Below are 72,089 nucleotides of genomic sequence, written 5' to 3' on the forward strand. Positions count from 1 at the left end.
GAACTTGGTGTAGAGTTATTCACTTTAAGGTCATCACAGAGGGACAGGGAGCACTCTTTACATCTGGAGGAAAAGAGATTTAATCTCCAAGGTTTTTTCACAGTAAGAGTTGTGAAAATGTGGGATAGACTCCCTCAATAGCTGGTTCTGGCTAGCTCAGTAGATTGCTTTAAGAAACTGGATACCAACATTTATAGGTAAAGTTGATCCAGGGAACATGTGATTGCCTCTTGGGATATCAGGAAGGGTTTTTTCCCCAGCTGGAGCAAATTGAATAATGCTTTGCTGTGTTTTTTTGCCTTCCTCTGCATCAACCTGTCACAAGTTAGCCTGCAGTTTCTTGTTTGTGTTCCTACCTTCTTGCTGCAGTCCTGTTCCTGATCCCTTCTCATGTGTTTGTCTGTGCTTATCTATGGGTGTCGTCTGCTGTCCTCTGTGTTTTATTTCCTTCCTTTCCATCACTACCTGGCCCGCCTCCTTGTTTGCCTGTCTATATAAGACATGCACAGACTAGGCCACTTTGCCTGAGAAACTTTCTAGTTGTTGGAGCCCGTGTGTTACTACTGTCTGAATCCTACATTGACTAATTGTGTACCGACCCCGGCTTTGTTCTCTGACCTTGCTGGTTTTTTCGCCTGTCCTGACCTTGGCTAGACTATCGGATTACGTTTGTCTCCTTATACTCTGCTCCCGAGAGCGGTCTCCTCAACCTCAGCTGGGTGTGCCTGGGGGCCGCGACCTGGTCCCAGCTTGCTGCAAGTCCAACCCCACAATCAGGGGCTCTGGTGAAGAAGCAGGCTGGGGCTTAGACTCAGCGCTCTGGGGAACCCCAAGTTGAGGATCAGCAAGAGCTCACTACAACAGGTGCTGACACAACCATAGGGTATTGGATTTTTTTTCCTTTTATAGGTTGAACTAGATGGAATTGTGTCTGCTAAGTAACTATGTAACAATACATGTTGTCATCTGCATGGACTTATGTCCAAGGGAACTACTGAAGATTAAGTTATTTGATCTATTTGGAACTCAGTGGACCCAGTTTGTGTTTATGGATAAGTTGAATAAATCTTCCTATAGGGTTCGGCACTTAAAGTTTGCTCAAAGTCCCCTCACAGATATGATAGAACCTGAAACCAGTGGCTTGCAATTTATCACCTAATTACATAGTTAAATAGTTAGTCTGGCTGAAAAAAGACAAAAGTCCATCCAGTTCAACTATTGAAAAAAAAGTTATAATCCTATACCCGAAGTTGATCCAGCGGAAGGCAAAAAAACCCAGCAAACCAATTTTGCTCCTGCAGAGAAAACAATTCCTTCCTGATCCCCCGAGAGGATATCGGATATTCCCTGGATCAACTTTACCTATAAATGTTAGTATCCAGTTATATTCTGTGTATCTAAGAAAGAATCCAGGCCTTTTTTAAAGCAATCCACTGAGCTGGCCAGAACCAACTCTTGAGGGAGTCTATTCCACATTTTCACAGCTCTCACTGTGAAGACACCTTTCTGTGTTTGGAGATTACATTTCTTTTCCTCCAGACGTAAAGAGTGTCCCCTTGTCCTCTCTGAAGACCTCAGGGTGAATAGCTCTACACGGAGTTCACTATATGAACCACTGATGTATTTATACATGTTGATCATATCCTCCCTTAATCTCCTCTTCTCAAGAGAGAATAAATTCAGTTCCTCTAATTTTTCCTCATAGCTGAGCTCCTCCATGCCTCTTATCAGTTTGGTTACCCTTCTCTGTACTTCCTCCAGTTCCCCAATATTCTTTTTGTAAATTGGTTCCCAAAACTGAACTGCATATTCCAGATGAGGCCTTACTAATGATTTGTACAGGGGTAAAATGATACATATATAATGATCTCTTGTGCTGTCACAAAAGTGCCATCTCTTAATTTAGAGAATTGAGAAATTGAACGACCAGTCGTCCAATTTTTTACAAAGAAGTGCGTCTATGAAGTCAGAATGAAATTGAGAGTTTTACAAAAATTTTTTTAAAAAGTTTTACATATTATTGTAGTACAAAGCAGAAGTGATGTAGTGTGAATGACCCTTCTGGGCCACATCTGCTAATTTTGTTAGCAGTGCTTTTGTAACCAAAGTTTTGTTCATCTGAGGAATCGTACAAGTAACAATCATGAGGGCAGACAACAATGCTTTTGCTGTAGTTGACCTTGGATTAATGGCTCTAACCAGAGTGTTTTGAAAGAAAAGCTGAAGAGGAGCACATGGAGCAAAAATTGGTTGCTTAGCTGTGAGCAATTTTCACATATGTCCCTGCTGTGGGAGCTTCAGGTAAACAATTCTGATGACTTCAGGAATTACCTCAGGATGACTGGCAACTGCTTTAACCAGCTTTTAGCAGTGGTGACCTCCTATAATTGGAAAGAGAATACAATTATGCAAGATGCAATTAATCCAGAGCAAAGGTGAGATGCAAGATAAAGGTAGAAGCCTTCAGGATCTAAAATTTACCACTGGGATCTCACCACAAGCTCTGGGCTTCAGCATTCCTGTGACCTGCTGTGCCATTATTAAAGTGCTGCAGAAGAAATATATCAAGGCATGTTCCATTGTCCTACATATCACATTGTAACATTGCATCTGTTTGTCATGGAAACAGTAAATGTGTGCTTTCATTTTTTGCTTATAGTTACATAGTTAGTCTGGCTGAAAAAAACAAAGGTCCATCCAGTTCAACCATTAAAAAAAAAGTTATAATCCTACACCCACAGTTGATCCAGAGGAAGGCAAAAAAACCCAGCTTATGTCACTTAATTTTTTTATTTTGTTTGTTTTAACCAGTTAACATCCACCCTATAGCAGTTTTACTGCTACAGGGTGGACTCCCTGTGAAAAATCACACACATATATATATATATGAGTGAGGTCAGGCTCTGATGTCGGAGGAGAAGGCCTGGCTTGCAGTCTCCACACCAATTAATCCCAAAGGTGTTCTATCGGGTTGAGGTCAGGACTCTGTGCAGGCCAGTCAAGTTCCTCTACCCCAGACTCGCTCATCCATGTCTTTATGGACTTTGCTTTGTGCACTGGCATGCAGTCATGTTGAAACAGGAACGGGCAAATCCCCAAACTGTTCCCACAAAGATGTGAGCAAAAAATTTTCCAAAACGTCTTGTTATACTGAATAATTAAGAGTTCCCTTCACTGGAACTAAGGGGCCAAGCCCAACCCCTGAAAAACAACCCCACACCATAATCCCCCCTCCACCAAACTTTACACTTGGCACAATGCTATCAGGCAAGTACCATTCTCCTGTCAACCTCCAAACCCAGACATGTCCATCGGATTGCCAGACAGAGAAGCATGATTCATCACTCCAGAGAACACATCTCCATTGCCTAGAGTCCAGTGGTGGCGTGCTTTACACCACTGCATCCAACACTTTGCATTGTACTTGGTGATGTAAGGCTTGGATGCAGCTGCTTGGCCATGGAAATCCATCCAAGGAATCTCTCCACACTGTTGTTGTGCTAATCTGAAGGCCACATGAAGTTTGAAGGTCTTTGTCTATTGACTCTGCAGACAGTTGGCCACTTTTGTGTATGCACTGACCCCACTCTATCATTTTACATGGCCTATCACTTCATGGCTAAGTTGCTGTTGTTCCCAGTTTCTTCCTTTTTGTTATGATACCACTAACAGTCGACCGTTGAATATTTAGTAGCAAGGAAATTTCACGGATGGACTTATTGCACAGGTGGCAACCTATCACGGTACCACACTTGAATTCACTGAGCTCCTGAGAGCAACCCATTCTTTCACAAATGTTTGTAAAAGCAGCCTGCATGCCTATGTGTTTGATTTTTTACACTTGTAGCCATGGAGGTGATTGGAACACCTGAATCCAATGATATGGAGGGGTGTCTTAATACTTTTGGCAGTATAGTGTATATACACAGGGTCTCAAAAGATGTTAGGTAATCAAGAAACTGGCTATCACATTTTGAGAGACCCTAATCTGGATGTTACAGTTTAAAAAAAAGTAAAAAAAATAAATAAATAAAAACAAAAATAGTTGTCATTTTATTGAGTTACTGTTTTATTGTTAACCATTGCTGTTCTCTTTGCAGGAATGCCATTCAGTTGCAGCACTAATCTGTTTATTCTGACAGCAAGAGGGTCTTGCTTTCAGAATATACATAAGTGTGTGCAGTGCTGTTGTATGAGATTTTTCATCCACAGTTAAAAAAAAAGAACATATACCCAAGCATGGGGGTCTGGGGTGGCCAGTGGGTGGATCAATCCTATGCTTTGGCATATATATTTTACAATATTTCTTGGCATGGTTTCAATAAAAAAGTTGTTTTATTGAGTTACTGTTTTATTGTTAACCATTGCTATTTTCTTTGCAGGAATGCCTTTCAGCTGCAGAACTGTTCTGTTTATTCTGACAGCAACAGGGGGTCTTACTCTCAGAATATACATAAGTGTGTGCAGCACTGTTGGATGAGATTTTTCATCTGCAGTTAAAAAAGAACATATATGCCCAAGCAAGGGGGCCTGGGATGGTCAGTGGATGGATCGCTTCTATGTTTGAGCATATATTTTAAAAAAATTGACATAGATTTCTTCATCCACATCAATCGTGACTAGAGGAATCTAGTAGGTTCTTTTTTTTTTCACCTCACGGGCTGAACAAAAAAAAAGGACATTTAATTTATGCCCACCATTAGGAGAGGGTAGATGCATGGTGGTATTTTCTTTTTTTTATATTAACAATTTTTATTGGTTTTTGTGAAATACAAACAATATATTTCAAAGAATCAGAAGAGAAAATAAACATAACAGAAAGGTACATCGATGGCAGAGTTAAATAGGGTCAGGACCAGCTAAATCATAATTAACAGTGTGAAAAATATCAGGGCCTTGCAATGTGGGCCGGCATAGAAGAAGTGAAAGTATCCCATGGGAGCCAAATCATCTCAAATACAGCAAACGAACAACTATGTAGTGCAGTCAAATATTCCATCTGTCTTACATCAGCAATAAGTTTGTACAAAATCGGCATTGAAGGAGGATCAGAGGACAACCAACACATAGGAATGCTTCTCCTGGCCGCGGTCAGCACATGGACAGCAAGTTTCCTGGATAATTTAGGTAGTCCTGGGAATGGTAAACCCAGCAAAAAATGTAGTGGATCAAGTGGGAGAGAGACACGCAGCAATGAATTCAGCAAGGAGAGAACATCCTGCCAAAAAGGAGCAATGGAGCTGCATGTCCAAAAAATATGATAGAGAGAACCGAGGTCTCTACTACAGCGCCAGCAATCAGGAGAAGCATTCAGATTATAAGCATGCAGAACTTCAGGTGTTTTGTACCATAACATCATGATCTTGTAAATATTTTCCTTAAAAACCACACAGACAGAAGATCTAGATGCATTTTCCCAAATTTTCTGCCATGTCAATAAATCAATATCGCATTGTATAAATTGAGACCACCTACGCATATAAAGGTGAGTATTGTTGGATAAAGAGGGGGCTTCCATAAGAAGTTTATATGTATTAGAGATTATACCCCTGTGATGGGGACCCTGCATACATAGACGTTCGAAGGGAGTAGGCTTCCCCAGAGTCAATGAAGGTGATAAAGTGGAAAAAAAGTGGCGTATTTGAAGATAAATATATAGGTGTTGAGGAGGTAAAAGGGCTTTTTTCTGGAGAACTGGGAATGAGTGTAACTTACGAGTCACCGGGTGTACCAAGTGACGCAATTGAAAAAGGTTAGCTACAGCCCAATGAGACATCCGGGACATGGCCATGTTGTCTGGGAGATTAGGGTTACAGAGGATATTCGTCAGTGGGGAGCAATCAGAGGCCAGTGAAAATTTAGCCTTACATTTCCGCCAAACAGTCAGAGAAAATTGCATGGGACCAAGGAATAAATGGCGAAAGGAGGAGACATCCACTGCTGAGGTCGACCAAAGGAGAGAACATAGATGGGCTAAGGACAGTTGCAAGGATTCGATCTCAGTCCATGTGTTGGGAGGATAATGGGAAGACCATGACATGAGAAAACGAAGGTGAGTTGCGTAGTAATATGTTATTATATCCGGAGCCCCCAAGCCCCCCCTAGATCGTGGGGATAGCAAAACAGAACGTGCAATCCTGTGCCGCTTGTTGTGCCAAATAAAATGCAGGAAAGATTTCTGAAGAGAGTGGAGTTTGGACATAGGAACGGAAACGGGGAGGGTCGCAAACAGGTATAAAAGTTTAGGTAACACTGTCATTTTTAATACATTAATGCGTCCGAGGAAAGAAATGGGCAGAGCATCCCATTGTTTCAGGGAGCGAGAAATTGCAATAAATAGTGGAGGGAAATTGGCCTCGTATATGGATTGGTAAGAGGAAGTAAGATGAGTACCTAAATATTTTAAAGAATGGGTGCACCACCGGTAGGGAAAAGCTTCCTGAAGCGAGGATAGAACGGCTGGTGAGACGTGTATTGGGAGTGCCTCAGTTTTAGACGTATTAACTTTGTAGCCTGATATAGCCCCAAATTGTTTCAAGGTCAGATGCAAAATCGGTAAAGAAGTAAAGGGACTCGTGAGTGTGAGGAGAATGTCGTCAGCAAACAGCGATAACTTGTACTCATGGGTATGGGAATGTATCCCGCGAATATCCGGATTCGACCTGATGGATGTGGCCAACGGCTCCAGGCAAAGAATAAACAGTAAGGGAGAGAGTGGACAACCCTGACGAGTGCCATTGGACATCTGAAAAGGGAGTGAGAGAAAAGAGGCTAATCTGACCTGCGAAAATGGGGAAGAGTAAAGGGCCTTCAAGGCTGCTACAAATGGGCCTCTGAAACCAAATCTCTCCAAGACCATGAACATGTAAGGCCAACTTAACCGGTCGAAAGCTTTTTGAGTGTCTAAGCTCAATAACACAGCAGGGGTGGAAGATCGGTTAACCAGATCAACCAGATCAATAGATCTCCTGGTGTTATCTGCAGCATGTCTGGAAGGTACAAAGCCCACTTGGTCCCTATGTATGAGTTTGGAAATGATTCCAGACAATCGGTTGGCTAAAATTTTAGTGAAAATCTTGTAGTCGGAATTAAGTAGTGCAATCGGACGATAGTTGTCTACAATAGAGAGATCTTTATTGGGTTTAGGGATAACCGAGATATAGGCACGTGAAAAGTCAGTCTGGGGTGTGACCCCCTTAAAAAGGTCGCTATAAAGGGAAAGAAGATGGGGAGCCAGGATACCAATAAAGGATTTATAATAAGAGTAGGGTAATCCATCCGGACCCGGGGCCTTACGAGAGGGAAGATGTTTAATTGTGTCAAGTAGTTCCTTTAGCGTAATGTCAGCATTAAGGATGGCAATGTCTGGGGGTAATAGTCTCGGAAGTGACAAGGAATCAAAAAAGTCGTCAAAGGATGACTGTGTGAGAGGCGGGTGAAGGTCTGGGGTCAAACAGTTATACAGTTTCTCATAGTATGAGCCAAAAAGGGTTGCCATGACCTGAGGATCATAGGTAGGGCTTCCGTTTGGTTGGATTAAAAGATCAGGCATCGTAGAAGGAGACTGAGCTTTAAGTCGATTGACTAACATACGATGGGGTTTGTTGGAAAATTCGTAAAATTTCTGTTTAACCCACAGGAGGGACTGTGCAGACTTACTGGAGTCAAGAGTTTTAATGCGGTCACGGAAAAATGTTACCCTCCGGAGCCCAGAAACGGACGGCTTGGCCATCAACCGTCGTTCCGCCAAAGATAGTTGACGTACAAGAGAGGCCCTAGCACTCGCCGCAGATTTCTTTAAACGCGAGCCCATAGAAATACAGAGTCCTCGAAATACCGCCTTATGGGCCTCCCATAAAGTTGAGGAGGAAGCTACGGAGCCAACATTATGGGTAAAATAGGTATCAAGTCCCCGAGACAATTCATCCCTAAGATGGTCTGTAGTGAGGAAAGTCTCATTAAGGCGCCAGTGACATGGTTTGGATATAGCAGGAGGAAAGAAAAGGTTTAAAGTCAGAGAGGCGTGGTCAGACCAGGTAATGGGATTAATTTCAGAAGTGACCAAGAGTGGAAGCAGTGGGGCAGAGATGAAAAAGTGATCTAAGCGAGAATAGCTACGGTGGGGGGTGGAGTAGAAAGTAAATTGTTTATGGGTGGGGTGTTTAATCCGCCAAGCGTCAAAGAGACGATGCTCCCTTATCAGTCTACGAAAGGATTTTGAAGAGGAGCATTGCCGCTTTGAGGGTGTGGATTCAAAAAGAACTTTCCTGTCCTTATGGGGGGAAAAAATCAAATTAAAATCACCCCCCACAATCACATGCGAGGTGGAAAAAGAATCTAAGGTAGCTAGTGTTTGGGAAAGAAATTGCAATTGACCCGTATTGGGGGCGTATAAATTCAACAGAACAAGGGGAGTGTCACCAAGCATACATTCCAAAATAATGAAGCGACCTTTTTGGTCAACTTTGGAGGAAACAACCCGAAGGGAGCAGTGCGACCCAATCAAGATTGCCACCCCAGCCTTCCCGGAGGGATCGAAGGCCGAATAGGCTTGGGGAAAAAACCTTGAGGCAAAACGAAAGGAACCAGCTGATTTGAAATGGGTCTCTTGGACAAAAATAATGTCTGCTCCTGAGGATCGAAACTCCCTCAAAGCCATCCACCGTTTTTGAATGGAGTTGAGGCCCTTGACATTATATGACAGAAACCTCAAAGCCATTATAAAATAACAAGGATTGAAGCAAATGTGTTAGCATAAAAAAGGAATGAAATACCATCGATGTAATAGAATAAAAAACAAAAAACAGTAAAATAACACATGAAAGTATAAACACAGAGATTGACATAAGTATCCGTGAGGATATAAACTTGGGATCAACAAATTGGCCCAAGTCGTCTAGGCCTATGGCTAGACAAAATTGGGAGCAGCACGACAACCAGGACATCAGAAAGGTCATCATGCCCGGCCAGACAAAACAAAAGTGAAAAAATGCACCCAACAATGGTTCGGCCGGACAGAAAAGAGAAACCTGAGGGAAAATTATGCAAGGGAAAAAAAGAAAAAAAAAAACAGGAGGGAAGGATCGTCACCGGAAACACCCCGGAAAGTCACCCCAGAGAGTCCTCAGACAGGCGGATCGGTCAACTGAGGATGACGTGGACGTTGTGGGGTACGTGAAAGTCTCTTCCGACCTCCGCGGACTGGGGTCCAGATCTTGCTGGGGGTGGCGGATGGGCGAGACGGAGTCGGTGGCAGAGGAGACACATCTTCTGACAAAGGTGGAAGTCCCAGGCGCTTTAAGAAGGAATCCGCCTCAAGAAGATCACGAAGCACAACTTGGGTATTATCCCTAGTTACGACCAGCCGGAAGGGAAACCCCCATCGGTAAGGGACATGATGGCGTTGAAGGTGTGTGGTGATCGGCTTCAGGGCTCGCCTCTTGGCCAGGGTAATCGGGGACAAGTCGCAGAAGAGTTGGAGTCTGTCACCTTTAAATTCCAGAGAGGATGTGTGGCGAGCAGCTAATAATAAGGCTTCTTTGCTTTGAAAAAAGTGAAAGCGAACTATGACGTTGCGTGGTCTAGTGCCTTCGGTAGGTTTTGGGCCCAATGAGCGATGAGCCCTGTCAATTCGCCAATCCGCTTCTGGAACCAGGGGGGCGGTTGCGATAAAGAAGGATAGAAGGTGACGGTGTAATTGTGTATCAGCGATAGATTCGGACATACCGCGTATACGGATATTTTGGCGCCGTTCCCTGTTTTCTAGATCCTCTTGCTGGAGCTGCATTTGGGACATGGAATGCTTCAAATATGCGTTATCCTCTTCCAGGACATGAACGTATTGCACCAAATCATCAAACTCAGTCTCCAATTTATTCGTGCGATCTCCAATCTGAGTTATTTCCCCTCTGAGATCTAATGCCAGCTTTCCAACCTCAGCGGATATGGATGCGGTGATATTGCGTAGAAAAATTTGCAGCTTATCGTCCAACGCTGAAATTGTGAGGGAAGGAGATGGTACAGTGTGCTGAGATATCTGGGTGGAGGGAGGACGATTCCCTGATGCAGAGCATTCCACTGCCCCCCCAGATATATGCTGGGGATCACAGTCCTCCATCTGGGGCTGGGTCAGGGCAGAGGCAGGCATGGAGGCTGAGATGCATGAGGGTGCAGTACCCTCCGTGACCACCGGGGGGCCGGGATCTCTCCCTGGGCTCCTGGCCATACTAGAGGCCGGGGATTGCGGCCTGGACAGGAACCGCCGGAGCGGCGATGGCCGCGACTCCTGTGGCTGCGGGGAGGGGGGCTTCCAGCGCCCTATCTTCCCCATACAGGTCTCTCCGAGGTGCCGGGCCGGGTGCCTGGTAGATGTGACTCACCCTTGTGCAGAAGGAAGCAGTGGCGCGTGACGGGTGAGTCCGTGCTGGCCGGGGATGAGCGGAGCTCAGCTAAAATGCAACCGCCATCGTCCCTGGCCACGCATGTGCCCCCGGTGGAATTTTCTAATAGTGGGTATACCACACACTTTTTCTGGCAGAGATTTTTCTTTTTCATTTAGCCCACAGGCTGCATAAAAAAAAGAACATAACATACAGTGCTCAGCATAAATGAGTACACCCCAACAGATTTGTCAGAAAACCTACACTTTCCTTTCAGAATCAACATTTTCTATGGTACACTATATTACAAAATACTCCCACAAATGTGGGCCATTGGTTGCAAACAATATGTTTTTAATATTCAGACACAAAAAATTATATTTCTTAATAAATTCACTCAATACCATGTAGGAAAAATGAAAGTCTTAGGATAAAAGCTAAATTTTAGACAACAAAATCCAAATTAACAAGAATTCAACTACAAGTGAGTCTAATTATTCAGTAAAGCGGTGTCCAGAAGACAGTTGATTATAAAAGGGTGTTATTTAACAAAGAAAACTCTGTCAGCAATGGCACCACATGGAAGAAAAATGTCACAAAGCCTGAGAAAGAAAATAGTTTCTTTACACTTGAAAGGTGAAGGCTACAAGAAGATCAGCAAAACTTCACTTATCAGTCAGAATACTGTAACAAAAATTATACAAAAAGTTAACAAAGTTGGAACTGCAACCATCTCACAGCAACGTCCAGGCTGTCCCTGGAAGTTAACAGCTTGATAGGAGCATGTTCTGATGAGAAGGGTTGAAGAAAATCGCCATGCAAGTTCACAGCAGTTAGCTAAAGACGTAGAAAGCCAAACTGGGGTGATCGTTTCTCGTGACACAATACAGGATACACTGCAGAGGAATGGCATGAATGGGTGTCATCCATGAAGGATGCCCTAAGGCCCATGAACAAAAAATCTCACCTAGAGTTTGCCAGGGCCCATGCTGAAAAAGATGAAGACTACCGAGACTGTACTCTGGTGTGGTGAGACCAAGATAAATGTTTTGGAACTGATGACTTCAAAACTGTATTACGTTGCAAAGGTGAGGAGTACAAAGAAAAATGCATGGTGCCTACAGTGAAACATGGTGGTGGCAGTGTCCTTCTGTGGGGCTGCATGAGTGCTGCTGGTGTTGGGAGCTGAATTTCATTGATGGTGTCATGAATTCACAAATGTACTGTTCTATATTGAAAGAGAAGATGCTACCATCACTCCGTGCCCTTTGTTGTCTTGCACTACAGCATATACAGTAAATGATCCAAAACACACATCTACGGCCACTGTTGCATTTCTGAAGAAGAACAGGGTGAAAGGGATTCATTGGCCATCTATGTCTCATGCTCTGAACTCAATCGAACACCTATGGGGAAATCTGAAGAGTCAAGTTGAGCATCATTCTCTCTAAAGAAGTTGTTCTTGAAGAATGGCAAAAGATCAATGTTGCAATATATCACCAACCTGTTCATTCAATGCCTAGAAGACTTGGTTCTGTCCTTACAAATCCTGGAGGTCATACAAAATGCTAGATGTAGTAGTTTTTGTTGTTGGGTGTATTTGTTTTTGCCTTAACTAATTTTAATAAAACTGAAGATTTTGTAATCTAAGTTATATTATTAAACTTACTTTCATTAATGAGCTCAACAAATGTTCTATAAACTCAGTTTTGTCAAAATTTTGGAAATTGTTCTTGTGCTCATTGAGATATTGATTAAAATATTACTTTTCACAAGTAATCGTCGGCCCAATGTCAATACGTAAACAGCAGTTGCACCATGTTTGTGATGTATCATTGCGAATGTCAGAATGAGGGCAGTAATTCTAGAACTAGACCTCCTGTGTAAATCTAAGATGGTAGCCTGTAAAGGCTTTTAAAATGTTGTTTATGGATAATAAAAATGTATGTAGTTTGTCGCCATTGCACAGGTCGTGTGCCGTTTTAAAGCATGTCATATTTGATATCTATGTACTTGGCATACTATCATCTTTTATAGTTTACTACACAATTGGCCAATATATTTTGTTTTTTTGTGCATTACAATTTAAAAAAGTAAATTTAAAAAAAAAAAATTGTGTTTGAAAGATCACTGCGCAAGTACATGTGACAACACCCACCATTTTATTCTCTAGGGTGTCTGCTTTCAAAATATATATAATATTTGAGGGTTCAAAGTAATTTTCTGGCAAAAAATACAAAAAGTGTCAGAAAAGGCTTGGTCTTCAAGTGGTTAGAAGAGTGAGTGATGTATGGCATAAGCTTCTAATGCTGGGCATAAAATGCCAAGATAACAACCCCCCCCCAAATGACCCCTTTTTGGAAAGTAGACACCCACAACTATTTGCTGAAAGGCATCTGAGTCAATAGAAGATTTTAATAATAATAATAATATACTATAAATAATATACTGCTCACACATGCCATGGGTATATGTTGAATTACACCCCAAAATACATTCTGCTACTTTTCCCAAGTATGGGAATACCACAATTGAGTGATTTTTTGGCATTCATTACACTTCCTGACTACCTATCACAGTTCCAGAGGCCCTGAAATCTCACAATAAATGGCCCCATTCATCCTCTCCTTAATACAGTGCAGTCGTCCTTTCCCCTTCGCAGAAAAGCACCCCCAAAGCATGATGTTACCACCCCCATGCGTCACAGTAGGGATGGTGTTCTTGGGATGCAACTCATCCTTCTCTTTGCTCCAAACACGACGAGTGAAGTTTAGACCAAAACGTTCTACTTTGGTCTCATCTGACCACATGACTTTCTTCCATGCCTCCTCTGGATCATCCAGATGGTCATTGGCAAACTTCAGACGGGCCTGGACATGTGATGACTTGAGCAGGGGAACCTTCCGTGCAATGCATGATTTGAAACCATGACGGCGTAGTGTTCTACCGACAGTGACCTTTGAAACTGTGGTCCCAGCTCTCTTCATGTCATTGACCAGCTCCTCCCTTGTAGTTCTGGGCTGATTCCTTACCTTTCTTATCATCAGTGATACCCCACGAGGTGAGATCTTGCATGGAGCCCCAGTCCGAGGGAGACTGACAGTTGTCTTTAGCCTCTTCCATTTTCTAACAATTGCTCCAACAGTTGATCTATTTTCACCAAGCTGCTTGGCAATTGCCCCGTAGCCCTTTCCAGCCTTGTGGAGGTCCACAATTGTGTCTCTGGTGTCTTTCGACAGCTCTTTGGTCTTGCCCATGGTGGTAGTTGGCGTCTGACTGACTGTGGGGTGGACAGGTGTCTTTAAAGAGCTCAGACAGGTGCTACTAAGTTAGATTAATGAGTGGAGTAGAGGTGGACTTTTTAAAGGCACAGTAACAGGTCTTTGAGAGCCAGAATTCTTGCTGTTTCTTAAGTGTTAAAATACATATGTTCAGCAGTGCAAGACAAATCATTTTTTTTTAAATCATACAATGTGATTTACTGAATTTTTTTTTTAATTATGTCTCTCAGAGTGGGAATGCACCTACAATGTGAATTTCAGACCCCTCCATGATTTCTAAGTGGGAGAACTTGCAAAATCACAGGGTGTTCAAATACTTCTGTTCCTTATTGTATTTACATAGTTAGTCTTGTTGAAAAGTCCATCTAGTTCAACCATAAAAAAAGTTATAATCCTATACACACAGTTGATCCAAAGGGAGGCAAAAGAAAAGTAGAAAAGCATGATCCAATTTGATCCTGCAGGGGAAAAAATTCCTTCCTGATCCCCAAAAGGCAATTGGATATTCCCTGGAACAACTTTACCTATAAATGTTAGTTTCCAGTTATATTCTGTGTATCTAGGAGAGAAGAATCCAGGCCCTTTTTAAAGGAATCCACTGAGCTGGCCAGAACCAACTCTTGAGGTCTTGAGGGAGTCTATTCCATATATATATATATATATATATATATATATATATATATATATATATATATATAAACATATACATATACACATTAGTAGCTTAATAGCCGATTTGGTCATCAAGGCATAGATTTTTCCTTGAAAAATTTGGTTATTTTACCTATTGACTAGGAGCAGGAGTAAGACTGTTTCCAGGGCCCCCTTATCTCATGTGGCTGTATCATCATCCAGATCTTTAAGCTTCAACAGCGGATGGAGACTTCCTGCTGAGATACCGAGCGGTGTCCAACAAACTAAAGAAGAGATTGCTCTGCAAGCTGAATGTTGCTGAAGCCAGTGAGCAGTTTAGTGGATTTCCTTTGATGCTGACCCTACCTGATGCCTGGGTGTAAGTGAAACAAGGAGCAGTCCCTGTTAGCTGAGAGGGTTCCTCTGAGAGGTCTGGAGTCCAGCCCTGGGTGTATCAAGCAACATCAGAGTGCCTCATCCCCTTCGGTTCCCAGATCACCACTAGTCCATTTTGATTATTACATGCGCAATATTATTGTGCATCTGGTGAGTGCAAGCACACCTCTTTTTCCATACCACAGAAGTCACGAGCCCCTTATTATTGTCTACACAAGTTTAATAAGGGGGATCGGTATCCCCAGATTCTGGAATATTGATGACATGTGAATGTCTCAACTTTTTTGCTGTGGACTTATATGTGTTTAAATTGTGCATTTATGTTACATAACTTGTCTTTATGAGATAATATGCCATTATCACCTTGTATCATATACCATCTTGAACAAGACATCATGTTGATTTCACCTTGTAGCGCACACCTTTGCGCTTTATATATCACTTACCACTTTATTATTCATATTTTAGCACTGCATTTTTAGATATACAGTAAAGATGTTGAGAAGCCTACCTTGGCACAGGTATAGCATTTAAAAACATACTGTTTTCAAAAACTGAAATGGTGTCAAATGAACATTATCTTGAGTATATTGAAGCCTTTACAAAGTAGGTTACATCTCTAAACACATTTGTCAAATAACATATTCAAGAGCAACTAAAAATGCCTTGGACACAATGAGAGTCTTTTTAACATATGCTAATTCAATTCTCAACACACAGGTTAAAAACTCATTGATGGGCACTTTTTAGCTAACCTTTTTAATAATGCAAAATTTTGATACACAGGAAAGGGACAATATTGAGGAGCCCACTGTACCCACTGTGGAGGAGCAACTTCTACCAACACCACCTCCAGTAAAAAGAACCAGAAAAACTAAAAACCTGGATGATGCCACCATTTCTTTTTTGACACATGTCTCTGTGGCCCTCCAAAAAAAGCCAGATGAATCTGATTCTTTTGGCTTTCTAACAGCCAATAAGTTGAGACAGATGAAAGAAGAGCAATGCCAATTGGCTGAGTGCCTCCTACTACAGGTGCTCAACAAAGGGGACAGAGGCAAAATAAAACAATATGCACGCCTACCAACCTCCACCTCCACAACCAACTCCACTTAGTAGCAATATAATGCACCTGATCACCACCATCAATCCTGATCACAAGACTTCCACTATACACACTTGAAAGAACACTTATTTATTGATGTGGTGGTTTATTTACGTAATGCTTCTGATTATTGGCCCTTTTTGGGGGGATTACTGTATAGTATTAATTGCACTTTTTTTTGTCAAGCATTTATGTTTGTATGATTGAAAATGGCATGTCATTCATAATTTCCAAAAAATAAAAATAACATTTGTGAGCACATTACTTGCCTATCTTGTGTTAATAGACATATTTATACTAGGCCTCTACTAGATTATATAACTTTAGGAGCAATAGGTAATAAAATAAAGAGCCTCAAAAATAGTTTGCTATTTTACTATTATTAAAACATGGATAACGTGGATAATGGTGTTGTTATTACTCAAACTTAACACCATGAAACTTGCATACTGGCCAATAATTCACATAGCAACAGAACAATTTTATTATTTAAAAAGGCATATCATCATCATCACCAGTAGCAATTTCATTAATGTCACATTAAGCAAGATGCTAATGTTCACTCTATTTAGAGCTTTAATTAGCAGCGATATGAATTTTCTTTCTTCAATCCAATTGCTATTTTTCATGCCAAGCTTCTTCCGGTCATTCTTTGATTCTGATCATGCGTGTTTGTAGATTTGATTATTTCCAAATGATTACTGTACACATTAAACAAAAATTGGATATTGTGTTTGCATACGTTAAAAATTTTATAGCCTGCACCTTCAGTTTTTGTCATCCAAATGGTCGGAATTGGCGGCCGACAGCACTATACTAGCGATCAGATTGTCGGCCAATGCTTTCATCGTACAGACATTTTCGTATGATTTTCTTATCATGTGTATGGGTCATTACATACAGAGGCCTCTTTCATTATACAGTTGCAAGAAAAAGTATGTGAACCCCTTGGGATTACGTGGAATTTTGCATGAATTGGGCATAAAATGTGCTCTGAACGTCATCTAAGTCACAACAATAGAAGAACACAGTCTGCTGAACATAATACTACACAAACATTAGATGTTGCCATGGTTTATTGCTAATAACATGTAAACATTCACAGTGCAGTGAGAAAAAAGTATGTGAACCTTTGGACTTAATAACTGGTTGACCCTCCTTTGGCAGCAATAACCTCAACCAAATGTTTCCTGTAGTTGCAGATCAGACCTGCACAACGATCTGGAGCAATTTTGGACCACTCCTCTTCACAAAACTGTTTCAGTGTAGCAATATTCTTGGGATGTCTGGTGTGAATCGCTCTCTTAAGGTCATGCCACAGCATTTCAATCGGGTTGAGGTCAGGACTCTGACTGGGCCACTCCAGAAGGCGTATTCTGTGCTGTTGCAGCCATTGTTTTGTTGAATTACTTGTATGCTTTGGGTCATTGTCCTGTTGTATCACCCATCCTCTGCGCTCCTTCAGTTGGCGGACAGATGGTTGTACGTTTTCCTGCCAAATGTCTTGATAAACTCTGGAATTCATTTTCCCATCAATGACAACAATCCGTCCAGGCCCTGAGGCAGCAAAGCAGCCCCAAACCATGATGCTCCCTCCGCCATGTTTTACAGTGGGGATGAGGTTTTGATGTTGGTGTGCTGTGCCTTTTTTCTCCACACATAGTGTTGTGTGTTCTTCCCAAACAACTCAATCTTGGTTTCATCTGTCCACAGTATATTTTGCCAGTAGTGCTGTGGAACATCCAGGTGCTCTTTTGCAAACTTCAAACGTGCTGCAATATTCTTTTTGGACAGCAATGGCTTCCTCCGTGGTGTCCTCCCATGTACTCCATTCTTGTTTAATGTTTTCCTTATTGTAGATGTGTCAACAAATATGTTAGCATGTGCCAGAGATTTCTGTAGGTCTTTAGCTGACACTCTGGGATTCTTCTTTACCTCATGCAGCATTCTGCGCTGTGCTCTTGCAGTCATTTTTACAGGACGACCATGCCTAGGGAGAGTAGCAACAGTGCTAAACTTTCTCCATTTGTAGACAGTCTGTCTTACCGTGGACACATGAACATCAAGGCTTTTGGAGATACTTTTGTAACCCTTTCCAGCTTCATGCAAATCAACAATTCTTGATCGTTGCTCTTCTGAGAGCTCTTTTCTGTGAGGCATGGTTCACATCAGACAGTGCTTCTTGAAACCAGTAAACCCAAAACAGGTGTGTGTTTTTTAAGGGCAGGACAGCTGTCAGCAACACATCCAATATCATCACACTGATTGGAGTCAAGGTTGGCTCACTCCTGGCTCCAATTAGCTCTGGGAGAAGGCATTAAGCTAGGGCCTCACATACTTTTTCCTCCCTGCACTGTGAATGTTTACATGTTATGTGTAATTAAACCATGGCAACATCTAATGTTTGTGTAGTATTATGTTCAGCAGGCTGTGTTCTTCTATTGTTGTGACATAGATGACGTTCAGAGCACATTTTATGCCCAATTCATGCAAAACTCCACGTAATCCCAAGGGGTTCACATACTTTTTCTTGCAACTGTAGCTAACAGGCTTGTTGCATATCTGCCCCAGTATATTTTCTCTGTGCTTTCATCGAAGGTGCTACACAGTACCATTCTAACTGCCCCAGGAAATACAGAGGGACAGCATTGCCCAGCATAGGATACATTGCTCAGTACATCCTTAACCAGACCAGATTGTGGAAACACATCCTTAAATACATGCAGCTGCATTTCTACAGTCTCACCACTGTGACTTAGTGGCGCTTCATTCATAATCTCAACCTTTGCAATTTTACAGACTGCATTAACCTATTATCATCATTAGTATTTTCATACATTTCAGTTTTAGCATTAGCATTAACAGACTGCAGTAACATATTTTCATCACTTGATCCAAGTACACTCTGGTTCACAAGAGCAGCACCATAGTTGTCCTGGGCAGGGGCAGATTGACCATTTGGAAACTCGGGCACTGCCCGAGGGCCCAGGGTCAGTAGGGGGCCCCATGAGATGCCCCTTGTACCTTTTTCATAGGTTTTTTTGAGTTTGGGCAAGGACACAGGGGCCCCATGATCCCTTATTGCCCAGGGGCCCCGTGAGTTGCCAGTCCACCCCTGGTCCTGGGTTACCTCCAAATCCAGCTCACTGAGCTCCTTGCAGGTTTCCAGGGACACCTCTGCTGCCTTAAACACCTTTGCTAAGGAAGAAAACGCATCCTGCTTAGTAGCCACTCCTACTACATTCAATTCAGCATTTTCTATACACAATATCGGTGCAATCATAGAAGCAGTACACTTCACATTGACCTTTTTATCATTAGTATCCAGCACCACATTTGTACCAGCATCCTTAACTCTTGCATCCTCACTAAATACAGCATTACAGTAAGACAAGTCTCTTTAAAGAGAACACTTAGTTGGTCTCCCAGTTGGGGTAACTCCCACTCCAGTGTGAGCAGTCACATTTTTCCTATGACTTCTGCAGCAGCAGTATTACCCATTAGTGTAATAAGTGTTGACATCTTCTTTTGAGTATGCTGTCTCTCTTCTGCTGCACTATTACTAGCCAACTTCCCCAGGTGGCCACAGGGTGAAATTACAGCAGGCATCTCTGACTCTTTAGCACCCCCTGCATGTACACCAGGATTTCCTCACTTTTGCCAGGGGTGACTGAAAAGCATTTTTAAATAGAAAACTGGTCTTGTAGATAAAGAATTCTGACCAGCAACATTCTCTCCAACTGTATTCCAAAACAAAGGGAATGTCTTGATACCGTGTCCAAACTGACCACATTCCAGGCATGGTACCTTTTTGTCAGGGAGTTTCTCACCTGGCAACTCCCAACATGCAGAAACTCACTGGCATCTCTATATGGATGGTGAGCCATCTCTCCCCTGTAGCTCCTCCTTCCACTTGCCACTTTTTGGTACTGTTGCTAAGGGAGGCAGCACTCTCCTAGCTGAACTTTGCTGGCTCTCCCAGATATGTTGACTTCTTTCTCCATGAATTAGTGGTGCTTTAAACTCACCACAATCCTCTGTAGGAAATATCTATATCTTACAGTCTGCAGACCTGACATCACAGGCATTGCTATGGGCAACTGCATTCCACATGTGCTCTTGGTCAGCCTTTCGTTGTATTCTGTCACTCAGGTCAGGCTTCCCATTTGCAGAAACTGATGTCTGCCCATCCATGTTACTATGCACTGTAAGCAAAGACAAAGGGCTCTAGAAAGCATGGTCCCACTCGCTGCACAGAAAAACAGTGCTCTTGCCTCACTGCCTAGACAGAGCTGACATTTCATCCTATTGCAAGCTTAGGGCTGTGCACATCTATAGCTGATATCTACGGACCTGCATTTCAAGGGCATACACTTCCCCTTTAACTAGGGTCAATGCGACAAGAAAAAAAAAAAACAAACATCTCTAGTACTCTCCAGTAGGTTCAAACTTTAGCAGATCATATTGCCTTACAGAAATGTCCTTTCTTTCTGAATGCCTCATACAGTCACTTCAAAACACTTTTGCACAGTCCAGCAACAAAGATGTGGAGTACTGTCTCTTTATGGCAAATTACTTTCCTCTTGCAGGATCTCCTCACCTGCACACACTGATTGTGCTTTCTCATGCACAAAACACAAATCATAAAAGATGAACTTACTTCTTTTCAGGGATCTCTACTTCTGCCCACTGCATCCTATACCATATGCGAGAACTAGCTTCAAAAGGTAGAACTTTATGGACATAGCCACTCACTTTTCTTTCTTTTTAAGGGCTGCTCTTGTCCAATTTTATTAAAAGTAAGTTTTATTTATATATATATATATATATATATATATATATATATATATACACACACTGTATGTATAGTGGAAACTGTGCTTGACACAATTCAGGAAAAAAAGTTTATTTTGAGACACTCCCCTAGACATTCTAAGTTTGGCCTGAAGTATGGCCCATGTCAAAAGCCACGACCAGGGTTACAGTAATGAAAATAATCTTCTTTCAGAAGTTATCTGTCATCATGGTGTCCCTAAGGTTATTGAGTCATATAAAGATCCACTTTATAGGTGAAAGTATGATTAACATTTTCATTAATCAAGTGTTACACATCCACTACCATCTCAGAGTAACAGTAAGGTCAAAAAAGGTTATTAGGATAATCAAAAATAGAAAGGTAAATCATGGGTAGAATGTTTATCTACAGTGTTGTACACAATCAGGACCACCCTAAAGTAAAAACTGGGCTGTTATTCCTCATAATAGATATCTGTTTGAACAAAAACCTTTATTTGTTCAGGGTTCTCATAAAAAACTTGAAGACACCCAACAGCTACTACACTCTTCTATCCCAGACCTCTTCTTCTGTTGCAGGTACAAATAGCCTAAAGTCTGGTCCCTGCAAGGAAACATATAAAAAGAGCCTTTAAGAGAGACTTGTTTATTGTATTATTTATTACAGGTACTTCTATAGCACCATCAATTTACATACTGTATATCATACTTTCACATCAGTTCCTGCCCTCAAGAAGCTTTTAAGGTCCTTAACTCACATTCATACATATGCTAGGGTCAATTTACATAGCAACCAATTAACCTACTAGCATCTCTTTGTAGCATGGGAGGAAACTGGAATAAAACCGAAAGAGTTGCACCTGACATTTTATGGGATTTTTAAGGTAACTTTGCAGTATATACAAAGAAACCAATTGTTTAAAAAATCAACATTTTATTTGAACAAATTTCTTTTGTTTGTCAAATCAGCACATATTGGGTAAACAATGCATATTAGCCAATATAACATACAACAATTTTAGACAACTCATTCACTTCGCAAAATTGTAGTTATTGCAATATGTATCCAGTGGTATCCCCCAATGCTGATTTCCATCTTGCAACCACAAAGTTTGACTGCAGATATATTCAGCCTGGGCTCCAACTCGTTTCAAATACATTAGCATAGATTCCTCCTCAGGGAAAGGATGCCACTCTATAACAATAATTATTGTCAATAATCAATTATTAATAAATATCTTTATAATTATGTAATGGTAAACCAACCATATAAGATACATGACTTACATAACCAACACAAATAGTCAAAAGAAGATGCTTCACTATGTTTAGAAGGTGAGTCTTCCCCAAGAATGATACCATCAATTTGATGTGCAAGGCCCCCGGATGCCACATCACAAACACTTTCATAACTGAATATATATAGATGTAATATAGTATATGATAATATTTTAAAAGTAGAACAAAGCATCAAATGTATAAGGGTTTGTAAAACTGCATATCCCCTCATTCAATATTGGTAGGGACCAAAAGCTATGAAGATCATGGTGGTATGTATCCTTTTAATGGACACATGAACTAAAGAGGATACATAGGTTAAATCCACAGTCCCCCATAATTAATATTATATTACCACTAACAGCAATAAAGTATGCTAAATATATGAACTATATAGTTTTAAAATTATTTTTGAAATAAATGTCAAGGATAGTTGCTTACATCAGGAGGAGTATTTAAACTAGGGTGGAGGAGTATTTAAACTAGGATTGAGGGGAGAGGGAGAATTAGATTATAATGGGGTAGACAGATCAGACAGGTCAGTACTTATTGGTGGGTGGAATGGGGAAAGATGGGGGGAAGGCTATGGCAGATAAGAAGGTTCCCATGTTACAAACAACCAGTGGAATTGGTACCATTTGTATGAAAATAAAAAATATGCAAAATACGAGTGAACAAGGTGTCAATCAATTAAAGTGTTTGTTCACCAATGCCAGATGCCTACCAAGCAAAATAGGTGAATTGGAAGCTTTGTTGCATAAAGAGAACTATAATTTAATTGGTATTGCTGAATCTTGGCTTCATTCTTCGCATGACTGGGCCCTTAATATTTCTGGCTATGTTCTCTTTCTGAGTAAATAGGAAAGGTGGTGGTGTCTGTCTCTATGTGAGAAGTGAACTCAGAGCGAGTGTGAAAGAGGACCTAGTTGATGGAGAGTGTGGTGAAGCTGAAGTATTATGGGTGGAGCTGCACATGGGGGTGTGTACTACAAAGGTAATCATTGGAGTTTGTTATAGGCCTCCCAGTTTTAATGAGGAGGTGGAAACTCAGCTCCTTGCACAGATCGAAAGGGCTGCAAGGGCTGGGACAGTGATAATAATGGGGGATTTTAACTACCCAGAAATTGACTGGAGTAATGGTACTGCAGGAACAGTTAAAGGGCAAACATTTTTAAACCTGCTACAGAACAATTTTATGGTACAGTTCATAGAGGCCCCTACTAGAAATGATGCTCTGCTGGACCTGGTAGTCCCAAACCATGCAGAGCTTATTACGCATGTCCATATAAAAGAACATCTGGGTAGCAGTGACCATAACATGATTTCATTTATTGTTAGCTGTAAACAGCAAGCACATACGAGAAAAATAAAAATGCTCAATTTCAAGAGAGTTAATTTTCCAAGGCTGAGAGCTGCTCTCCAAGACTTATACTAGGAAGGAATATTGGCATTGATGAACACAACACAGAAATGGGAGTTCTTCAAAAAGACTGTATGTGAACACACTGCAAAATATATTCCCATGGGCAACAAGTTTAAAAGGCTAAAAATCAAATCTATGTGGCTTACGGCCAAAGTTAAAAAGGCTATAGATAATAAGAAAAGAGCTTTTAACCGTGGCAAAATGTGGCAACCGTGGTACCATGATTTTGTCGTGATTTTGCCGCTGTCTTGCCACGTTTCCCATGGCCAGTGGTCAAAATGTTCCTATCCTGAACATGATTCTTCTGCGTTCAGGAGAGGGAGGTTTAACCTCACCTAAACATGGCAGCTCCTAAACTCTGCTAAAAGCCTATGTGTACATGGACACATAGGCTTTTATGGAGTTGAGGTTAGGAGCTTTGGCAAGAAAATGCCAAAAGCTCCTAAACTCAAGGTTAGGAGTTGCTCGTGTACATGAAGCCTAACTCAACAATCAATCCAACTTTGACACATTGTAAGTTAATTAGCGAAAACCCAGTCTGCACCCTCTTTGTGCTTACACTATCACTTTTAATTTGTTCAGAGTATAAATATTTTTGTATTATGTGGTTTAAATGCAAACACATAGCAAACATACAGTGGGCTTTTCTCAAATTTGACTGCAAAAAGTGAAAATGTTTGGGACTGGTGGTGTGAGCTGAGTAGATGTTAATGCTGCCATGTGGATGGTGCTCTGATTGTTTCTCTCTTTTCACTTAGTATTAGGGGTTGGATGCTGCAGTAAGCTCCCCTTCCAGAAGGTCTTCTAGGGATGCCAGTTGCTTCAGGATTACGTGTCTGGCCCTGAAGAACCATATGTAGCTGCCCCCCCTCCCCCCCACACACACACACACATACAAACACACACACACACACGAGAGATTGTAAGTGAGCGGCTAAGTGAGAAATATACATATACAGTAGCTCAGCCAGTGATATGGAGAGTAGAGAAATCTTACAAAAAGAAAGGTGCATGGAAAATTGAAGTTTGTGTACTGGCAGAAATATGAAGATCAAACCCTGGAAAGAAAGAGAGAACACTACTCTAGACCAGACAGTTTAGGAACATCATGACATTAGATTTAAAAAGTAACAGCAGAGATCCTCTCCCCCACCCAAAGACAAGAGTCTTGGAAATTCTTGTAGAAAAATCAGGACATTTTCTCAGACATGATGGGTGTTACAATTATAATTTAGCATACTGTACTCTCACAGACTCTAGCAGCCGCATGAATTCCATGCCAAATTCCCAAAGCCCACTAAGCAATTGTATCAGCAGAGATTAATAAAGATGGTGGACCTTGGGGACATTGAGGAGTCCTCCAGGAGATTGTCAAACATTATGGTTCTAGAATTCAAGCAAAATTGAACTTGGCACTTATGGTTCTAAAACTCAAGCAAAATTGAACTTGGCAATGCTGTAATGATTTCAGAAAGTGAAATTAAGTGTACAATCTTGAAGTATATCTAATGCCTCAGGTGGACACCTTTATTAAAGAGTCAGGTCCAGCCCAGCATATCACAAACCTCAATTTAAAAAGGTTTTACTGAAATGTCCACTCTCCAAAAGGAAAAGAAGAAATGGCTTTTGCTACACTAGGTGATTTTTTTTAATATGCCAGAATTTTCAGAGGCATACCTAGATGACGTGGTCATTTTTAGCTACAACAGGGAGAGTCCTCCAACAAAAGTCTAATTAACCCTGTGTCCTATGGGAAGCAGGGTACCTGGTGAACTCAAAAAAAGATGATTGAACTGGAGGAGGCCCGCTAATTGGGGTGCAAAAAAGGACAAGCATCATGAAACCCCATTTGAATAAGGTGGAAGCAATCCAAAAATGGCTTTGTCTACTCAGAAAAAACAGAATTGTGGGATATTATAGGCAATTTATCCAAAAACGTCCAATGTCATAAATTGGAATCTTAAGGCAGAAGCAGTGTTCTGCCAATTGAAGCAGGCTTTGTGCCAAAAAGCAGTCCTTGTAGCCATGGACCTCATACATATAAATGCATAAAAACAGGGCCTTGGTGTGGTCTTTTCCCAGTTAGTTGGGTAAAAGAGCAACCTGTTGTATATGTATATGTTGTATAAAGTGGTTGTAAAGGCTGAAGGTTTTTTTACCTTCATGCATTCTATGCATGAAGGTAAAAAACCTTCTCTGTGTAGCATCCCCCCAGCCCCCTCAATACTCACCTATGCCCCCTCTCAATCCAACGATGTGCACTGGAGTCTCAGCTATCCTGGGACTCCCTCTTCTCATTGGCTGAGACAAAAGCGGGAGCCATTTGCTCCCACTGCTATCAATCTCAGCCAGTAAGCCAATGAGGAGAGAGGAGGAGAGGTCGAGCTGTGGCTCCATGTGTGAATGGACACACTGAGCAGAGGGTCCCACATAGCAAGCTGCTTGCTGTGGGGGCACTTGACAGGAGAGAGGGACCAGGAGCGCCGGCGGGGGACCCAAGAAAGGGAGGATCTGGGCTGCTCTGTGCAAAACCACTGCACCCAGCAGGTAAGTATAGACATATTTGTTATTTTTTATTTTAAAAAAATAAGCCTTTAGAATTACTTTAAAGTAGTTCTGAACATACAATGTCAACGACACTTTCTAACCTAGTTATAACTATGCAGGCAAGATAACTGATTTTTCTTAGTTTCAGAAATGATCTTTCTTTCAAAGTAAAAAAGTTCTGTCATGTGACTATACATTGTTTCTTCGTGAGTGTGGGGGTGGGGTTACAGGACATATAGTGTTTCTGTATTCCATAGTCTGTTTAGCGCAAGGCAAGATGCAGGGTATACTGCAGGGGACATGTTCAAAAGGCAGGTTGTGATTGGGGCAGAGTGTGTGCCAGAGGCAGGCTGTAACTGATTGGGCGTATGGTGGCTGAACAGACAACACAATACAAAATACATTTTGGTCTAAATTTATGATGAAATTAGATTTTTACATTTTTTATTGAATATGTTTTATAGCAGAAAGTAAAAAATATAGGGGTTTTTATAGAAATTTTCAGTATCTTTTCAATTACCGTATTTTTCGCTCCATAAGACGCACCTGACCATAAGACGCACCTAGGTTTTAGAGGCGGAAAACACGAAAAAAAATATTCTGAACCAATGGACTGCAGACACAGTACAGGAGATGGCCAGAGACTTCGGACATAGTACAGGAGATGACCAGAGACTGCAGACACAATACAGGAGATGACCAGAGACTGCAAACACAGTACAGGGGATGCCCAGAGACTGTGGACAGTATAGGGGATGACCAGAGACTGCGGACATAGTACAGGAAATGACCAGAGACTGCGGACACAGTACAGGAGATGACCAGAGACTGCGGACACAGTACAGGAGATGACCAGAGACTGCGGACGTACTACAGGAGATGAACAGAGACTGCGGACAATACAGGGGATGACCAAGAGACTGCGGACAGTACAGGGGATGACCAGAGACTGCAGACAGTACAGGGGATGACCAGAGACTGCAGACAGTACAGGGGATGACCAGAGAATACAGACAGTACAGGGAATGACCAGAGACTGCGGGCAGTACAGGGGATGACCAGAGAATGCAGACAGTACAGAGGATGACTAAGACTGCAGACCTTTGGGGAGGGAGGGGGAGCGGGTACCTGAATTTGATAGTTGTCCTCCCTTTAGTGTGGGCAAACGGCCGAGAGCCGGGTGCCCACTGCGCGAGAAGCGCTGCGCTTTGTGTTTGGTCCGGCGTCTTCTGGGACCTGTCATGTGTCATTCACAAAGCGCAGCACTTCTCGCGCATGTGCACTGGGCACCCGGCTGTCACAGCCGAGAGCCCACACTAAAGATACTGGCGCAGGAAGACTGTACAGCGCTGGACCGAGGAACTTGTAAGGTTCTACTGCAGAGAAGAGACGAGCGGCTGGCCTGGTATTCTGACATGGCGGCGGTGGTGGGAATACGAGACTGGCCACTCCATATTCGCTCCATAAGACGCACTGACATTTTCCCCCCTTTTATAGTAAAAATAAAACCCAGTGGTGATCAAATACCACAAAAAGAAGGCTCTGTGTGAAAAAAGTTATATAAATCTCATTTTGGTACAGTGGTGCATGACCGTGCAGTTGTCAGTTAAAGTGGTACAGTGCCAAATAGCAAAATAATAGTCTGATCATGAAGGGGGTAAAAATTCCGGAGATGAAGTGGTTATAGAACTTTGTCAAGGTGACTGTGTGTATATATTGCATGTAATGCTATAGGAATGTTTACTAAGGAGTACTAATGTATCCCTGTAATCATTCACCTGAAAGGTGGTAGATATATGGGAGCCCCTCTATAATAAATGGTGCTTCCATATTCCACTATAAGTACCCTTACAACCTTCAACTTTCTTTTTGGGGAACCAGATGTGGGAAAGAGGTCCTTGTTCCTCAAAATTATGTAGCCTAATATAGAATTGTGGCTGGTAATATTAAAAAAGTTCAACTAGCCCAAACTTGAAAAAACAGCCTAAAGTGCAACAGTTTCTTTTCAAAATGTGCAGATGGCTTAGAAGGACCCAAGATACCACCACACACTAGAAATGTAAAGGGAGTTTAACACAAACCAGAGAAGGACCGCCTGATTAATTGACTGGCTTTCATGCATAGCAGAGTAAAAAGGTTTATGGAGAAAGAAAAGGAAGCAATAACTGCTCTCTTTTTTTAATCAAGACCATAATATTATATCAATTATTACTTTCATATTAAAAGAAATACAGACAAGCACAGTATAAGCATTTCAGAAAAAAATTACACATAAACCATAGCACTAGAAAACATTTGTTATGAACATTACCAATCAATAAAAAATAAGTGGTTATGTCCCAATGAGTTTTAGAAAGTTTTAGAAAGTAGGGAACAGAATTATACATCTAAACTTTTCATTGTTAGAAACCTAAAACAGTAAGTAATAAACACTAAAACACTATAAATGTTCACACTCAAACTCTCTTCTGTACTTAAAGAAAATTAAACAAAGTTAAGCATTTAATCCAGATTGTTATGTATGTGAATTTTAAAGAAATAGAGAGTACTCTAGATTGTAGTTTCAAGATTGTAGTTTCCAAAAATAAATTTCAATAGAGAATAGCTGAGCCTAAATTGTGGGTGGGAAAAAAAGAGATATACATTATATATTGCCAAAAATATTGAGACACCCCTCCAAATCATTGGATTCAGGTGTTCCAATCACCTCCATGGCCACAGGTGTATAAAATAAAGCACCCAGGCATGCAGACTGTTTCTACAAACATTTGTGAAAGAATGGGTCGGTCTCGGGAGCTCAGTGAATACAAGCATGGTACCGTGATAGGTTGCAACCTGTGCAATAAGTCCATCCGTGAAATTTCCATGCTACTAAATATTCCACAGTCAACTGTTATTATTATTATTATACAGTATTTATAAAGCGCCAATAGTTTGCTCAGCACTGTACATTACAGAGAACATGTGACAGAACAATACCAATACAATGCAAAACATGAGGGGATCGAGGGCCCTGCTCTTTCGAGCTTACAATTTAGGAGTGGTATTATAACTGTTAGTGGTATTATAACAAAGTGGAAGCAACTGGAAACAACAGCAACTCAGCAATGAAGTGGTAGGCCATGTAAAATAACAGAGCGGGGGCAGCACATGCTGAAGTGCACAGTGCACAGAAGTCACCAACTGTCTACAGAGTCAATAGTTAAAAACCTCCAAGCTTCGTGTGGCCTTCACATTAGCACAACGACAGTACATAGAAAGCTTGATGGAATGGGTTTCCATGGCTGAGCAACTGATGAAACTGTCTGTGTTAGGTGGTTTCCAGGAAAACGGTACTTGCCTAACTGCATTGTGCCAGGTATAAAGTTTGGCATCAGTGCCTGACCTCACAATTGTGCTTCTGGAAGAATGGTCAAACATTCTCATAGACACACTCCTAAACATTGTGGATAGCCTTCTCAGAAGAGTTGAAGCTGTTATAGCTGATAGCCACTAAAGTTTATGTACGTGTAAAGGCAGGCATCCCAATACTGTTATTTCACACACACATATATTCTGTATATTTTCTATATATTTTATATGACACAGCTAAGTGATCTTACTGAATATATTTTTTGGTGTCCTATATCATTCTTTTTTTTCCTGACAGTGTTTGAAATACTATAGTATTATACTATATATACTACAATCTAGACATGTGTGTAATATTGCCTCTGATAAATTGTAACACCTTCTATGTCAGTGAGCAAGGGTGTGCACTATTATGCAAGCAATTTCTAACAGTCTTTTGTTATATGCTAGAGGTCTCTGGCAGTCTCTGGCACTCTTTTGTTTTATGTAGCATCTGACAATTTAACAATCTTTTTTTTTTTCGTTTTACATGTGAGAAGTTTCTGACAGTATATTGTTACATGTGAGCAGTTGCTGATAGTTGTTTGTTAAATGCAATAGTCTCTGACAGGGTTTTGTTACATGTGATCAGTCTCTAACAAACTTTTGTTACATGCAAGCAACCTTTGACAGATTTTGGTCACATGCAGACATAGTATAGCAGTCTTCTGTTTGTGGTCAACATTTTTTTTTCAAATATGCCCTACTCTACACAATTGGGACAAGATGCCACTAATAAACAATACCTATTTTTCAAACACTCACTTTTTCTTGCAGCATGCTGCACATGCCACTGGAAGGTGGGCTTTCACTCTAACATTCTCTGGTAGTCCCCTGTCCTGCTTGGATAATATGGTCTCTGCTTGCCAATCATTAATGTAGAGTGCTGTTTTTTTTTATTATCAATGGTGATCAAATTGCTGCATACACACACATACACACACACATGGAAATATATTGCTTTCCTAATAAAAATCTGTTCACAATGGTGGACATAAGGCACTGAAAAATAATATTTTAGATCACAAGGCCATCTGTATTATCTTCTTAGGGTTAAAAGAGAGCAAAAAGTAGGCCTTTTCAGTTCTTTACCAAAAGATAATAAATATTGTCATAAAGCTCTTGCAATCTATTACGTCTTTTGCTGCTAATTTTCTTGTATGTTGATGGACCTAAGGCTCTTCAAGAAGAGTCCTGGTTTGCATTGACTGGTTAAATTGCTCCTAATGTATATACATATTCAATGTATAAAAAAACCTAGAATTATTACTACTGTGTTTTTTTAAATTTACTATGACATCATTTCATTCTAAAACTATTCCTGTCTTCTTCTCTAAATGGACTTGCTTCTTACCAGTCTTGGTCTCTGTAAATCCCCGTACACACGTGCCGAATGTTTGCTGGTTCCTGTTGTCCCGTGTGTACTGAAGCTATTTCAACAGTTGTCCGACTTCTGTCAAAGGGGCAGGACCAAAAAAGGTCTGCCAATTAACTTCCAATTAACACTCTCAGCCAATAGCTGAGAGTGATGACCGGTGTGCTTTGGCAGAGGGGGGGAAGTCTAGACCCCTGTCAGAACACAATAGCACAGTGGGGTAGATCAATGTGCTAATGCTACTTGTGTTACTACAGCGATCTGTCATTTTTTTTGCAGTGTGGCCAAAACATTCATTCAGTTTAGGCTTTGGAATGGATTATGCTTTCAATTATCTTTCTTATTTTTTCATTGTTCCTTTTGTTGTGTCTCTTCAGACATAACCACATATTAAGATTTACTGGTTGACGTGGATAATGTTTAAATACTTTGAGCCCTTTAGCAAACAAAAAGGCTTCAGAAGTTATCTTCAGTTATCTGAATAATCTAGTTCACAAAAACATAAAAAAAAAAGATTCATATTAAGCCAATAATATATTTTCAACATCAGAACTGGCCATTTTTGTTTGGCATAGGCCCTGTGAGGATTCAGCAACGTGATACATGAACTAAGAAAATTGCATGCATCTAAGTAATGTCATTTAACAACATAAAAATATCATATAACAGCATATAGAATTGATTTTTTAAAAATTCATATTAAAAGGCTTAAAGAATTTTTCAAAAAGTGCTACAGTAATAATAATGGTGACACGTTAAAATAATTATTATTGGAAATCAGTGTAGTAATTAGATAAATATATTCTAATAATAATGAAAATGGGAATCTTGTAACAATAAAGGTGGGTTAACATTTAGCAGTGAAGTGCTTTGCTGTTCATTGTTAATGGCACCCCAACACATATACAGTACATGGAGCAAAACTGTAGCTGCCTCTCTTGGCATCAAAATGCATGCTTTAATTGTAAACTTTTGATCTGTTGATGGGCCATTAAAACAAATGGGCAAAACTCCACAAACAGACACCCATTAACACAAGGATAAAAAGTGCATATAGTTGTGAATGGGCCATTAAAATTGGTATGCAGTAAAAAAATTAACAATACAGAAAAAATAGTTGTTCTTTTTATTTTTGCATGTGCTTTAGGTCAGTGAAGTTTAAATCTACTTTACTTTTACTTTTTTTATAAAGCTGTCAAAAATCTGATTGAGATTCACTATCGTAATATATCAGATTAACAATGCAACATCCAGTTTCACCAAACAAAGTGATGAATTGATACTGCTATCTTACAGGAACAGTAGACTCGCCTTGCACTAGCCTTTTAATTACCTGATATAGTAAATCAATGAGAAAAAACTACATATAGATTTTCAAAAAGCTTAATTTTTTTTTTTAAGGTGGGGAAAAAAAGATTTACTGGTAGTGACAGATTCAGAACAGTTCATAATGCACAGATGATGAGTTGCTATATTAAAATTCCCCCAAACCTTATCATTTCTTTTCAAAAAGCTGTGACAGATGTATGACTGACAGTGTGAAACAATAGATGGCACTCAAACTGGATACAGATCTAATGATGTGTTGTGAAGTTTGAGAGCAATATTTAGGATCTATAGAAAGGATCAAGGCATCACATATAAGGTGAAATGTCATAGCATTTTTCCTTCAAGTGACTTGTCTTGTTTGTATGTTATGATAAAAAAAGGAAATATTTACTTAAGTAATGCTGTACCTAACCCATGCCAATGCTTTCCCATTCTTTATAATTTAATTTTTTATCCAGTGCTTTAAAATATTTAATTTAAGCGAATACAAAAAGTAGCACACAAGCATTGTAATTTATTTTAAGAACTAGGAACATAACAATAAGAATAATATGTTATGAATCTTTTGCCTAACTAGGCATTTTTCTCCAGTATATGAATTATTTTGTCTAATAAGTCTGCTTGCTGTTGCTATAGTGATGGCATAATTTTGCAATGGTCCAAAAATGACATTGGCATATATACTGACAGATAGGAATTAATTCACTAACAAGTAATTATGTAGCAAAATGTTGACTGCCATGCAGAAGGTACACTATGACACATTTACTATTTTTCTGAGATGGCAGTAATATTAGCGTTGGTCATTAGTGGTAGACATCTCAGTACAGTGTTGGATACAGACTTATATGCAGACCTATTTAGTTACCTGTGTGACAGCCTTGTTCAGGACACCAGAAACAGCTGTCCTAGCCTGTATGAGCCAAAATAATTAGGCCTGTCATCTTCTGTCTCTGATTTCCCCTTCAACCTGCTCCACAAAATGCAAATATTTTGCTTTCATTGTCACATTCACCTTGACATGGATATTGCTTAGGCGTATAACTGGATGAGATGACTCAGAATTTGCATTGTTCATTCTAATAAATTTGCTTCTCCTCTACTGCGTGGCAGGACCCATCAGATAAAGTCTCCCAGAGTGTCATCAATCACCATTGCTGACAGACGGCTTTTGCCTTCATTTGTTACATACGAGAACATGCTTAATTATTTGTCCTGTAATTAGTTGGGAAAATGTCAGGAAATGTCAACTCTCTGTTCACTGTGGAAGGGCTCTGCTTGAAAGCCACAATGACTGAAGTGTCATTAATGCTGCCTAACAAGACGAGGATCAGCTGGGGAAAAAAGAAAGCTTCTAAAAAAGTAATCATGGTGAGTTAAGGAAAACTGCAAATCAGCACCAATAATAAGATGTGAATTCTATTACCAAATGCATTTTCATCAACTGCTTTTTATAGTAAAATGCATTGCAAAGTAGTAGAACATGCTGATGAACAGTGACTGGTAACAATACTTCCATCATATGTTGCACTATTCTGTATAGGTACAATATTAAGAGTAGAAGCAACACTTTACATGTAATTATGAGATCATGCCCATTTATTCTTACATTGATTTTAAAGCTACTCTTTTTCCTCCCTCTGTTAGTGGGTGATTTATTCCCTTGGGACATTACAAATTAATTGTATACAGCAAGATACTGGTACTTACATACTAACAGCATCATACATATCAAAAAGCAATTGAAAATTAAAGTTAACTGTTGTTTGAAAGAAAGGATGCCTTTTTGCCTCCATTATGATGAATAATTAGCTACAATTTACCCAGCTATCAACATTTGAAAAACAGCAGTATGTTGGTGAATAAAATAAAAGATTAAATATGGCAAGGTCCTCAGAGTCTGGTTGAATGTATATATTCAGATACAGGCAAGAAAAAAAGCAATCATTGGGTAATCGTGGAACTAGGTCAAAAAGCTTGCAAATGCATTCCTGGGTAGACCCATTTGAACCTCACTAAGGAACCATTTTGAAGTGTTTCTGTGCACCAAACAAATACAAAAAAAGCACAAAAACATATGAAATATAGATTTTAACATAAGTATTATGGTGTTGATTTAGTAAATTGCTGGAGAAAATTCACATTGTAAAGTTAACTCACACTATGCAATTCACTTCACTTAGTAAATACAATAAAGACCTCTTAGATTGTAAGCTCCAAGGAGCAGAGCCCTCCTATCCCTCTTGTATTGAACTGTATTGTTGCTGTATTGTCTCCCTTTATATTGTAAAGTGCTGAGCAAACTGTTGGCGCTATATAAATCCTGTATAATAATAAAAATAATAATAATAAAGCCAAGTTCACTTCTAGTACTAAACCATGTGTCCATGGATTATTGAAGCGAAGGCAGCTTTACTTTTGCCAGGTAGTGTTCCGAAATGAACATTGAAGTGTAATGTTGGAAATCACAATAAAACTCCTTGACAGACCTACGATTTCCACATTCTATATAGAAATATATTTTCTCTAAAACCTTATATATATTACCCTTTCATAAATGAGGATCAGATTTCTTTTTATAAGGAGATCATAAGTTTCAGCTTACATGGATCTCTCAAAGTATTAAAATGAAAATGTTAAGATACGATAAGAATTATTAGATCAACATCTAATGCGTATATTCTGTTTGTTGGTTTATAGTTACCGTTATGCATCAGGAATAAAATACAGAGAGCAGGAAATTAGTATAATTACTAGTATTTCATTGCTAATGTATTTTTTTAATACATCTTTTTTATTGAAAAAATAATGTAAAATAGCAGTACATACTTAAGGGTAAAGTAAATAGTTAATGTGTAGCAGACAATATCATTTATCTACTGGGTATATAACCATATACCCAGGCATCAATTATATTATTTTAAACAAATATACTTAGCAACAAATAGGTACTGACTTGCTGCATATCACAGGCAAAATTGTACAGGATTAGATTTTTCATTGCTCATTCATAACATATAGGACTACATGAAAATAATTGTACCTTCTAGAGAATAAATATTCCTTTATTATTTAATTACAACCAAATGCAACAAGATTACTGTAATCCATGAATATTTTATTTGCCTAGAGTGATCTTAAAGACAAGACCAATGCTTACTTATGATTTATCCAGTGGATTGCATCGATTTTGTTTTGAGTTGCTAGCTATACTCTGAAATTCATGTCTTTTTTTTTTGCAAGTATCTTCAACAGAAATATCTAGTTTTTATTAACTCTTGGAAAAGGAACTTTAAATTTGTATCTTCAAAAATATATTTTTGTCATTTTATTTCCATTATTTGTTTGACATGTTTCCTAATGCTCTACCACATACCTGCTTATGCCCATTATGGTACATTTTTATCTTTATGTCAGACAATAACACAACAATCATACCAAATGGCTTCTTTAAGAACATAATTTTCATCATGCAGACTACAGTTTATTATACTGTATCTCAGAATATGCACAACCATAGCATTTGATGCAGACTAAATTAAACATCAGAAGAATTTTACAAAATTAAACAAACACAGGCTGATTTATTCTATAGACAATAAGTACATGATAAATGTATCTATATAAAATGTAGCTTAGAAATGTATATTGAAAAAATTTGCAGCACCTATTTGCTATTGTGATATAAGTGATAGTTTGCATATTTATGGCCAATATATTATTATACAGTAATACCATCTGAAGAAAAATTATTCATACTAATATGCAGTGAAACACAATAAATTCCCCGAACTGATGAACTCAGTACACAGTATTGTACGTTTATATCACTAAGAAATGTTGTAAAGAATTTCAGTATTCATCCCATTTAATGGGCATGCACACTTCTGATGGCCTTTCTATGAGCAGAACTTTTTTTTTAATATGATATCAGACTAGTTTATACTGGCCATATCTCCTAGTATCATTTTAGAAAACAGTAAAAAATAAATAAAAAATCTGTTGTCTTTAGTTATGAAGTTTGCAGCTTTTTTTCCTCTCCTTTCCTTGGAAACTTATGCCAAGAATCTCTATTTCAGCATACCAGTAAGGAAGTTTCATGAGAGCCTGATCTGCTAATAAGATGAAGACATTCATACACTGCTACCAAGGGGGTGGAGAAAGAAGCAATTGTAAATAGTGATGATCAAATTAGCCACAAATAAAGATTGCACAAGAAAAAATTGTTGAACTCAAATTTCAAACAAATTCAATGAGGGTCCATTTTTAAAGTCACCATTGGACTTTTGGAGGGCTCTTAGACCAGCTGTTGTCCCCAAATGGCATTAGATACCCCAAAGCTGTAGACAACCTATGCTAATGCACCCGGATAAGAAAACAACTGCTACAAAAGTTACTGCAGAGCTCAATCTCAGTCCCTTGAAGACTGAAATTTGCAGTCACTTTTGCAGCAGTTGTTTTCTTATTCCGGGTCACAATTCTTGGCAATGTCCTTTTGTCTCTTTTAGTCAGTTGACCATGTCAACCTCACTTATGCTCATTAGAAAATGTTTTCCTGGAAACTGTATGTGCCATTATAACCTTTATTACTGTACCCCATGACACAGCAAATAAATTAGCAACTTCAATCATAGAGGCACCAGCTAAGTGGGCACAAACAATTTACCTTCTTTGAAGCTCAGTAAGCTCTGATATGACTCTCTATTACTAGCAGCACATGCAGTGAATGACGAAAGTGACACTTTCCACCTGTTTGCTAGGTGTCTCATCACACAGCAGAAGCAAAAGAATGTTACAGTACTTTTGCTTTCAACGCAAAAAATATTTTCACTTTCACACCTGCAAATCACGTAGTGTTTCCATTTTTTGTCTAACCCCTGTATATCCCTCTCCCATCATGCTCTAGAGGTTAGCAGAAATATCAATCATCTGCTAGTGCTGGAATGGGCATCACATCACCACTAACTCTTACATACTGTATACTAACAAGGCATCCATTTTACTCCTAGAAGACATTGGGAGATGAAACATGCAGGGCAGGGCTTCGGACGCGACATCACTATGTACGCCAGGTCCATGATAACAGCCAAGCAGTGCAGTTGGAACAGGTGTGGTTAAAGAGAGTTTGTGACACTGCAAATTGTAAGTGTATGGTGGATTTTTTTAAATTAAATAAATATAAGGTTTTACACTATGGGAGCTTTTGCTTCCTTTTAACTGGGTCCATTGATTTTTTGGCCACTTAAGGGATATGTCAAGTTGTCTGCTGCGGCACTTTGCAGGAGTTCCAGATGAGCAATGAAAGGAAAGTGGGACTTTTTCTGCACAATCATTTTTTGCACTTTATTTAAATTATAAATGAATTGCCTCTCGTATGGGACACTTTATTAAGAGAAAGAAGAATTGTGTGTATTGTGTTTTTGGGACTGTTAATTATTGACAAATAAGCACTGGACACTTTGATGGTTATTGCATGTTATTGTGTTTGCACTTTTTTGAACCTATTTATTTTAATTGTTATGAAGTTATTTTGTTTTTCCTACTTTTTGATATTTATGTATAACATTTTGCACTTATTGATGATTGATTATTTATTGGATAGGTTATAGCTCTGTCATAATATATGTTTATTACTTTATATGGTGTTTCTCATCATACAGATAGCAGCTACATTGAGGACCATTTTCAAATGTTTTGTGGTGCAGTTCAGAATTCTTTCCAGGGATGCATTATGCCCAAAGATTAGGAACTGCTGAGCTTCCCATGCTTTTAGAATATTGCAGTAGCTCAAAGTTAATCCTATAGGACTTATTTTTCCAAATCAAATCTCTAAAAATGGCATTGATGTTTAATTAAACAAAAAATCAGTTTATCCATATTGGAGAATTGTGTAAAAAATAAAGAAGGTGGGGCAGCCACACCATTTTTAATACATTTACATGACCAACCACAGGGACAAAAGTGTGCACAATACTTTACTTTCATTTTAGAATCTAGTAAGGTTGGGTAAAATATTTGAAATCTAGTCAGGTAGGGTAAAATATTATCTGAGACATAATCTCCAGGGAAATTAGTTATAGTAATGCCCACATATTTTAGGCAGAAACAACCTTAATATGAGCAAGAGTGGAAGGGTAGAGGAGCAGGAAGTAGAGCAACATGGATTTCTCCCAATTATTATGCATTTCTGAAAATTTCCCAAATTCCCTGATATGATACATAACAGATGGTAAAGGAAATTAGGTATTTGAAAGAAAGAGTAATATATCATCTGCATACAATGTGAATTTGTCCTCATGAGTGTCTCTATTAAACCCAATAACATTAGGGTAGTTATACAATAAACAGGCCAAGGGTTCAGTTGCAATAGCAAAAAGAAGGGGAGAAAGCTGACACTGCTGTCTTTTCCCTCAAAACAAAAAAAATCAAAGAAGGGGGACTGCAGACCATTCACTCTAACAGAGGTCTTTGTGGCAAATTGTAGCAGTTTCACCCAGTTATAAAAATTAGATCCCATTAGGTACTTATCCAAGCCAGCCCAAAGATAGTTCCACTCTACATTGTCGAATGCTTTTATAGCATTCCCCCCACCTCCCCTAAATACTTACCTGACCCTGATGTTGATCCAGCCCTGGGCTCATGATCAGGGGCACTTCTCTCTCTCTTCCTCCTTGCTGGAGTCAGTGAGAGCTGCGGGAGACATTGGCTCCTGCTGCTGTCAATCAAATCCAGTGACAAGGGAGCAGGGGCGGGGCTGAGGCTCACCATGTGTTTTTTATTTTTAATAGAAAAAAAAACTTTACAATCACTTTGGCAATGGGAGTTTAGGAAGTTGAACAAGTGGCCAATAAACAACATCCTATACTCACAAGGATATGAGTCTCCTACATATAAAAATTTGGTGCTACACTAAGAATTTATCACTTGAATCAAAATAAACAGAAAACTTCACAGAAAGAGCATATAAATCCCAATATATATATATATACCGTATTTTTCGGACTATAAGGCGCACCGGATTATAAGACGCAGTATTAGTGAACGGATCTATTTTCATATATAAGACGCACCGGATTATAAGGCGCATAAAGCGAAACAAAATAGTCGGATAAGTCAGACTTTATTCAAATCATTAACAATACCTGTCAATATTACACAATAGATCCAGTCAGACCACAATATTACACAATATTAAAGCAAAACAAAATAGCCGGATAGGTCAGATATTACACAAAAGAGTATGCTCACTTTTTCAATCATTCCTATTCTACGAATCCATCAAATTCCTCGTCTTCGGTGTCGGAATTTAACAGTTGGGCGATAGCTGCATCAAGCAAGCCCGGATCCCTCTCGTCATCATCCGATTCAGTCTCATTGCTGTTGCTTGGCTGTTCATTGATGATTCCGGCCTTCGTGAAAGCTCGGACGGCAGTTGAAACCGATACCTTAGCCCAGGCATCGACGATCCATTGGCAGATAGTGGCATAACTAGCCCGGCATTGCCTGCCTGTGTTGGTAAATGTGTGCTCACCTTCTGTCATCCATTGCTCCCATGCGGCTCGCAATTTAGCCTTGAACGCCCTGTTGACACCAATATCTAGTGGTTGGAGTTCTTTGGTCAATCCTCCAGGAATGATGGCAAGCTCCGAATTGGTTTTCTTCACTTGGCTTTTGACAGTGTCAGTGAGATGAGCGCACATAGAGTCGTAGATCAATAAGGCCGGAGACTTGTGGAAGAAGTCATCTGGTCTCCTGACGTAAACTTCTCTCAGCCACTCACTCATTTTCTCCTCGTCCATCCAGCCTTTTGGATTGACCTTGACGATGATCCCAAGAGGAAACGTTTCCTTTGGCAAAGTCTTCCTCTTAAAAATGACCATGGGTGGTAGTTTCTGGCCATTAGCCTGGCAACCGAGAACTACAGTGAAGGATGATTTCTCATTCCCTGTGGTGCGTATAGATACAGTAGACGTCCCTGTTTTTTCTACAGTACGGTTCGCGGGGATGTCAAAGGTGAGAGGGATCTCGTCCATGTTTGTGATGTGGTCTGACTGGATCTTCTTTTCGATGATCTTGTCCTTGCAGTAAGTGCGGAAGATGGCCATCCTTTCTTCATAATCCTTTGGCAGTTGCTGCGAAGTGGTAGTTCTTGTGCGGATGGAGAGATGACGCCTTTTCATAAAACGGAAGCACCAAGAAGGACCTCCTTGAAATTTGTTGATCTTCATATCTCGTGCCATCGCTGTTGCCTTAAGTCGAATGGAGACTGTAGAGACGCTTCTACCTGCTGTTTTATGTTCAATAATCCACTGCTCAATTTTGTCCTCTAATTGTGGCCATCTTGCCTTGTTCCCTCGGAAACTCTTCTTCGTCTTCTTTACTTGACGCAGGTCATCTTCTTGTTTCCTCCACTTCCGTACCATTGATTCATTAATGTTGAATTTTTTCGCTGCTGCTCTATTCCCATGTTGTACTGCTTGGCTGATGGCCTTGAGTTTGAAATCCGCGTCGTAAGCATGTCTCTTAACAGGTGCCATTTTGGGGTCCTTAATTACCGGATTTGGAAGCACAGTACATATCAGGAAATGTAGTTTTCGAATAAGCAAGGGGAGTGGCTTCGTCGCTTACCAAAGTCATAATAAAACATTTTGACAGATTCTTCAGCACAGTGTGAACATACACTGTTCATACATAAGGCGCATCGGAATATAAGGCGCATTGCCGATTTTTGTACAAATATAGATATTTTATGTGCGCCTTATAGTCCGAAAAATACGGTATATATATATATATATATATATATATATATAAAACTGTATGTATATATGTATATATATATATATATATATATATATATATATATATATATAATAGAATGCTCATAAAAATCATATATCACAGTGGAACCCCCAAAATACTAAATCTAGGGTGTAACCTAAGTGCACCATAAATAGGTGACTGATGAATATCAAGATATATAGAATAGAATGCACATGAAAAAACAAAATAATATATAACAGTGAAACCCCCAATATATATCTAGGGTGTAACCTAAGTACACCATAAATCAGTGACTTATAACTGACAATCCTTATTATCCATAAATAGTGCCACAATGGTGATAAAATAGAATCCCACCACTACTGTGCTTAATTGCACAAAATAACTTGTCATGTGAAAATATACTCACAGGTATATTACGTGCCAAACTGGTATTCCCAAAAACATCTACCAGAAAAGAACACTTATAGTTTGCATAGGTGAAATGAAAGGAAACTTTCTGAAAAAGTGGTTACTCATGAAAAACCACAAAGCTAATTTGCCGCAACATACAGTAGTTGTAAATAAAAATCATCAAAATTCAACAGATATACAATTGATAAAAAGAAAAAAGTGAACCATATAACAGTGACCCCTAATTGGGGATAAAGTGAAAAATTAGTGGCTAGGTGACACTAACATGGTGAAACATTTATAAGCCACACAGCCTATAAACATAAATAAAAAAGAAATAAACTATTTATACGTGACCCCAAAATGCAGGGATAAATATTGAGATAAGTGACATACACGTGAATCCGTGACACATTAAATGATAGGTCAAAAATTCCAGAATCATATATAAATAAAATATCCAACATATAAAGTGACTCTCATCTAAAAATAAACTAAAAGTCGAAAAACCACCTAAATGGTGGAGGTGTTCTATAGTCCCCAGTGGATGTATGTATATGAAAGGTTATACATAGGGAATCCAACACTGAGTGAAATGCCCCCTCACCTCTATGAAGCGACCCCACAAGGTCAAAACGCTTTTTTCAAACAGTACCACACCGATCGGGAACCTGGACCCCCTCCTACAGGCACAGGGTCCAATGCAGAATCAATTCCCCTCACTGGTGGACAATGGCACCGAAAGCAGCCTCCTCAGAAATATCCGGGAAAGAGCCAATCCTCATACAGCCAGAGAAAGAAAGGTGCTCCCATAGTGTAATAGCATTTTTTTAATATACTAAAATAACTAAGGTAATACGTCCCACTCACATGTAAATAGCTTTACATAAGCCTTGTGTGTAACCACATGCTGTGGGTGTACTTTACATTGATGTCTATTGGAGTACCAAGATGGCTTCCACGTTGGAAATTACGTCAGCACGTCCGGAAATTGTGTCACCACATCCCACGCATTATGTCACGCTAACACGTGATTTCATCAGGGTAACGTGATTGGTGACTAGCGCTGTCATTTATAGGAGAACAATCTGTCACTCAAATAGAGGGAAGGTGGACTCCTGGTGGCCATTTTATTGGAGTCTATGGTAGAGAACACACAGGGCTCATATTCCTCTGCTGTTATAGAGGAATAATTTATTATTTTTTAGCCCACTAAACTTAACCACATATATGGGAATAAAATAGAGATATTACTATTCATGGAACCTAACTGCTATGAAGATTTATTACTATTAACCTCCCTGGCGGTATTCCCGAGTGTAGCTCGGGGTAAAGTTTCAGTGCCACAAGCGGTAACCTCGAGCTACACTCGGGCTTACCATGCGGCGCTGCTCAGGGAGTCCCTGCAGCGCTTACCTTGTCCTTCGTTCCTGCGATGTGTCTCCTGCAGTGTCCCCGGCCATCTCCTCCGGCCGATGCCGGCACCTGGCTTCTGTGTTCTGGTCCCTGCGAGCATCGGGACGTACGGGGGGTGGAACTGGCGGCAAATTTAAAAATTTTTAGAAACTGTCATTTTCTTAGAAATGAATTTGACATAGTATAACATTACTGTATCAAACCATTTCACATATATTTTGTCCCTACTGCTTTGTCCTGTGCCCTGCCTGCATTTTGACTGTTTTTTCTGCCTGGAAACTTAGAAAAGTCCAAAAAGCGTCCCTTTTGGTCAAAAGCGGTTTTAGACCAACTAGAGAACAGCGATAGTAAATCAGAACCGCTTGCAGAATTGAGTGATAATGATTCGTGGGGGAAATTCGTCATCAGACACCGAAGACGATTTTGCGACTTTGCTCAGTGATGTACGAACTTGGCGCTATATTTCAAATTTCAGTGTTTTTGGTTTGATTATATTATTGAATTAAATTTATTATTATTATATTATTATTCTTTATGATTATTTATTAAATTAAATTAAATTATAATTTATGATTTTGTGTTTCAGGTTTTATCCCACCCGGAATGTTTACTAGACTCTTGTTCGGACAGATTTCAGTGAGTTATTCCTAAAAATTACAGGCCTACAATAAAAAAAATACATATTTCCATGCAAAAAAATGTACCACTTTCAGCACAGAAATATGGACATAATCAGACCGCTAGGGAGGTTAATATGAGTGTATGTGGTTTTATTCTTAAAATCTCGGCAGCCATTATCCTGAAGTCCACAAATCCATGAAACATGTAAAGGGACTACAAGTCTAAATCTACCCTGGATCCAATTATATAAATACAATGTCATTGGAAGCTAGATTTATATCAACATATATACCTAATAAAACAACCTTTATTCAAATGGGTCATGAACCAACTTTAATTTAAATATTTATTTTATAGAAACTAAATTAACTTAGTTATTTATTTTATTTTATAGAAACTAAATTAATATAATATTATATAAATAGATGAACATAATTAATAAACTCCTGCATACAATATGAATAAAAATATATAGAAAAAGTAAATAATTAATATATTATAAATTAAAAAGTGGGAATAATAAATGGATCATGTTTAATCTTAATAATTTAATTCTTACGAACCTGCAGATAAAAATAGATATAAAATAATTCTACTATAGAAGGGGCTGATTAATCTGTTTTTATCAAATTATAATAGTGAAATATATACCACCCATATTCTGCATTGGACCCTGTGCCTGTAGGAGGGGGTCCAGGTTCCCGATCGGTGCGGAACTATTTGAAAAAAGCGCTTTGACCCTGTGGGGTTGCTTCATAGAGGTGAGGGGGCATTTCACTCAGTGTTGGATTCCCTATGTATAACCTTTCATATACATACATCCACTGGGGACTATAGAACACCTCAACCATTTAGGTGGTTTTTCAACTTTTAGTTTATTTTTGGATGAGATTCACTTTATATGTTGGATATTTTATTTATATATGATTCTGGAATTTTTGACTTATCATTTAATGTGTCAAGGATTCACGTCACTTATCTCAATATGTATCCCTGCAATTTGGGGTCACGTATCAATAGTTTTTTTTTCTTTTTTCTCTATGTTTATAGGCTGTGTGGCTTATAAATGTTTCACCATATACAGTATTCTATTAGTGTCACCTAGCCACTAATTTTTCACTTTATCCCCAATTAGGGGTCACTGTTATATGGATCACTTTTTTCTTTTTATCAATTGTATATCTGTTGAATTTTGATGATTTGTATTTACAACTATGTTTCGGAAAATTAGTTTTGTGGTTTTTCATGAGTAACCACTTTTTCAGAAAGTTTCCTTTCATTTCACCTATGCACACTATAAGGGTTCTTTTCTGGTAGATGTTTTTGGGAATACCAGTTTGGCACGTAATATACCTGCGAGTATATTTTCACATCACAAGTTATTTTGTGCAATTAAGCACAGTAGTGGTGGGATTCTATTTTATCACCATTTTGGCACTATTTACGGATTATAAGGATTGTCAATTATAAGTCACTGATTTATGGTGTACTTAGGTTACACCCTAGATATATATTGGGGGTTTCACTGTTATATATGATTTTGTTTTTTCATGTGCATTCTATTCTATATATCTTGATATTCATTAGTCACCTATTTATGGTGCACTTAGGTTACACCCTAGATTTAGTATTTAGGAGGCTCCACTGTTATATATGATTTTTATGTGCATTCTATTCTATATATATATATATATATATATATATATATATATTTTTTTTTTTTTTCAGATGTATATGCTCTTTCTGTTTATTTTGATTCAAGGGATAAATTAGCACAGAACCAAATTATTATATTTAATCATTGTCCATTGTGGTATGAGGTAGGGTGTTAGTGGCTATATTTAGAGATTGACATTCTGAGCGTGGGAGAACTATATAGATATATGAGTCTCCTGCATAGCAGATCTCCCCAGAGACCTTTCTGCTGTCTTTGACACAGTTGACCAGCAGCTCCTCCTCAATAAACTCCAATCCCTTGGTCTCTGTGACTCTGCTCTTTCCTGGTTCTCCTCTTACCTATTTCAGAGTACTTCCAGTGTCACATACAACCCCATCTCCTCCACTTTTCTTCCTCTTTCTGTTGGGGTACCCCAATGCTCTGACACTGGGCCCCTTCTATTCTCTCTCTACACCTCTTCCCTGGGTCAGTTTATAACCTCCTATAATTTCCAGTACCACCTCTACACCGACGACACCCATATCTTTCGCTCTACTCCTCAACTGGAGTATCTATCTATCTATCTATCTATCTATCTATCTATCTATCTATCTATCCTGATCCTTCTTTTAAGAACTATAATTACACACAAAAAAGAATATACAGTATAAAGGATTGCAATCTTATTTTTTTTTTTTAAATCCCTTCAATATTCAGCTCCATTTCTCCAATATTCCATTTTCCTCACTGCCCCTCTCTTAATCTGGCCTGGCTACAGGTCCCACTATTTTTCAAAATCCAATCTAAGTGCTTCTTTTCTATCTATTTACAATCTGATCATGCTGTCTACTATCTTCACAATCTCAAATCAATAGAGTTTAAGCTTTCAGGGGGTTGAAAGTTTTTTCCAATTTGGAATTGGGGGAGGTGCAAGGGTGTTTTTGGTTTCACATTATACTTATATCATTTTCACATTATATTTATATCTTCACAATCTGATTCTCTCATCCAAATCCCATTCCACTACCTTTCTGTTTCTCCTTTGTCACACAAAATGACCATGCTTTCCCTCCCTCATAGCAATCCTGTCTTCCTGCCTCCCTTCTCCTCCACTATACTACCTCTTATCTAGCCCCTCTACTATCTGATACAACTGCCTTTTCTCTCAATACTTCATTGATTTCAGTTTGTGTTCACATCCTCATATTTTTTCCATCTCTCTCCTCCCTGTGTATATATGAAGTGCTTAGTAGCTGTTGAGTATTTTTGGGTTTCCTGTCTGTTCTGAGATTGTTTTGGAAGTACAGCCCCAGTTGACTCCACCATGAAACCTTGACCAGGACCTGGCTTTGAACCATAAAATAAACACACAGGTTAAGGTGAGCAAATATTCTAATTACATTGAGGTCAGAGCATAAAGAGTGCAAACACAAGAATGACAGTAGATGTGTATAAAAAATAAACACTGTAAAAGGTTTAACAAAGTAATCAAGCACATAATCATTTTCAGCAAATCCAAATGTCTTGCAGGATCAGAATTTAAACATCAATTCCAGCTTATGAGAGATCTCTCCCCAGGTGTGCTGAAGTGGACTATCGGGGTGCTAGGCTAACTCATTTTTGGGTTCTCAATAGATAAGAAGTGGGTTTAACTCTTGAGATGAATCTTCCTATTTTAAAAGCAATAGTGGGCACAATTCACTAAAACTTATCGCATGAGTTAAGTCAGTCACATGCCCACATATCGCATGCAATACTGAAAATGTCAATTCACTATTGCTAGTACGTGGTATTTACCAAAAATAGCAAATAGTAAATACAGCAAAAAAAGACCTTAACCACTTGAGCTCCTGAGGATTTACCCCCCTTAATGACCAGGCCTTTTTTTGCTGTTTGGCGCTGCACTAATTCAAATGATAATTGCGCGGTCATGCAATGCTGTACCCAAACGAAATTTACGTCCTTTTTTTCACACAAATAGAGCTTTCTTTTGGTGGTATTTGATCACCTGTGCGCATTTTATTTTTTGTGCTATAAACAAAAAAATCACAAAAATTTTGAAAAAAAACAATATTTTCTACTTTCAGCTATAAAAAATATATCGTAAACTCAAAGTTAGTCATAAATTTAAGCCAAAATGTATTCTGCTACATGTTTTTGGTAAAAAAAATCCCAATAAGTGTATATTGATTGCTTTGTGTGAAAGTTATAGCGTCTACAAACTATGGTATAGATCAGCAATGGGCAAACTACGGCCCGCGGGGGACAGATCCTCATAGGAGACAGATTTTCATGCTACACCGGAACGGCGAGAGGAACGAGCGGAGCAAAGGTAAGTGAATTGACACAGGGGGGCTTGGGGACTTAATATGGGGGATGAATTAATATGGGGGATGAATTACTATGGGGGATGAATTACTATATGGGGGATGAATTACTATATGGGGGATGAATTACTATGGGGGATGTATTACTATAGGGGGGATGAATTACTATGGGGGATGAATTACTATAGGGGGGATGAATTACTATGGGGGATGAATTACTATATGGGGGATGAATTACTATGGGGGATGAATTACTATATGGGGGATGAATTACTATATGGGGATGAATTACTATAGGGGGGATGAATTACTATATGGGGGGTGAATTACTATGGGGGATGAATTACTATGGGGGGTGAATTACTATGGGGGATTAATTACTATATGGGGGGTGAATTACTATGGGGGATGAATTACTATATGGGGGATGAATTACTATGGGGGATGAATTACTATATGGGGGATTAATTACTATGGGGGATGAATTACTATATGGGGGATGAATTACTATATGGGGGATGAATTACTATGGGGGATGAATTACTATATGGGGGATGAATTACTATGGGGGATGAATTACTATATGGGGGATTAATTACTATGGTGGATGAATTACTATGGGGGTTGAATTACTATATGGGGGATTAATTTCTATGGGGGATGAATTACTATGGGGGATGAATTACTATATGGGGGGTGAATTACTATATGGGGGATTAATTACTATGCTTACTATGGGGGAATATTACTATACTTACTATGGATGACACATACACATCATTCATCTACTCTTGGTCCGGCCCCCGGGTCCAATATATGAACCCATTGCGGCCCTCAAGTCAAAAAGTTTGCCCACCCCTGGTATAGATAGTGTAATTTATGCCTTTTTTTGCTATACAGCGCTGCACTAATTCAAATGATAATTGCGCGGTCATGCAATGCTGTACCCAAACAAAATTTACGTCCTTTTTTTCACACAAATAGAGCTCTCTTTTGGTGGTATTTGATCACCTGTGCTCTTTTTATTTTTTGCGCTATAAACAAAAAAAATACGAATATTTTGAAAAAAAACAATATTTTCTACTTTCAGCAATAAAAAATATATTGTAAACTCAAAGTTAGTCATAAATTTAAGCCAAAATGTATTCTGCTAAAAAAAATCCCGTGCATTAGCGGGCAAACTGGTGCTATCTGGGAGGGGCGCTAACACTATCGGAAGTCACCAGTGACACTAATACAGTGATCAGTAAAAATCTGTTCACTGTAAACAATGACACTGGTGACAGGGCAGTGAAGGGGTTAACTGGGGGGGGGGCAATCAAGGGGTTAAATGGGATTACTGGTGTACTGGCGGGTAAACTGGCGCTATCTGGGAGGGGCGCTAACACTATTGGAAGTCGCCAGCGACACTGATACAGTGATCAGTAAAAATCTGTTCACTGATCAATGACACTGGTGACAGGGCAGTGAAGGGGTTAACTCAGGGGGGGTGATCAAGGGGTTAGACGGGATTACTGGTGTATTAGCGGGCAATCTGGCGCTATCTGGGAGGGGCGCTAACACTATCGGAAGTCGCCAGCGACACTGATACAGTGATCAGTAAAAATCGGTTCACTGATCAGTGACACTGGTGACAGGGCAGTGAAAGGGTAACTGGGGGGGGGGGGGGGAGAGATTAAGGGGTTAAACGGGATTACTGGTGTACTGGTGGGCAATCTGGCACTATCTGGGAGGGGCGCTAACACTATCGGAAGTCACCAGCGACACTGATACAGTGATCAGTAAAAATCGGTTCACTTATCAATGACACTGGTGACAGGACAGTGAAGGGGTTAACTGGGGGGGGGGATTAAGGGGTTAAACGGGATTACTGGTGTACTGGTGGGCAAACTGGCGCTATCTGGGAGGGGCGCTAACACTATCGGAAGTCGCCAGCGACACTGATACAGTGATCAGTAAAAATCGGTTCACTGATCAGTGACACTTTTGACAGGGCAGTGAAGGGGTTAACTGGGGGGCGATCAGGGGGTTAAATGTGTCCTAGAGTGTTCTAACTGTGGGTATGTGCTGTTTTACTCACAATTTGTATGTCTTCTCTGTCTGGAACGGAATGTGTCCAGGCAGAGAAGAATGACATTATATCCTGTCCTGTGTAAATGTCAAATGGTGTCACCCGCGGGTCGGCGGGAGGGAGCGCGCGCGCACACGCCCCCTGCCCGCGAAAACGTCGGGAGCGCGGAGCCTGTTTTAAAACGAGCTTTTGCTCCCCAGTGCTGCCCTGCACACGTATATATGCAGGGGCAGGGCGGCAAGTGGTTAAAGTCAATTCGCAAAAGTAAATAAATAATTAAATGCATGCGGTAATTAAGTAGTGGTCCAGGCATGCGGTATGTACTGGTATCTGTCAGTACTGTCATGGGCTGTTAAGGAATGGGTGGAGTCCTTAACAACCTATGAATCATCAGCTTTCAGCAGGGTTCCCCACTGACAGCTGAATGCAAAAAAAAAAATTGTCGGCAATTAAAAGAAAAAAAAAAAAAAACGGCGTGGGGTTGCCCCCTCCCTCCATACCAAGCCCTCCAGGTCTGGTATGGGTTTTGAGGGAAACCCCCCCATGCCAAATTTAAAAAAAAATGGTGTGGGGTCCCCCCCAAAATCCATATCAGTCTCTTATCGAGCATGCAGCCCGGAAGGTCAGGAACAATACTAGGCCACATGCCCTCAACATGGGGGAGTGCTTTGGGGTGGGGGGTCCCCCCCAAAGCACCTTACCCCCATTTAGATGGAGACAAGGGCCTCTTCCCCACAACCCTGGCCAATGGTTATAGGGGTTTGCAGGCAGAGGGCTTATTGGAATTTGGAATCCGCCTTTAGCAAGGGGGCCCCCAGATCCCACCCCCCTATGTGAATGAGTATGGGGTACATGCACAACAACAGTGCATAGAGAGCGTCATAGAATGGGTTTCCATGGTCAAGCAGCTGCATCCAAGCCTTACATCATCAAGTGCAATGCAAAGCATTAGATGCAGTGGTGTAAAGCACATCACCACTGGATTCTAGAGCAGTGGAGATGTGTTCTTTGGAGTGACGAATCACACTTCTCTGTCTGGCAATCTGATGGACGTGTCTGAGTTTGGCAGTTGCCAGGTGAACAGTGCTTGGTTGATAGCATTGTTCCAAGTGTAAAGTTTGATGGAGGGGGGATTATGGTGTGTGGTTGTTTTTCAGGGGTTGGGCTTGGCCCCTTAGTTCCAGTGATGGGAACTCTTAAGGTGTACCAAGACATTTTGGACAATTTCATGCTCCCAACTTTGTGGGAACAGTTTGGGGATGGCCCCTTCCTGTTCCAACATGACTGCGCACCAGTGCACAGAGCAAAGTCCATAAAGACATGGATGGGCGAGTTTGGGGTGGAGGAACTTGACTGAACTGCAGACCTGACTGACAGTCCTGACCTCAACCCTACAGAACACCTTTGGGATGAATTAGAGTGTAGACTGCAAGCCTGGCCTTCTCGTCCGACATCAGTGCCTGACACATAGACACACTCCTAAACCTTGTGGACAGCCTTCCCAGATAAGTTGAAGCTGTTATAGCTGCAAAGGGTGGACCAACTCAATATTGAACCCTACAGACTAAGACAGGGATGCCATTAAAGTTCATGTGCGTGTAAAGGCAGGCGCCCCAATACTTTTGACAATATAGTGTGTGTGTATATATATATATATATATATATATATATATATATATATAAATTCTAAAGGACAACTTATTATCAGTCCTAGTTACTGCAATGCTGAGACTCACTTTGACTTCTGCGCTTTCTTTAGCTTAAATATGTTTTTTTTTTAAATCAGAAAGGTTTTATTAAACCAAATGAAACAATAACAATAATCCCAAGCAAATGCAGAAATTCAAATGGCCCTCTTAGCAAAATGCCATCAATCCATAGTAAAACACTAAATGGATACACTCTCCTCAAAGTCTAGAAATATGGAGAAAATGGAAATATATGTGGAGTACAGTAAGAGTGCCAAATAACGTACTTCACACAACTTCTCAAATTTACCTGGGCAACCCCTATGTTGATAAATATATAATTCTAAAATAACGGTATTGCCCATATTATTAATTTATTTCAGGTACTTATATAGTGCTGTCAATTTATACAGCGCTTTACATATATATTGTACATTCACATCAGTCCCTAACCCTCAAGGGGTGTACAATCTAAGGTCCCTAACTTACATTCATGGGCCAATTTAGACAGGATACAATTAACCTACCAGCATGTCTTTGGAGTGTGGAAGGAAACTGAAGTACCCAGAGGAAACCCACGCAGGCACATGGAGAACATACAAACTCCAGGCAGGTGGTGCCGTGGTTGGGTGTGGAAGGAAACCGAAGTACCCAGAGGAAACCCACGCAGGCACATGGAGAACATACAAACTCCAGGCAGGTGGTGCCGTGGTTGGGATTTGAACCAGCGACCCTAGTACTGCCAGGCAGAAGTGCTTACCATTTAGCCACTGTGCCGCCCCATATGAGTTACCCATATTGCCCATACATGAGTCTTGAGGGAAAGGGGGAGGGTCAGCGAATTTCCATAAAAGTAGGCGTATTTTGTGAGCCTGGAAGAGAGTACGGATAAATACCACTCTTGCCATCGCCTCTGGTATTGCCTCGCTTAAGATACCAAGCAAACAGCCTTTAGGGTCAAGGTGTACATTAGTTTGAAATACACTATCAGTGATGTTCAATGCATCAGTCCAATAGCGATGCAGCTTTGGGCAACACCAAAGAAGATAAATAAGATTCCTTATATATCTCCTACACTCACAATGCAATGTTTCAGAGAGCACTCCCATTTTATGAATTTGATGCGGTCTATAGTGGACTCTCAATAGAATGTACAGTTACGATAATCTCTGAGAAATATTTAGGGAACTGGTAACTACTGATTGGAAAGCCTCATCCCAATGATCCCCAGAGAGCTGACCCAAGTCCTCTTACCAACGTGTAAGCACCTTAGTAGGATGTTCTTTGAGAAAGTAGTCAGTACTATACTGTAGCAATGAGAAATGAAACCAATGGCATTTTCAGCTGAAATCAAGTTAAAAACTGGAGTCAATAACAGAACCCAACTGTCAGCATTTCTTTGAGCCCTAATAGCGTGCCTCAGTTGAATGTAGTAATAATGCATGTATGAGGGTAGAGCAAACCTTTCCGGAAATACTGAGAAAGGGAGCAGAGTAACGTTGTTAAAATATGAGACAGGTGGGTCACCCTGAAAGCTTTCCATCTAGCACTGTGTTGTTGCTTCACTAATTCTACATAAGAATGATTATGTCATATGGGGCTGTATTTAGTAAATTCTACGACCCGCTACAATTGTTTTGCTTTGTTTCAGATTTTCTGTACAGGGTTGTAGGTTGGAAATTGTTTATGGGGCTTACCAAAAGCCTGGGACTCAAGGCCTTTCAGAATAGATTCAAAATGCATGAATGTTACTATAATGTGAGTGGCTGAGGCCAATGAGACAAGGGCCGTGTGAGGGAAAGAAGGCAGGCAGATAGCCAATTAGATGCTGCAGCTTAGCTGCAATGAAGTACAGCCAGGGATTAGGGAGGGTAAGGCTACCTCCATCCTTGAGGTACTGCAACTGCTCCAGTTTAATCCGGGGGGGGCGATTTTTCCAAAGCATGGAAGATTGAATTGGCTACTCGAAAAGTTTTAAGAGGGATCACAACAGGGGAGTTGTGTAGCAGCTATAGTAATTGAGGCATAAGAATAATTTTGATTGAATTGGTTCTACCTGCTACTGACAGCTTCAAGCTGCTTCAAATATTGACTCTATCCCAGAATTTCCCCAACACAGGGTATATATTAAGGTGGCAGATGATGAGATATGCACACCAATATATTTAAAATGGGAGGTAATAGGGATGGGGCATTCTTTGGACACTGGCTGCTCTGTGTTTCCATCTACAGTTAATAAGCCAGAGTTTATCCAGTACATTGTAAGGCCAGAGAATTGACCAGAGAATGCTTTTCCATACTGGGTTGTCCTGCGGGCCTACACTGATCCACTCACCCCGAATTGGTGCATAAAACCCTTCTGGCTAACAGATATATCTGATGCTGATGCGCTTGGTGACGAGTGGACTTATTTTTTTATGACTAATGCCTTTCCCTTGGAGGTTTGGGAAGCTTTAAAAAAAAATTTGACAAAAAAAAAAAAGAAGTGGTATCCCCCAGTATAACAACACATTGTTGGTGTGCACCATGATTTTAAAGGACACCCCTGCCTAGTGCCCATCCCTAGGGAAAATGTGTCTGAGACCTTGTCCTTATTTCTAATGGTCACTTTTGGGGCATGGCACAATAAACAAACCCAAGGAATAAACCATTCACCAAAAACAAATTTGTCCAGCACCACCACAGGTACCACCAGTCAATAATGCCTCATTGGCATTGAGAAACAATAGGGCTCTGTGTCCCGTGTTGTTGGCCGGCATCTGCATATTTAAAAAAAGGCGCTTAAGATTGATTGCTGTCAATTTGTATGGCATGAAGCTGGTCTGGTCCAAATGAATAATGGTCAATATAACCTCACTCAAGTGGAAGGCCAGCACTTTGGGTAAAATGTTATTGTTGGTCTGCAATAAGGATATCAGCCTAAATGAACCTGTTCAATCGGGTTCTTGCCTGGCTTCAGAAGCAGAACAACATTAGTCTTCTACATGGAGATAGGAAGGCATTGGGCATCATATGAGACATTGAATACAGCTAGCAATTTTGGTGGGAGAAGTTCCCCTTATTGATTATAAACCTCCATGAGAATACCATCATTGCCAGGGGCTTTGTAGGTGGAGAAATAAGGGGCCACCCTCTGCAATTCCTCTAGGGTAAGTAGAGCATCTAGTTTATTACAGTTAGAGATAACGTAGGGAGAGCTATGTCCTGAAGATAATCAGTCAGGGCTTCTAATGAGTATTGGCTTTGCAGATGGTATAATGCGGTATAGAAATCTGCTAGTTCTCTAGTAACTTGCTCAGGGGTATTAACTATATGACCATCAGATGAGTGTATGGCCTTTATGGCCAGGAAAGATTGGTGAGATTTAGCAATTTTAGCTAACAGGCAGCCTGTTCTCTCCCTTTCCTCCAAAAATGCCAGTTTAGAGAAAAAAGTTTACGTTAAATGGCGGAAGATTTCAGATGGTCCAGAGAATCCTGGGCCGAGATCCATGCCTCCATTGCAGAATCAGATGAGTCAGTAACATATTTCAACTCCATTTGTGGTACCTGGTCCTCCACCTAGAGGATTAAAGCGGAAGAGGACTTCTTAATGGCATTTATTTTGTCAATGAAGATACCCGTAAGATATTCTTTAAATGTTTCCCAATTCAGTAACACATCATCAGAATGGAGATGGCTAAGGAAGAAGGCATTAATTTGGTGTTCTATAGGTTCTTGGGAGGGAAATAGCTGTAACCAAAAGGCATTAAGTCTCCAGGGGGCCATGAGTAGAGTCGCTGGTTGGGCTTACAGCCAGATCACTAAAGGGAAAATATAATGAAAAAAAATCCTCCTGCGCTTATATGGGTGAACCTAATTTATAGCTGCTATCACTCAACTTCTACCAATAAGTGAAGACCAATATATATAAACTTAGTGAAGCGCTGATATTAAACAAATAATAATAAATGAACAGTGCTCTACTTATATAATGAATAATAATATAATAAAGATGATTAAGTGACAATCAATATACAAACACACTGTGCTCTTATCTCATATGGATCCAAAGTGCAATCTTGTGATGCCCACAAAGTACACTTGTGGTAACACTCCGTGATAGAAAAATTCCCCCCTTTATAAACCCCTTAAGGGTTAAATATAGTGATTTGGCAATCGTGGTCCCTTAATATAAAGGGAAAATATATATTAGTGTTTTGGTGCATTATAAAAACATTGAATACGGTGCCTTTTTGATAACAATAAATCAAAAAAATTCTAAGCAATGCCTAATTACACAAATAACCCCAAATAATAGTCCAATAAACACATATGCGTGATCTTCCAAACAGCAAAAAAATCATGCAGGTGATGAAGTTAACTGGTGATCTTCACTCTAGTGTCAAATCCTCAAACTAGCAGAAATGCCCGCTCACCTCCAAACCTTGACCCTAAGGGCCAACACGCTTTTAGGATCACCCCAGATGATCCTTAAGGGTACTTCCTCATCACAGGGAAAAGATGTCACATATACTCCTTTATGCAGCAACTCCTACTCCTCTCAGCTTCCTTAACCTCCCTAGCGGTATGATTATTTCAGATTTTTGGTGCTGAAAGCGGTACCATTTTTTTGCATGGAAATATGTAGTTTTTTTATTGTAGGCCTGTAATTTAGGAATAACTCACTAAAATCTGTCCGAGCAAGAGTCAAGTAAACATTCCGGGTATGATAAAACTTGAAACACGAAATCATAAATTATAATTTAATAAATACTCAGAAAAAATAATAATATAATAATAATAAATTTAATTCAATAATATAATCAAACCAAAAAAACACTGAAATTTGAAATATAGCGCCAAGTTCGCACATCACTGAGCAAAGTCGCAGAATCGTTTTCAGTGTCTGATGACGAATTTCCCCACAAATCATTATCACTCAATTATGCAAGTAGTTCTGATTTACTATCGCTGTTCTCTAGCCGGTCTAAAACCGATTTTGACCTAAAGGGACGCTTTTTGGACGCCATGGACTTTTCTAAGTTTCCAGGCAGAAAGAACAGTCAAAATGCAGGCACGGCACAGGACAAAGCAGTAGGGACAAAATGTATGTGAAATGCTTTGAAACAGCAATGTTTTGCTATGAAATAATCGTTTTTAAAAACATTTTCAAATTTGCCGCCGGTTCCGGCACCCATACGTCCCGACGTCACAGGGACCGGAACACGGAAGACGGATGCCGGCATCGGCCGGAGGAGATGGCCGGGGACACTGCAGGGGACGCATCTTGGGAGCGAAGGACAAGGTAAGCGCTGCAGGGAATCCCTGTGCAACGCTGCATGGTAAGCCCGAGTGTAGCTCGGGGTTACCGCTTGTGGTACTGAAACTCTACCCTGAGCTACACTCGGGAATACCGCTAAGGAGGTTAAGATAATGGTACTGCAATACAGCTCACTCTCCACCTTATATATTCCAATTGAAAAAACGCCCTTCACCACATTCTATGGGTGTACTGCATGAGCTGGGTGTACCAATATGGCCTTCCTGGCGTAGAGGCCATATTAGTACACCCAGCCCATGCAGTACACCCATAGAATGTGGTGAAGGGCGTTTTTTCAATTGGAATATATAAGGTGGAGAGTGATCTGTATTGCAGTACCATTATCTTAAGGAAGCTGAGAGGAGTAGGAGTTGCTGCATAAAGAAGTATATGTGACATCTTTTCCCTGTGATGAGGAAGTACCCTTAAGGATCGTTTGGGGTGATCCTAAAAGCGTGTTGTCACGGCATGCGCGGCCGTCTCCAAAGATGGACGTTCAGTGAGGTGAGCTCCGTCCATCTGCCAGCTCGTTAGCAGCTCACTCCGACCCCAGTGAATACAAACCCCACAGAGAGCCACATAAGGGTCACGGAACCCGAACAGGGTATGACCCGCCACCGCAAAACTCCGGGGCACCCAGGGAAGAAGACAAGTTTCTTCCCTGCACTCAGCCCCTGCAGCCAAGATGGCGCCGGCTGCATGCAAAACGGCCTCTCCTCACATGAAGGGGAAAGCGCAGTATACCAGGCAGAATATCATCTGGACCCCAGGGGGAAGGGATCATTATACCCAGGAGATCCGGGTGAGCCTCTCCCCTTCTGTCTCCTACAACCAGTAGCCCTGCAAAATCCAGACCCAGACTGGACACAGAATCACCTTCTGACAGACAACCTTCTCTCTCAGCTACAATTCCTACAGCTAATGCTCCATCTTTAATTGAATCCTATCCTGCTTCTGACCAACCTATCAAAGAGATTTCCATGAAAACCATGCTTCTTTCTCTGCGACAAACACTGCATAATGACCTGACAGCATCATTATCTCAAATACGGTTCAAAAACAAGAACAACGTATCCACCATATCAAGAACAAGCTAGGAGAAATGTGTACCACACATATGACCTCATAGATGCACACACAGACCATGAAGCTGACATTGAATAAATCAATCTCAAATTAGCAGATTTAGAAGATCGCTCCAGGTGAAATAACATCAAATTCCATGGCATCCCAGAATCCATCACTATAGATGCCATAGTCCCATATATTCAACAATATATGAAAAACCTCATCCCTACCCTCACAGATGTAGAACTGGTTATAGACCGCACACATAGAATCCCTAAACCGTCATTCCTACCAGCGACGGACCCCAGGGATACACTGGCGCGTATACACTTTTACCACGTGAAAGAAAGAATAATTATTGCTGCAAGGAATTCTACTTCAATTCCAACAGCCTAAGCAAACATCAAATTGTTCGCAGACCTATCCAAAGCTACACTTTCCAATCATAAGAAGCTTGTCACCATAACAAAAGCATTACAGAATCATGGAATTGGATACCAATGGGGCTTCCCCACGAAACTAACCGTCACACACCAAGGCAGATTTTACACAATCAAATCTCTAGAAGCAGGCATCGAACCAGTGAAAACATGGAACATCATTCCAGTAGACTCCCACCAACCAGCCTCCAACCGTCCGCAACAGATGGACGCAGAATGGTCATAACCTCACGCTCATATATAATATCTCTATGCCAACACCCTGGGCCTCACTTCCTAAAGCATTCAGCTGGCAATCGGCCCCTAATCGAATATGCTGAACTCCCAAGTTTTTCTCAGGCATGAGCTCTCTAATGAGTCATGCGTACTCATGCCTCCACACAGGGGTGTATTTACCACAAGGCAAACAAGGCATTTGCATAGGGCGGCATTTTTCAGGGGGGCAGCAGCATTTTTCAGCGGGGCAGCGCCGTCCCCCCGAAAGAAGGAATGGAAGAAGGGACACACGAGGTACAGGGACCAGGTGGCAGCTGCAGACTGCTTGATGGTTTATGCAGAGCCTGACTCTTGTTCCTGGGGATGTCCAGAGCTGTGAAGGTGAGTGTCTTATCTCTTGCTGGGGTGAAGGCCATGGGTTGCCAGTGTATGGGGGGCGGTAGTAGTGGAAGGCTCTCTCGGGTGGGGGTGGGGGCTGGGGTGTTGGTCAATATCAGGCTCTCTTCATGGAGGAGTGGGTGTTGGTCGGTGTCAGGGTCCGTGGGGGGAGGGGAGCCAAGTTTTGCATTGCCTAGGGCAGCATGAAACCTAAATACAGCACTGCCTCCACATTATACAGTAGCAGACATTGCTACACGTTACTTGTTTTTATACAAGTCTTTTTTTCCCTGTTCATATCCCACTTTACCAGTCAATGGTCGCAAGAATTATCCCTCCCAACAATCCCCTCTACATAATGGAATATTCCTACCACAACTATGACCAATCCAAGCCCACCTAGCTACATATTTGGCAGTCCACTATCCCCGTCATGCGGAAAATCACTTCCTTCCACAATATCTGAAACACCATTGCTACGAGATCCAATCCACCTACAATCAACAAAATGATTACTATAACTTCGCTAAATGTCTCAACTCCCCTTTCAAGAGATCCTTACTCTCGAGAGAAGTCCACTCCATACAACCTGACATCCTATTCCTACAGGAGACCCACTTTGCCTCATCCAAAATTCCTAAACTCAACATTCTCCACCCCTCCACAATATATATGGCAACAAACCCTAAAAAGAAAAATGGCATCATTACAGCCATAAGAGACTCCCTTCAGTTCCAATTCAATTCAGAAACAGCAGTCCCACAAGGCCGTTACCATATATTGATCTGCAAAATCAACGACACTCCATACTCATTGGTGAACATCTATGGCCCTAATACCAATCAACTACAATTCTTCAATAAACTTAACTCCATCATTACTCAACACAGAATAGGCAGACTACTCATCGGTGGAGACTTTAACATTATCGGTAATCCTCTTCTGGACTCTTCATCCAACAAAAGATCTTCAAAACAGTCCTTCAACCAAGTCCTCAATTCCAACTATCTCTACGACATCTGGAGATGTCAACACAGCACAGAAAAGGACTATGCCTACTACTCTCCATTCCATTTATCCTATTCCAGAATTGATTTCTTCATCACCGATAACTGGACTTTACAACACGTCACCTCCTCCAAGATTGGCACCATTACATGGTCAGACCATGCTCCACTCACTATCTCTCTTTGACCGCAACCAACATTCTTCGATACCCCAAATATGGCGACTGAAAAACCGAGACTGCAAGCAACAGATACTAGATGCGCACAATGCATTTTCTGAAACTAACGATACACCTGATACTTTACTAAACATAGAAACCAACAAATAAATCAACTCATCGCCTCAATCAAAACAAACGAAGAAAAAAACAAAAAATCCCGGTTCTTCAATCTCTTCCTCTCTTACATCAGACAGAAACAAATTAAGATCCCTCCTACTTTACAAATATGATCTAAATCTCCAAAAAATGAAGGCAAAATTCTACTCACTAGGTAATAAAGCCAGTTCATTATTATCCAAAACAATAAAACAAAAACGCCTAAAATGCAAAATAGCTTCAATTAAGCACCCATCCACGAATACCCTAAACACAAACCCGCAAGATATAGCTAACGCCTTGGCAAAATATTACCAAAACCTATATAATCTCAAAAATGATCCAGACACTACTCAACCAGCAATCGCATCCATACAACAATTTCTACATATGACCAACCTCGCTCAACTTTCCCCAGCCCAACTCGATGCCATCTCTCTCCCAATTTCCCCCAAGGAAATAGAAACAACCATTAAAACACTTCCACTCAACAAATCTCCAGGAAATGATGGATACACTAATGAATATTATAAACAATTCTCCACAGACCTATCACCATACCTGACCAGACTCTTCAACCATGCTGCCATCATAAGTTCATTCCCTAAAGACATGCTACAATCCATCATAACAACTATACCAAAACCTGGCAAAGACCCACAATTTGTCCAAAACTACAGGCCAATCTGGTTACTTAATACCGACATAAAACTATATGCAAAAATCATATCCTGAAGAATTCTCCCATACCTCCCCACTAGAGATGAGCGAAGTATTCAAAAATTCGATTCGACTGATTCGGCGAATTCGTGGAAAAATTTTGATTCGAGTCGAATATATTCGCTGTGAATTTAACTTAAAAAAGGGTGTTTCTAGGCTTCAGAGAGACTTAATAATAGTGCTGAACACTGTACCTTTAATTTAAATGCCCTTGGAGTCTGCTGGGGAAGAGAAATAATACTGTCAGTCAGTATGACATGCAGATGAGTGCCGTCGATCTTAGAATCACCGCACACTTCACTCATTTGGCCAGTCACGGGGCCAAAACCAGAGTGTGGAGCCACAGTGTGGCGGTGGAGGCAGCAGCAATGGGAGGCCATACAGCACCCTATGACAAAAATGGAAACCACCAGCAGTGTGAGGAGACCTGAAAGTGGCACATGGCAGAGTGTGGCGATAGAGACAGCAGCAATGGGAGGCCGTACAGGGACCCATGACACACTCTGGACCTGGCAGCAGCATGAGGAGGCGGTACGGGGGCCCATGGCAGATTACGGGCCTGGCAGCAGCAATGGGAGGCCGTACAGGGACCCATGACACACTCTGGACCTGGCAGCAGCATGGGGAGGCGGTACAGGGGCCCATGACAGATTACGGGCCTGGCAGCAGCATGAGGAGTCGGTACGGGGGCCCATGACACACTCTGGACCTGGCAGCAGCATGAGGAGGCGGTACAGGGGCGCATGACAGATTACGAGCCTGGCAGCAGCAACTTGGACAGGAGGACGTTCAGCTTCTGCACCGTCTGGTGCGTGCTCGCAAACTGTTGTCTCTTGGAAATGGATTCCAAGAAAGACTGCTGACGGAATCCGTGAAGAGGAGTAGCAGGAGAAGGAACATCTGAACGAGCGGAATATGCCAACAAGCGACAACAGGGGCCCATGACAGATTACGGGCCTGGCAGCAGCATGAGGAGTCGGTACGGGGGCCCATGGCAGATTAGGGGCCTGGCAGCAGCTATGGGAGGCCCGTAATCTGCCAGCACCCTATGACAGAAAATGGAACCCACCAGCAGTGTGAGGAGACCTGAAAGTGGCACATGGCAGAGTGTGGCGATGGAGACAGCAGCAATGGGAGGCCGTACAGGGACCCATGAGAGACTCTGGACCTGGCAGCAGCATGAGGAGGCGGTATAGGGGCCCATGGCAGATTAGGGGCCTGGCAGCAGCTATAGGAGGCCCGTAATCTGCCAGCACCCTATGACAAAAAATGGAATACACCAGCAGTGTGAGGAGACCTGAAAGTGGCACATGGCAGAGTGTGGCGATGGAGACAGCAGCAATGGGAGGCCGTACAGGGACCCATGAGAGACTCTGGACTTGGCAGCAGCATGAGGAGGCGGTATAGGGGCCCATGGCAGATTAGGGGCCTGGCAGCAGCTATGGGAGGCCCGTAATCTGCCAGCACCCTATGACAAAAAATGTAACACACCAGCAGTGTGAGGAGACCTGAAAGTGGCACATGTTTGGGGCATGATTCATGGCGGATTTAGTCAGTTGTGTCAGGAACTGGTGGTTTGAAATCCAGACTAATCCACGCCTGATTCATTTTCACAAACGTCAGTCTCTCCACACTTTGGGTGGACAGTCGTGTCCTCCGCGGAGTTGCAATACCTCCTGCCGCACTAAACACGCGCTCCGATGCCACGCTACTGGCCGGGCATGACAGCCTTTCAAGGGCAAATTCAGCTAGTTGGGGCCAAAGGTCAAGTTTCGTTGCCCAGTAGTCAAGGGGATTGTCTACCTCGGTTGGCAGGGTGCTGTCCAAGTAGGCCTAAGCCTGTTGTTTGAGGTCCTGCTCCAGGTCCACCTGATGCTGCTGCTGCTGCGGCTGGTTAGTAGTTTCCTCACTGCGCTGGTGAAGAAAGCTACTCATCATCGACTGCAGACTGAGGCAGCCGCTGCTGGTGGAGCTGCCACTGCTCCTACCACCCCACCCCTCCCCTGCTGCCATGGCAGCGGAACGCGAGCGCACAGGGCCCACAGTGTCTGAGGATGGACGTTGGCGCAGACAGGCAGAGACCAGCTGACTACATAGGTGGTTTTTATAGTACGTTATTTTGGCCTCCCTCTCAGCAGGTGTGAAAAAGGCCACCATTTTTGAACGGTAGCGAGGGTCCAACAAGGTGGACAGCCAAAAGTCATCCCTCTGTCTGATGGTTATTATTCGGCTGTCGCTACGCAAGCAACCGAGCATGCTATGGGCCATTTGTGCCAAGGAATGCGAGGGACTCCCTGCCTCCATCTCCACAGCATACTGCCACGGTGCGTCTGGGTCCTCTGTCTCCTCCTCCTCCTCCTCTACCAGATGCTCCTGCTCCTCCACTCCTGTCCGCTGAGTGGAAAAACCACCCATTTCACTCAATAATTCCTGAGCACCAATGTCCTCCTCTACCTCCTCCTCTTCTTCCTGTCCTGCCCCCACAGGGGTCATGTGGCGTTGAGATCTGTGCGCCACGTCTACCGCACCCTGACCAGCCATTGTTAACAGCATTTGTTCCAGGACGTGCAACAGAATAATGACGTCGTTCATCCCATAGTCCTGCCGACTCACGAATAGCGTGGCCTCCTCAAAGGGCCTGAGCAAGCGCAGGTGTCACGCATGAGCTGCCAATGGCTGACATCTAAGTTACACAGGGAGTACCTTTATCCGCTTTTAACATCAGGAAATCTGTGATGGCCTTTCGCTGTTCGTAAAGGCGGTCTAACATATGTAGGGTTGAATTCCACCTTGTTGCAACGTCACAGCATGAGGAGTCGGTACGGGGGCCCATGGCAGATTACGTGCCTGGCAGCAGCAATGGGAGGCCCGTAATCTGCCAGCACCCTATGTCAAAAAATTCAACACACCAGCAGTGTGAGGAGACCTGAAAGTGGCACATGGCAGAGTGTGGCTATGGAGACAGCAGCAATGGGAGGCCGTACAGGGACCCATGACACACTCTGGACTTGGCAGCAGCATGAGGAGGCGGTATAGGGGCCCATGGCAGATTAGGGGCCTGGCAGCAGCTATGGGAGGCCCGTGATCTGCCAGCACCCTATGTCAAAAAATTCAACACACCAGCAGTGTGAGGAGACCTGAAAGTGGCACATGGCATGAGAGACTGTGGACCTGGCAGCAGCATGAGGAGGCGGTATAGGGGCCCATGGCAGATTAGGGGCCTGGCAGCAGCTATGGGAGGCCCGTAATCTGCCAGCACCCTATGTCAAAAAATTGAACACACCAGCAGTGTGAGGAGACCTGAAAGTGGCACATGGCAGAGTGTGGCGATGGAGACAGCAGCAATGGGAGGCCGTACAGGGACCCATGAGAGACTCTGGACCTGGCAGCAGCATGAGGAGGCGGTATATAGGGGCCCATGGCAGATTAGGGGCCTGGCAGCAGCTATAGGAGGCCCGTAATCTGCCAGCACCCTATGTCAAAAAATTCTACACACCAGCGGTGTGAGGAGACCTGAAAGTGGCACATGGCAGAGTGTGGCGATGGAGACAGCAGCAATGGGAGGCCGTACAGGGACCCATGAGAGACTCTGGACTTGGCAGCAGCATGAGGAGGCGGTATATAGGGGCCTATGGCAGATTAGGGGCCTGGCAGCAGCTATGGGAGGCCCGTAATCTGCCAGCACCCTATGTCAAAAAATTCTACACACCAGCAGTGTGAGGAGACCTGAAAGTGGCACATGGCAGAGTGTGGCGATGGAGACAGCAGCAATGGGAGGCCGTACAGGGACCCATGAGAGACTCTGGACTTGGCAGCAGCATGAGGAGGCGGTATATAGGGGCCTATGGCAGATTAGGGGCCTGGCAGCAGCTATAAGAGGCCCGTAATCTGCCAGCACCCTATGTCAAAAAATTCTACACACCAGCAGTGTGAGGAGACCTGAAAGTGGCACATGGCAGAGTGTGGCGATGGAGACAGCAGCAATGGGAGGCCGTACAGGGACCCATGAGAGACTCTGGACCTGGAAGCAGCATGAGGAGGCGGTATATAGGGGCCCATGGCAGATTAGGGGCCTGGCAGCAGCTATAGGAGGCCCGTAATCTGCCAGCACCCTATGTCAAAAAATTCTACACACCAGCGGTGTGAGGAGACCTGAAAGTGGCACATGGCAGAGTGTGGCAATGGAGACAGCAGCAATGGGAGGCCGAACAGGGACCCATGAGAGACTCTGGACTTGGCAGCAGCATGAGGAGGCGGTATATAGGGGCCCATGGCAGATTAGGGGCCTGGCAGCAGCTATGGGAGGCCCGTAATCTGCCAGCACCCTATGTCAAAAAATTCTACACACCAGCAGTGTGTGAGGAGACCTGAAAGTGGCACATGGCAGAGTGTGGCGATGGAGACAGCAGCAATGGGAGGCCGTACAGGGACCCATGAGAGACTCTGGACCTGGCAGCAGCATGAGGAGGCGGTATATAGGGGCCTATGGCAGGTTAGGGGCCTGGCAGCAGCTATAGGAGGCCCGTAATCTGCCAGCACCCTATGTCAAAAAATTCTACACACCAGCAGTGTGTGAGGAGACCTGAAAGTGGCACATGGCAGAGTGTGGCGATGGAGACAGCAGCAATGGGAGGCCGTACAGGGACCCATGAGAGACTCTGGACCTGGCAGCAGCATGAGGAGGCGGTATATAGGGGCCTATGGCAGATTAGGGGCCTGGCAGCAGCTATGGGAGGCCCGTAATCTGCCAGCACCCTATGTCAAAAAATTCTACACACCAGCAGTGTGAGGAGACCTGAAAGTGGCACATGGCAGAGTGTGGCGATGGAGACAGCAGCAATGGGAGGCCGTACAGGGACCCATGAGAGACTCTGGACCTGGCAGCAGCATGAGGAGGCGGTATATAGGGGCCTATGGCAGATTAGGGGCCTGGCAGCAGCTATAAGAGGCCCGTAATCTGCCAGCACCCTATGTCAAAAAATTCTACACACCAGCAGTGTGAGGAGACCTGAAAGTGGCACATGGCAGAGTGTGGCGATGGAGACAGCAGCAATGGGAGGCCGTACAGGGACCCATGAGAGACTCTGGACCTGGCAGCAGCATGAGGAGGCGGTATATAGGGGCCTATGGCAGATTAGGGGCCTGGCAGCAGCTATAGGAGGCCCGTAATCTGCCAGCACCCTATGTCAAAAAATTCTACACACCAGCAGTGTGAGGAGACCTGAAAGTGGCACATGGCAGAGTGTGGCGATGGAGACAGCAGCAATGGGAGGCCGTACAGGGACCCATGAGAGACTCTGGACCTGGCAGCAGCATGAGGAGGTGGTATATAGGGGCCTATGGCAGATTAGGGGCCTGGCAGCAGCTATAGGAGGCCCGTAATCTGCCAGCACCCTATGTCAAAAAATTCTACACACCAGCAGTGTGAGGAGACCTGAAAGTGGCACATGGCAGAGTGTGGCGATGGAGACAGCAGCAATGGGAGACCGTACAGGGACCCATGAGAGACTCTGGACCTGGCAGCAGCATGAGGAGGCGGTATATAGGGGCCCATGGCAGATTAGGGGCCTGGCAGCAGCTATAGGAGGCCCGTAATCTGCCAGCACCCTATGTCAAAAAATTCTACACACCAGCAGTGTGAGGAGACCTGAAAGTGGCACATGGCATGAGACACTGTGGACCTGGCAGCAGCATGAGGAGGCGGTATATAGGGGCCCATGGCAGATTAGGGGCCTGGCAGCAGCTATGGGAGGCCCGTAATCTGCCAGCACCCTATGTCAAAAAATTCTACACACCAGCAGTGTGTGAGGAGACCTGAAAGTGGCACATGGCAGAGTGTGGCGATGGAGACAGCAGCAATGGGAGGCCGTACAGGGACCCATGAGAGACTCTGGACTTGGCAGCAGCATGAGGAGGCGGTATAGGGGCCCATGGCAGATTAGGGGCCTGGCAGCAGCAATGGGAGGCCCGTAATCTGCCAGCACCCTATGTCAAAAAATTCTACACACCAGCAGTGTGTGAGGAGACCTGAAAGTGGCACATGGCAGAGTGTGGCGATGGAGACAGCAGCAATGGGAGGCCGTACAGGGACCCATGAGAGACTCTGGACTTGGCAGCAGCATGAGGAGGCGGTATAGGGGCCCATGGCAGATTAGGGGCCTGGCAGCAGCAATGGGAGGCCCGTAATCTGCCAGCACCCTATGTCAAAAAATTCTACACACCAGCAGTGTGTGAGGAGACCTGAAAGTGGCACATGGCAGAGTGTGGCGATGGAGACAGCAGCAATGGGAGGCCGTACAGGGACCCATGAGAGACTCTGGACCTGGCAGCAGCATGAGGAGGCGGTATATAGGGGCCTATGGCAGATTAGGGGCCTGGCAGCAGCTATGGGAGGCCCGTAATCTGCCAGCACCCTATGTCAAAAAATTCAACACACCAGCAGTGTGAGGAGACCTGAAAGTGGCACATGGCATGAGACACTGTGGACCTGGCAGCAGCATGAGGATGCGGTATATAGGGGCCTATGGCAGATTAGGGGCCTGGCAGCAGCTATAGGAGGCCCGTAATCTGCCAGCACCCTATGTCAAAAAATTCTACACACCAGCAGTGTGAGGAGACCTGAAAGTGGCACATGGCAGAGTGTGGCGATGGAGACAGCAGCAATGGGAGGCCGTACAGGGACCCATGAGAGACTCTGGACTTGGCAGCAGCATGAGGAGGCGGTATATAGGGGCCCATGGCAGATTAGGGGCCTGGCAGCAGCTATGGGAGGCCCGTAATCTGCCAGCACCCTATGTCAAAAAATTCTACACACCAGCAGTGTGTGAGGAGACCTGAAAGTGGCACATGGCAGAGTGTGGCGATGGAGACAGCAGCAATGGGAGGCCGTACAGGGACCCATGAGAGACTCTGGACCTGGCAGCAGCATGAGGAGGCGGTATATAGGGGCCCATGGCAGATTAGGGGCCTGGCAGCAGCTATGGGAGGCCCGTAATCTGCCAGCACCCTATGTCAAAAAATTCTACACACCAGCAGTGTGTGAGGAGACCTGAAAGTGGCACATGGCAGAGTGTGGCGATGGAGACAGCAGCAATGGGAGGCCGTACAGGGACCCATGAGAGACTCTGGACTTGGCAGCAGCATGAGGAGGCGGTATAGGGGCCCATGGCAGATTAGGGGCCTGGCAGCAGCAATGGGAGGCCCGTAATCTGCCAGCACCCTATGTCAAAAAATTCTACACACCAGCAGTGTGTGAGGAGACCTGAAAGTGGCACATGGCAGAGTGTGGCGATGGAGACAGCAGCAATGGGAGGCCGTACAGGGACCCATGAGAGACTCTGGACTTGGCAGCAGCATGAGGAGGCGGTATAGGGGCCCATGGCAGATTAGGGGCCTGGCAGCAGCAATGGGAGGCCCGTAATCTGCCAGCACCCTATGTCAAAAAATTCTACACACCAGCAGTGTGTGAGGAGACCTGAAAGTGGCACATGGCAGAGTGTGGCGATGGAGACAGCAGCAATGGGAGGCCGTACAGGGACCCATGAGAGACTCTGGACCTGGCAGCAGCATGAGGAGGCGGTATATAGGGGCCTATGGCAGATTAGGGGCCTGGCAGCAGCTATGGGAGGCCCGTAATCTGCCAGCACCCTATGTCAAAAAATTCAACACACCAGCAGTGTGAGGAGACCTGAAAGTGGCACATGGCATGAGACACTGTGGACCTGGCAGCAGCATGAGGATGCGGTATATAGGGGCCTATGGCAGATTAGGGGCCTGGCAGCAGCTATAGGAGGCCCGTAATCTGCCAGCACCCTATGTCAAAAAATTCTACACACCAGCAGTGTGAGGAGACCTGAAAGTGGCACATGGCAGAGTGTGGCGATGGAGACAGCAGCAATGGGAGGCCGTACAGGGAACCATGAGAGACTCTGGACCTGGCAGCAGCATGAGGAGGCGGTATATAGGGGCCTATGGCAGATTAGGGGCCTGGCAGCAGCTATAGGAGGCCCATAATCTGCCAGCACCCTATGTCAAAAAATTCAACACACCAGCAGTGTGAGGAGACCTGAAAGTGGCACATGGCATGAGACACTGTGGACCTGGCAGCAGCATGAGGAGGCGGTATATAGGGGCCCATGGCAGATTAGGGGCCTGGCAGCAGCTATGGGAGGCCCGTAATCTGCCAGCACCCTATGTCAAAAAATTCTACACACCAGCAGTGTGTGAGGAGACCTGAAAGTGGCACATGGCAGAGTGTGGCGATGGAGACAGCAGCAATGGGAGGCCGTACAGGGACCCATGAGAGACTCTGGACTTGGCAGCAGCATGAGGAGGCGGTATATAGGGGCCCATGGCAGATTAGGGGCCTGGCAGCAGCTATGGGAGGCCCGTAATCTGCCAGCACCCTATGTCAAAAAATTCTACACACCAGCAGTGTGTGAGGAGACCTGAAAGTGGCACATGGCAGAGTGTGGCGATGGAGACAGCAGCAATGGGAGGCCGTACAGGGACCCATGAGAGACTCTGGACCTGGCAGCAGCATGAGGAGGCGGTATATAGGGGCCCATGGCAGATTAGGGGCCTGGCAGCAGCTATGGGAGGCCCGTAATCTGCCAGCACCCTATGTCAAAATATTCTACACACCAGCAGTGTGTGAGGAGACCTGAAAGTGGCACATGGCAGAGTGTGGCGATGGAGACAGCAGCAATGGGAGGCCGTACAGGGACCCATGAGAGACTCTGGACTTGGCAGCAGCATGAGGAGGCGGTATATAGGGGCCTATGGCAGATTAGGGGCCTGGCAGCAGCTATAGGAGGCCCGTAATCTGCCAGCACCCTATGTCAAAAAATTCTACACACCAGCAGTGTGTGAGGAGACCTGAAAGTGGCACATGGCAGAGTGTGGCGATGGAGACAGCAGCAATGGGAGGCCGTACAGGGACCCATGAGAGACTCTGGACTTGGCAGCAGCATGAGGAGGCGGTATAGGGGCCCCTGGCAGATTAGGGGCCTGGCAGCAGCAATGGGAGGCCCGTAATCTGCCAGCACCCTATGTCAAAAAATTCTACACACCAGCAGTGTGTGAGGAGACCTGAAAGTGGCACATGGCAGAGTGTGGCGATGGAGACAGCAGCAATGGGAGGCCGTACAGGGACCCATGAGAGACTCTGGACTTGGCAGCAGCATGAGGAGGCGGTATATAGGGGCCCATGGCAGATTAGGGGCCTGGCAGCAGCTATGGGAGGCCCGTAATCTGCCAGCACCCTATGTCAAAAAATTCTACACACCAGCAGTGTGTGAGGAGACCTGAAAGTGGCACATGGCAGAGTGTGGCGATGGAGACAGCAGCAATGGGAGGCCGTACAGGGACCCATGAGAGACTCTGGACTTGGCAGCTGCATGAGGAGGCGGTATATAGGGGCCTATGGCAGATTAGGGGCCTGGCAGCAGCTATAGGAGGCCCGTAATCTGCCAGCACCCTATTTCAAAAAATTCTACACACCAGCAGTGTGTGAGGAGACCTGAAAGTGGCACATGGCAGAGTGTGGCGATGGAGACAGCAGCAATGGGAGGCCGTACAGGGACCCATGAGAGACTCTGGACTTGGCAGCAGCATGAGGAGGCGGTATATAGGGGCCCATGGCAGATTAGGGGCCTGGCAGCAGCTATACGAGGCCCGTAATCTGCCAGCACCCTATGTCAAAAAATTCAACACACCAGCAGTGTGTGAGGAGACCTCAAAGTGGCACATGTTTGAGGCATGATTCATGGCGGATTTAGTCAGTTGTGTCAGGAACTGGTGGTTTGAAATCCAGACTAATCCACGCCTGATTCATTTTCACAAACGTGAGTCTCTCCACACTTTGGGTGGACAGTCGTGTCCTCCGCGGAGTTACAATACCTCCTGCCGCACTAAAAACGCGCTCCGATGCCACGCTACTGGCCGGGCATGACAGCCTTTCAAGGGCAAATTCAGCTAGTTGGGGCCAAAGGTCAAGTTTCGTTGACCAGTAGTCAAGGGGATTGTCTACCTCGGTTGGCAGGGTGCTGTCCAAGTAGGCCCAAGCCTGTTGTTTGAGGTCCTGCTCCAGGTCCACCTGATGCTGCTGCTGCTGCGGCTGGTTAGTAGTTTCCTCACTGCGCTGGTGAAGAAAGCTACTCATCATCGACTGCAGACTGAGGCAGCCGCTGCTGGTGGAGCTGCCACTGCTCCTACCACCCCACCCCTCCCCTGCTGCCATGGCAGCGGAACGCGAGCGCACAGGGCCCACAGTGTCTGAGGATGGACGTTGGCGCACAAAGGCAGAGACCAACTGACTACATAGGTGGTTTTTATAGTACGTTATTTTGGCCTCCCTCTCAGCAGGTGTGAAAAAGGCCACCATTTTTGAACGGTAGCGAGGGTCCAACAAGGTGGACAGCCAAAAGTCATCCCTCTGTCTGATGGTTATTATTCGGCTGTCGCTACGCAAGCAACCGAGCATGCTATGGGCCATTTGTGCCAAGGAATGCGAGGGACTCCCTGCCTCCATCTCCACAGCATACTGCCACGGTGCGTCTGGGTCCTCTGTCTCCTCCTCCTCCTCCTCTACCAGATGCTCCTGCTCCTCCACTCCTGTCCGCTGAGTGGAAAAACCACCCATTTCACTCAATAATTCCTGAGCACAAATGTCCTCCTCTACCTCCTCCTCTTCTTCCTGTCCTGCCCCCACAGGGGTCATGTGGCGTTGAGATCTGTGCGCCACGTCTACCGCACCCTGACCAGCCATTGTTAACAGCATTTGTTCAAGGACGTGCAACAGAGGAATGACGTCGTTCATCCCATAGTCCTGCCGACTCACGAATAGCGTGGCCTCCTCAAAGGGCCTGAGCAAGCGGCAGGTGTCACGCATGATCTGCCAATGGCTGACATCGAAGTTACACAGGGGAGTACCTTTATCCGCTTGTAACATCAGGAAATCGGTGATGGCCTTTCGCTGCTCGTAAAGGCGGTCTAACATGTGTAGGGTTGAATTCCACCTTGTTGCAACGTCGCAGATCAGGCGATGATGTGGAATTCCGTTCTGCCGCTGCAGCTCAAGGAGGGTGTGCTTTGCGGTGTAGGAATGGCTGAAATGCATGCAAAGTTTACGTGACATTTTAAGGATGTCTTGCAGTGGGATGGTGGATTTTAGGAACCGCTTGACAACCAGATTGAACACGTGAGCCATGCATGGCGCATGGCACAACCTTCCTTGACGCAGAGCAGACACCATGTTCTTTCCGTTGTCGGTCAACATGGTTCCGATTTTCAGTTTGCGCGGAGACAGCCATCTGTCGATTTCTCTGTTCATTACACTCAGAAGTTCCTCCCCTGTGTGACTACGTTCGCCAAGGCATACCAGGTGCAGAACAGCGTGACACCGTTGCGCCCTGCACATGTGATATGCCGGTCGGGTAATGGGACTTGGCACGGGGGTGGCGGCTGAGGACACGGCGGAAGAAGAGGTGGTAGAGGCGGACATCTTTGCCGGACCAAGGACGTGCAAACGTGGAGGCAAAAGCGGCGTGACCTGTCCAAGTTGCTGGTGCGGCTGTGACGGCACCACGTTCACCCAGTGGGCCGTAAATGACATGTACTGTCCCTGACCGTAGTTACAGCTCCGCACGTCAGCGCTGCCGTGCACTTTGGCAGAGACCGACATGCTCAAAGACTGGCCCACCATGTCTTCTACATGTGAATGCAGGGCTGGCACTGCCTTTTTGGCGAAGAAATGACG

Source organism: Staurois parvus, unplaced genomic scaffold, assembly GCF_062004578.1.
Source record: "Staurois parvus isolate SC_StPar_1 unplaced genomic scaffold, SC_StPar_1.0 ptg000850l, whole genome shotgun sequence".
NCBI classification, from domain to species: Eukaryota; Metazoa; Chordata; class Amphibia; order Anura; family Ranidae; genus Staurois; species Staurois parvus.